The sequence below is a fragment of the Triturus cristatus genome, chromosome 10, assembly GCF_964204655.1.
Source record: "Triturus cristatus chromosome 10, aTriCri1.1, whole genome shotgun sequence".
Lineage (NCBI taxonomy): Eukaryota > Metazoa > Chordata > Amphibia > Caudata > Salamandridae > Triturus > Triturus cristatus.
In genome coordinates this window covers 318,061,287-318,133,375 of record NC_140593.1, presented here as the reverse complement: position 1 = coordinate 318,133,375, position 72,089 = coordinate 318,061,287, and the positions used below count along the sequence as shown (strand labels likewise).

General features: G+C 41.5%; 1 long non-coding RNA gene across 1 annotated transcript; it reads left to right on the top strand.

The window, feature by feature from the left end:
- Positions 1-57,087: 57,087 nt before the first annotated feature.
- Positions 57,088-57,925, top strand: LOC146789376 (uncharacterized). Its single transcript, XR_014969792.1, has 3 exons — positions 57,088-57,182; positions 57,490-57,593; positions 57,805-57,925. It is a non-coding gene; the product is annotated as an uncharacterized LOC146789376 (long non-coding RNA).
- The last annotated feature ends 14,164 nt before the right edge of the window (positions 57,926-72,089 follow it).

The following is a 72,089-nucleotide window of genomic DNA, read 5'->3' as shown; positions in this document are numbered from 1 at the left end:
CCATCAGCTCTACAACGTTGCATCCTGTCCATATTTCTTTAAAAATAACGTTGAAAACATGTCTGATTTACATTTAGAACATTCCATGCTGTGATTGGCATCTTTAACTAATTTACTAAAAGTCACTGATTGACTCTCTGGTAATGTTAAATATATGAGCCTTTCTGAATCATCATTAGAGCTGCATGTGTTGAAACAGTTTTCACAACTATGTTCCCATTTATAAGAGAGACCAAACATATTTTCTATTTCTACCCCTTCTTCTTCCAGTTCCATAAGGATATACATCAAGAATTCCTCTGCATCTTGCTGGACATTTTGAGTAAACTGTGTACATCCTGAACATACATCTAAAAGTGTTCTAACATCAGAAGCACTTTCTATTTTAGTTTTATCAATACTCAGCTTCTCAAAAAGAAAACTCAGCAGAGAACAAAATCTTTTTACATGATTAAGTATTATCTGCTCATCAAGATAAAATACAACATTCAGCACTGCATTAGCGTAGCACTTGACACCAGAGCTATTTTCAAAATGACAACCAACAACCTCTTGAACATTGTCCTTTTTCTTTTTGCTTGCAATCACACCACTCTCCTTGTGTTTTCTCTTCTGTACATCCTCATTACAGATCTTCTCAATTCTCCTTTTCCAAGAAACAACACGTTTTTCAAACACAGGATACTGACCTAAATGAGGAGCATAGGTTCTTCTTAATCTATTATACTCCTTTACACAATTTGCATCAGCACTAACTTTTGAGTCATCAAAGTCTATCATGAATAAACCAGATAATGTTTTCACTCGTGACAAAGCAACATATGCCATACCTTCTTTGAACACAGTAGAACCAATGTTTACAAAAGCACTATCTACAGTTAATCCTTGAGATTTGTGAATAGTTACAGCATATGCTAGAGAAAACGGAAACTGCTTCCTACGTACATATAAGTCTTTCACAAGCAAGAAACGAACTGAACAACGACAAATGTCTTTAACCTCTTCAATCTGATCAAATTTTATTTTTAAAAATTCACTTCCATCGTTTTTCTGGTATTTCACAAAACCCACAACTTTACCCATAGCTCCATTCACTAAACCTTTTTCTACATCCAAATTTCTTCTTAAAAATACTCGACAGTTCATACAAACATAAAGATTTTTTTCTAATCCAGCTGTTTTCGAAATGTTCTTCTCTAGAGAATCCAATTTATTTTTCAATTTGCCTGTTAATGTAATAGTAATTCCTTCATGCTGAATTTTGTCCACTGCTTCCATTTTCTTAATCTCTTCCTTTTCCGATTTCAAAAGTTCCTCATTGAATATCGAGCATTCACGTAGTGTTGGCATTAAGCAGATTACAGTATTTTTTTCTGCAATGTTCTGGTATATTTTCTCTGCAACTATTTCTTCATTTGGAAATAAATTATGTAGCAACCAACTCTGTAATGCTTCTCTGCCAACTTCTGTGAGTAGTCCAATTCTGATATCTTTCAGAATACTTGCATAATCTTCATCGTTTGCTTGCCTCATATTGGTAGTGAGTTCTTTGTACTCAAAGAATGACCAAATATTCGCATTACCAATACTTCCTAATGACTTCTTCGTGTCTTCATGTGTCACAGTATTAAACACTGGTTGTCCTTTAACTGGAGTGAGCTGCAGAAGATCCCCAAAAACTATAACATGTTTTCCTCCAAATAACACATCATAGTCTCTCTTTAGAATTTGCTGCATTCTTAAATGCACAAAGGCAAGCATTAAGTTTGATACCATGCTTACCTCATCAATAATGAGAACTTGCATCTTCTTCAACACTCTTGAAACTTCGATGCATGCTTCTCCTGTTAGCTTGTGATATTCTATTTTGTTCTCATGCTCCACTGGTAACATTAGCAAGCGATGTAAGGTAATTCCTTTTATGTTATATGCTGCTAACCCAGTTGGAGCAGTAACAACACAAGACAAAGTTGAATCTGTTTTTTGCTGTAGGTAGCTTCGGATGACTTTAATTAAGAAACTTTTTCCAGTTCCAGCTTGTCCACTAACATACATCCTGATTGGTTCAAATGATGCGCATGAGCACTCTTTCTTTTCATGTAGTAATCCATGATCAATTTTTTTTGTGGCTTCTTCATAAATTTGTTTTTGTTCTTCATTCAGTTGCTGTTCCAAATTTGGTAAGTCTATTAAATCTTCCTGAGCTTGATTCATAGCTGTTTCCACTTCAGTCATTGCTATTGCAGATTCATTTTCTACGATTGGTTGTTCTAGGGGATCTTGACTGAGCGTTCCAGAACTTTGGCTGTCTTGAGAACTGTCTCTAGCTACTTCAGCTGCAATTGTAGCTTCCTGTTCAATTTCTTCATTTAACATTTGGACATAATTTGTGAAAGTACTGCATTCAATCGTATCTTTACATGCATCAAAGGAATCTTCATAGCTGTGAAAATCTCCAAGTAATTCATCCTCTGAATGCCATGGTTTAAACAGCTGTAAAAGTGCTAAGTAGTAAAATTCTTTTTTGTCAGGAGTGTCGCAACTCAGCTTCCTGTGATTAATCAAACTTCCTTTTGTTTGCTTCACCAAACATCCTTCCTCACCAATGACTTTATATTTTCCATTGTTGATGTCTTCTGTGGCTTTCCGTGTAAAAATGTAGTTCTGCAGCACTTCATAGAGACACATGTTCTCAAGATGACGACTTATTTTTGGGTAATATGTGTCCAACATGTTTGATTTCAAAATATCTGTACTTTCCGGGTCATTCTCTGCCAAATATTCAATTTCTCCAACAGATTTCAGTACCCGATGTCGCATTCCTGCAAGGCCTAAACTCACCCAAATTATTCTTCTGGATTTGGAGTACAGACTTGCAGATGATAACCTATCTGAGCATTCATAGGATCCAATTTCTCGATGCGATAACATCTTCAAACTGAAACTGTATAGCTTCTTACTGACAGTCTTCTCGTGAGAAATCTCTTCCCACATTTCCTTCAATTCCGTTTTCTCAGATTTAGTGATGTAAGATGTGACATACCGAGCAACAGCAATAGAATTGTCAGCAACATACTGTATATCCATGTTAGCATTCCACATGGATAAAATGACTGGGTTGTACTCATTTATATATTTTGACTCTTCTTTTCTTCTTAGGTTGTACGTATTTTTGAAGCATTTTCTTGTAATGGTATGTCGCACAGCTGACATAAAACTGTTGACTCTTCCTTTTGAAAGAACAGGTCGTGGAAATCCAAATCGACATTTTGTGTAGAATTTTTCTTTACTCTTGTACTTTCGTCTACAGTATTTTCCACACCGATGACTTTGGAAACGTAAAACTTGCTCTTTTAAGTTTTTCTCTTCTGTGCTTTTAGGTATAGCACATGTTGCATATCCTTCGATGAAACTTAAAACTGCATCATCAGAATCTGTTCCAAATTTTGGGGCATCCTTGATCCACAACAGCATATGAATATGAGGAGCACCTCTTGCTTGGTACTCTTTTCTCCAAAAGAAATCCACAACTTCTCCAAGAGGTGGAGTTTTTTTATTGCAGATGAAGGACATCATAGCCTCAAATCGATGATTGAAATATCTGCAAACATTAACCGGATCCAATGAGCACAATTCTCCTGCTGTCTTGTATTGGATGTTTTCAATATTTGAATTTGCCTCTCGAAGAAAATCCAGAAGATCATCCCAAGCGTACTCAGCACAGCTAAGGGTGAGAAACCATGTAGGAGTTCCTAAATTCCGTAACATACATTTCAATTCTCCATGGCGTCGGTACCAATATTCATTTGTCCCATGCTGACAAGCCATTAGATTAATCAATTGAGATTCCAAATGATCATCTCGCTGTTGCACTTTGTTCATAAAATCCTTTGCAGACACATTATGTAGATGTACTCCAGTTTTCAAAATGTGATTTACTGCATAAGATAGTGCTGACAAGTCACTTTCAAATAAAAGATGGAACGAATAAGGAATACTTTGACAAAATCTTGGATCTTCTGCATATAATCTTGTAGTCCGATACTCAGAAGCTGGAATCTGTACTGGACGTTCATCATATCGTCCACCTTTTCCCGTAGGAAACAGCTGGGGAAAACAACGAGCTTCCAAGCTCTCCTCCCATACACTCACGGGAGTTCCTTGTGCTTTTTTCATCTGAAACAGATCAATAGTGTTTGCCATAACTTCTTTTGAATGAAGAGGATGTATGCTGAAATGTTCATAAATGTCTTCTTCTTTTGACTTATCCACTTTTTCAATTTGCCCAGCTGGTATTCCTGAGTCTGGTAGTAAAACTTCTTCATCTTCATCCATATAAATTGTTTCATACCATTTATTATTTCTTTTCAAATATAAATTTGCTCATTGTACTTTTCGTACATCTACCAGCTCCTGCCAAATTTTCTTATTCTTTGTTGGTACTCCATTAACCAAAATAACTAATGGTTCCGTTTCCAATCTATCTGCATCAATAGTTTCCATATTTTTTTTCAAATCCAATGGCAAATAGACAACTCTTCCTTTTCAACCTCTTTGTAAATCCGAAGGAGGTAATTTGCCTGTTTTGGGCTCCATACGAACTATAGTCTGAAAAGGATGGACACATTGAATGAGTATAGACTCATATGTATTTAAATCACTAAGTTCTGCAGGAATTTCAACCAATTCTAAATTATTATGTACAGCTCTTGCTGGCATTTTATTTTCTTCTAACTTGTTATAACAGTATTTACAAATACGGTGATATTCACCCAAATCAAAACAATTTTCCAGAAATAAATATGTAGCAAAATCCATCCACTTAGTATTATTTTCTTTTTCACTTTTTTTATAGATATCAACATACCTTGTTTGATTTTTATAATGGTTTCTCCGGCAACAAATACAAGTAATATTTGGTCTTTCATTAGAGATGATAGTAAATTTTGTCATTTGATCTTCAAAATTTTTACTAACAGTGGGTTCTACATTCTCTTCCACATTTTCTTCAATAACTGTGTCATTACCTGCACTTTCTTGTTCCGGACCAAAGTAACAAAACTGAATTTCATCAGTAACCTTCTCTACATCTGATACAGATCCACGGAACAGAGCCCTATTCAACTCATTTAACTTTAGTGCTGGACTTTTAGCAAAATACAATCTTCTCACAAACTTTCTCATTTCAGTATGATGAACTGCCAGCATCCTAAAATGGTGAAAAACACTTTGGCAAACTTTCCTAGAAAGACAAGCCAGAGAATGTCCTTGCAAACCAGTATTCTCTCTCACTCTACATGGATCTAGACTTTGAAGCACCTTAATCTTCTGTTTAACACTTTTTTTACTATATTCTCTTAGAAACTCACGTAATTTATCTATAGATTCCTGTTGTACAGTACAAATACTACTACAATTCCAAGTGTACACTGGGACTTTAGGACGTCTCCCCATAACCTCATCAGCTATCACTTCTTCCTCATTTCTTGGAACCATTTTCTCCTTTTTTCTATTATACAACCATCTTTCACTTCATAAGCACGACCTCTGTTGTCAACTGCATGCAGCAAACTATTACTTTGAAGATAACTCTCTTCATTAAAAAATGGTTCAGTACTTGAACTATGCATCCATTCTCCTAAAAACACTTTACAAAAGTTATTTCTTTTCGCTACTCTTTTCGTTTTGCTTTGTGACTTCATTACATTGACTATTTTATCTAATGTACGGATCCTGTTCAAAATTAAAATGAATAGTTTTCTTTTCAAATCTAAAGCCTTAGCTACAATTGATTCAATATCTTTTTTTCGCTTATAAAATTTTGCTTTCTTCTTATATTTTTGACATCCTTTAGCAAATTGGACATCACTCTTCTCTGAAACATTTTTCTACGAATGTCTTTAAATGCTGTTTTTCTTTTTAAGGTAATCTTTATTGCTTCTAATTCTACATTAACATTTTGTAATTTCTCACTTTTGTCCTGTTGTTTTCTACTTGAAACACTATTTGCAGTGGGGAAATTTTTCAAATTTGTTCTTTTTTTGAAGATATTTTTAAAAAAATCCTTAGTTTGCTTACCAGAAGACTTTTTCTTTTTTCCAACATGAGGATCTTCAACTAATTTGGGTCCTCCAGTTGTCTTCAAATATAAATGTTTTTTCTGTTCTTTTCTCTTCCTTGATTTTATAGGCATCTTTAATTTATTTCACTGTTGGTCAGCAATACCTGAAAGAAACTAAAAAAAAAATACCTTTATGTAATTTAAATTTATTACTATATTTTTTTTGTGCTTTTCAAATCTAATAATACTTTCTACCCCTTTCCTACAAGTGAAAAACACAATAAAACCAACACGAATTAAAGCTTCCCCTTTCCTACGAATGCAATTCTAAAAGAACCAGAGTAACATGAATTGAATCTCTGACAACAATTCCTGTGTGCGCACAGACTCATACTGTGATTCTAGGCAGAAAACGAAACTTGATTTGCAAATTGAAAAAACACTTACTACTGTGGTAGAGAAAGTGATAATTACTCTAACAGTCTGACACATTTTCATTATATTTTTCAGAAACAGAAAAGAGCACATGCCCAAACTGCTTTTTGAGACCATGAACATGTGCAACCTGAATGACGTACTACTCTCTAGCAAAGGAAATGAGCCTTGGTGATGTTTAATGTATTACCGTTACTCACTGCTATCTGAAACACCACACAGCACTGAATAGTAAGCATGACTGTACATGAGAAACAGCTTGCTCTCTGCTAAGATTGTCCTTCTGGAGACTGTCTACTGTCAGGTGCAAAAGAGATCTGCATGGACGCTTGAGCAACTGCATAAACATTGGAGACATGTATGTAACACTACATGTGTGGTAAGGGTTAATTGGACTTTTGAACATGTACAAACTACATGACCCATTGCAGGAGTGGAAGGAAAATTTACCATGTTGATATCAAATGTGTTTACATTGCCCTCTCATTTGTGACATATTAATTTGGGCTCAATGCTAGCCATCACAGTTCAATAAAACAAGCTGCCCCTTTCCTACGAATGCAATTCTGAAAGAACGAGAGTAACACGAATTGAATCTCTGAGAACAATTCCTGTGTGCGCACAGACTCATGGTGTGATTCTAGGCAGAAAACGAAATTTGACTTGCAATTTGAAAGCACACTTACTACTGTGGTAGAGCAAGTGATAATTACTCTAACAGTCTGACACATTTTCATTATATTTTTCAGAAACAGAAAAGAGCACATGCCCAAACAGCTTTTTGAGACCATGAACATGTGCAACCTGAATGACGTACTACACTCTAGCAAAGGAAATGAGCCTTGGTGATGTTCAATGTATTAGCGTTACTCACTGCTATCTGAAACACGACACAGCGCTGAATAGTAAGCATGACTGTACATGAGAAACAGCTTGCTCTCTGCTAAGATTGTGCTTCTGGAGACTGTCTACTGTCAGGTGCAAAAGAGATCTCCATGGACGCTTGTGCAACTGCATAAACATTGGAGACATGTATGTAACACTACATGTGTGGTAAGGGTTAATTGGACTTTTGAACATGTACAAACTACATGACCCATTGCAGGAGTGGAAGGAAAATCTACCATGTTGATTTCAAATGTGTTTGCATTGCCCTCTCATTTGTGACATATTAATTTGGGCTCAATGCTAGCCATCACAGTTCAAGAAAACAAGCTTCCCCTTTCCTACGAATGCAATTCTAAAAGAACCAGAGTAACATGAATTGAATCTCTGATAACAATTCCTGTGTGCGCACAGACTCATGGTGTGATTCTAGGCAGAAAACGAAATTTGATTTGCAATTTGAAAGCACACTTAGAGCAAGTGATAATTACTCTAACAGTCTGACACATTTTCATTTTGTTTTTCAGAAACAGAAAATAGCACACGTCCAAACAGCTTTTTTATGCTGAATACAAACCATCACAGTTCTAAAAAACAAGCTGCGCCTTTCCTACGAATGCCATTCTTACAGAACTAGACCAACACAAATTAATTTTCTGACAACAATTCCTTTGTGCACACAGACTCATAGTGTGATTCTAGGCAGAAAACAGTATTCCTGGGTGATACCAGTACACCTTAACTTCTAGAGAAGACATACTCCATAATATCTTACAAGTTCAAGGCACTTAAATATCTTCCTTATCTTAAAATATAAAACACAACTTTAAAAGTGCAAGGAAAATGTTCCATGTTAATTTCAAATGTGTTAGCATTTGCCTCTCATTTGTGAGAAAGTGATTTCTGCTGAATGCTAACCATCACAGTTCAAGAAAACAAACTGCACCTTTCCTGCGAGTGCAAGGCTAACAGAGCAAGAGCAACACAAATTAAATCTCTGATAACAAATCCTGTGTGCACACTGTCTCATGGTGGGATTCTAGGCAGAAAACAGTATTCCTGGGTGATACCAGTACACCTTAACTTATGGTGAAGACATACTCAATAATATCTTACAAGTTCAAGACAGTTAAATATCTCCCAAAACACTAAATGTGAAAAACAACTTTAAAAGAAGAATCACATTTCTATTATTTATATCAAAATGCACCACATACATTCCCTCTCAAATTCATACCTCATCTTTAAAAGTAGTTAGTTCAGAAAGAAATGTGGCACTCAAACAGCAGATTATCAGAGCCAGAATCTCTGAGCTGTACACCTCTCTCATCTCACCAGAACCAGTAAATGGCAATGTTTCCCTCTCTTTTTCCACACATATACATGTTAACTCCAAATCACAGTGCTTCCCACATTTTTTTCAAATGGAAACACACATTTCTATTGGTTTCAAATTTCAACCCTTTCCAAATGATCCCTTCCCCCAACATGACTTCTGCCTGCTACCATAGCAACAGGTCATAGAACACTGCTGTGAGCAGAGAGGTCATAAGTTCAACACACAATGTTTCTAATCCTTAGAGCAAGAGTGCTTGACTTTTCAAACCTAACAGCAAATCCAAAGTAATGTTCTGTGGGTACACATTTTTCTGAGCCAATACAAAACATGCTTGTAAAAATCTAAACATACAGCCTAGTTTTAACTGTAAAATGGTTTGAATCAGCCAATCAGTTATTTTTTTTTTTTTAAAAGTATGTTAGCCTCCATTTTAAAACTATCTTTCTTTTCATATTGCCATTCTACTGAAAGACACCTTCTGAGTGCATCCAGATCTCCTTGAAAGATGTTCTCAGTGTGGATTGTAGGTCATAGCTATGTCTTCTGGAGTGAAAAGTTTGCAGAAAAAAGAGGTACCTTGCTTTGCCAAATGTAGACATTAAATGGATTGGTCAGAGAGGGTTAAAGTGGCACCAATTAATGCCTTTGGTGAAAACCTTTCTACATCTCCCACAGCCTAACCTTATTATTGTGCACTGTGGTGGAAATGACCTAGGCACTTTAACTGGGGTAGGTCTGGAAATGCGTGTTAAGGACACCTTTGTGCAATTGATGTCACTTTTTCCACAAACTGCCTTTGTATATTCTAATATATGCCAAAGGCAAAAGTGGAACTGGTCCAACCAATTTTGTCCGCAGATTGACAAAGCAAGAAAGCACGTCAATAAGTCTGTTTCTGCTTTCCTCAGAGACTATGGTATGGGTCCTATATACCACAACAACTTGCGTTACAACATGCAAGACATTTATAGAGGAGACGGTGTACATTTCAATGATGAAGGGAACAGAGTCTTCCTCTTGAACTTTAGACTCTGCATCGGTATTTACTTGTAGGTACCAAAAAAAACCTCAATAAACACAACGGCTCTTTTTAGAGGCAACCAACATCTAAAAATTTTATTTTGATTTTTAATTCTATTTTTTTTATTTTTTTTTACCGCAGTACGCGTACCGTACGCGCATGGTACGCGTACGCCGCGATTTAAAACTCTCTACCTTGCCCCCTTTTCACGTTCTTTACCTTTGTTTTTCAGTGTGAGACACACAAAATGGCGGCCGACACTTCCTGATTTCGACCGACTGGAATGTTTACTGTCATGTAACCACCAATCAGACACGTTAGAATACACTTTCTATTCCCCCACTAACAAATCGTACTCTAGAATAGATTATATCTTTTTGAGTTCTCATCTTCTCTCTAATTTAATTCATGCCGATATTGGGTCCATTCTTATTTCCGATCGTGCTCCAGTTTTGCTTATTCTAGATCTCCCCTCTGAACCCTCCAAACCTCGCAGATGGCGCTTCAATAATTATTTACTCAAGGACCATACATTTCTAGAGCATTTTAAAGAGTTCTTGGCAGAGTTCTTCCTTAGGAACACCTCTCCGGATATTTCTTTCTCCACTATATGGGATGCCTTTAAGGCTACAGCCAGAGGTTTAATTATTGATTATGTTGCGGCGAAAAAGAAGCAGTGTAGTAAAGATTCGGTTTCTCTGCTAGCCTCTATTAAATGTCTCAAACACGCCTACTTTACTTCCAATAATGAGGATAATTTAAAAAAGTTAATTCAAGCTAAGTTGTCCTTTAATAAGAAATCAACTGAGGAGGCCTCTGACACCTCACTCAAAGTCAACTCTAAATTCTACGGGGGCAAGCTGCTAGCAAATTATTTAAAAGTTACATCCCAACGTTCTAAGGTTGTCAAAATTACTGACAACAGTGGCGTTGATCATTTAAAAGATGACAAAATATTACACTGTTTCACTGATTTTTACAAGACACTATAAACTCCAGAATCCTCCCCTTCCGAAGAGGCGTTGGATTCGTTTTTTGAAGCACCCCTTCCTCGTTCCTCCACGCTTCCCGATTGTTCAATATTAGAAGAGGACCTTTCCCTCTTTGAGCTCAAGTCCGCCCTAGCCCTACTACCAAAGGACAAACCTCATGGTCCGGACGGCTTCACTGTCAAATTTTATTCCTGTTTTTCCCAATTTTTACTTCCTCACCTTTTATCTTTATTCCAATATTTTTTGTCTTGCAAGGAGGCTCGCGGTTCCTTTCTTGAAGCTATGATTTGTCTCATTCCTAAGAAAGGCAAGGACCCTTCTTTTTGTGCTAATTATCGCCCTATTTCTTTAATTAATTTAGATTGTAAGATTTTCGCTAAGGTACTTGCTCTTCGTATTAACAAGGTAATTCCTGATTTAATTGGTTATGAGCAAACAGGTTTTGTCAAGGGTTTGACCGTGTTCACTGGCTTTTTATGATGCGTGCCCTTAAGTGGCATGGATTCGGTCCTGCTATTTTATGCCTTATTAGTTTGTTGTATTCCTCTCCCGCCACTTTGGATTTTGTTAATGGTTTTCAGTCTCAATATTTCTCTCCAACAAGGTACTCGTCAAGGTTGCCCCCTGTCTCCTTTGCTTTTTATTCTGTCTCTTGAGCCTTTCCTTCATTCTCTCAGGAACTCTCCCACCTTTCAAGGTTTTACTCATAAATCTATTGAAGTAAAGTTCACTGCTTACGCCGAAGATATTCTGTTATATATATCTGATCCTTCTACCTCTTTATCCGCTTTTGTTGATCTTTTGCCTTCATATGCTGCCATCTCGGGATACAAGTTACATTTTTCCAAGTCTGAGATTCTTCCGATTAATAAACATTGCCTTAGAAGTTTGTTTGAAGGGATGGACTTTAAATGGAATACCAATTGCATTACGTGTCTAGGGATAAAATACTTCGCTTCAATTGCTAAAACAGTTCAATTGAACTTGGATGAGGTTTTATCTAAAATGTCTATGGCAGAGAAATAGTCCCCTTTATTTTTGTCCTGGTGGGGTAGGTTGGATACCTCCAAGATGATGATGCTTCCAGTAGTCAATTTTTACCTTTCCATGTTACCGATACAGCTTCCTTTAAAAAAAATGTAATAGTCTTAATAGTATACTGAGTAAATTCCTTTGGAATAATTGGAAAGCTCGTATCTCTCTTTCTGTTCTCTCCGCTCCTAAAGATAGGAGTGTGGTTAATTTTCCCAACTTTCGACAATATCATTCCTCATTCCTAATTCTACAAGCTTTGCCCTATTTTTCCTCTTCAGACGAACGTCCCATATCAGTAGGGCATAAATTAAAGAAATCATTTATTCATCCATTTCCCTTCTCTTTGTTAGCTAACCTTGCTCATCCTCCCCGCCCTTTTAAATCTCCTACTATCCCATATCTCATATCTACTCTTTATCCGATTCTTACTAAATCACATTCTCCACTTCAGTTATTTTGGGATTCCTCTATTTGGCATAATAAATCCATTAAAATCTCCAATCTTACTATTTTCTGCAAAGATTGGGTCATCAAAGGTGTTATACAGGTTAAACACTTATTGCATATAAGCAGATTTTATCTTTCCAGGAACTCCAATTTAAATATAACCTACCCGTTACGTCTCTTTCTAAGTTTGATTCTTTGAGACTGATTGTAACTCAGCAGCTTTCTCTTCTCTCTGGTTTCTCTTCTTCTCTACCTGATTCTTCTATTCAACCGTTACGTTCTTCCCCCTCTGTCCGGGCCTCTCATATTTATAAATACCTCTTTTTTTCTTTACCTACTCGTCCCAAAAGCAAGATTGAACTTTTATGGGAAATCGATTTGCAACATACTTTCTGTATACACACTTGGAACTCCATTTGGGCTCGGATACACCACACTTCATGCAACGCTAGTACTACTCAAACACTTTTTTATTTTATTAAGAGACTGATTTTAACTCCATTAGCTGTTTGTAAATGTAGCCCTGCCCTATCTCCTAACTGTTGGTCCTGTAAAAATACTCCTGGTACATATCTTCATTCCTTTTTTTCTCAGCCCCAATATTTCCATTTTTTGGACAAAAGTATGCAGGTCTGTTGTTCAACTAATTTCCCTTTTGATATCCATTCTATATTTTTAGGTAGTTTTTCCATACGCTGGTTGGTTGCTCATAAACTAGCCTCATTTATAGATTTATCCATTGCCATTGCCTTTTAGGTTATAACCTCGAATTGGAAAGATGCCTCCAAAGTCTCCTTTTCCACCTGGTGGAATCTTTTATGTCATTATCACAGGCTAGATAGAGCCTTTGTAACCACCTCTCAGCAGTTTATTCGTAAAGAGGCCTTCTGGTCTCCTCTCACTAATTATATTTCTTCCTACACACTGCATGCTAAGGAGAGTAACTTTGTTTTTCAACCGCCATGAATGGTGTGCCTACTCCTCTTGCGTGCATATTATATGATTGTTTATTGCTAAATGTGTTTTTGTTCTATGAGTCATTGGAAAGCATTACCAGTTTATAGGATACGATTGCCGATATCTTTTTCTCTTTTCTCTTTTTTCTATCTTTTCTCTTTTTCCCTTTTTCCTTTTTCTCTTCTTTCTCTTCCTTCCTTTTTTCTCTTCCCTCCCTTTGCTGTCTTTCAAACTCAAAAAGCAAAAAATCAGAATCGTTCCGGGCAACTCGCAGAGCAATTGTGACGGTTGCAACCACATCGTACATCCCTATGGACAGCATTCCCACCCTCTGGATTACGATTTTGATTTCCAATAGCCTTTCTGCATCAGCCGGTCCAACACGGAAATGCTGCCAGAAAGTGACTTTGGGGGCACCTGGCAGGGCCTCCTAGCCCCTGTAGCCTATGGTTGATAGCCAAGGGGGTACCTAAGGTGCACCCCTGTAAAAGCCTGCACTGTGAGGCAGGCACTGTGGGGTGCCTGCAACAGGGTACAGGGATTTCCACAATCACCCCATTTCCCCATAGGAGCCTGTTTTACATCCAGTTGTTGGGCGTAAAACTTGGAATCTGACCGAACAGTGTTCGGTCACATCATAGTCGGTCAGTTGGAACCACCGACTGCAAGTCAGTTGGTTCCGATTCCGAGTCAGTGTCAGGAGCAGGCTTTCCACCAATGTACCAGTAACACAGTAGTAGAGAGGCACAAAAATAGCTCTTAGGTTGCGTTTTTGGATTTACAGTATTGAGACACTGTATGTACTTTTACCCTTTGGTTAATGTTTATTTTAAAATTTAGTACTCCAGGAGTAAAGTGTTTTTTAACATGTATAAGTGAGAACTGATGTATGGTGCAGGTGTGTTGTAGGAGCGGGGGCTATAATATTAAAAGGTAACTAATAAATTAAGTTTTGTGTTTTGGTTTGGGTTTGGTAAATTGAAGTAAGTGCTTGTAGTTATATAGGTAGGTTCATTTGTAGATTGAAAACTGCAACATAACGTAAAAACTGTTTTGTGTTATGTGTAAGCCAGAAGAAAAGTTGTTCGGTACATTGGCTAGAACATGTTTTTAAAATAGTTTTTTTTACAGAACAATATCTGCATATTTACAGACAGAATGCCTACAAAACCTCTGAGGAAAAGGGAAAAGAAGCAACTACAGTATCTATGCAGAACTGAGGCTCAAGATGGGCAAAATGAAATAAAGTGGTGAACAAAAAAAGAGCTATTGATAAGAGGACAAAGTCATTTCTTAAAAATATACTTTTTGATGCTACTATGGTAGACATAGAAAAGGTTTGTGATGATGTGCAGTTTCGTTTCCTGAGCTAGACTGTAGGGAAAATGAAAAGTTGTTAAGAGGAGGAGCTGCAGAGCAGGACACAGATATTACAGTGGATAGTTCTGAAAAAGAGATTACACAATTTAATACAGTTTGGTCTAAAAAACCAGAGTATATTTGCATATGTTGTCAACGCACTGACTAGAAGATTCAAACACAGACTGCTGACTTGTATTTAAAAAGTGAAAAAGTAAATAATTATAACTGGTAACAGTTATCTGTGTATTTATTTGTAGAGGAATGCTTTGATTTGTCCATATGGCAAGTTATATGTATGTAGTGTTACAATAAATTAGAAGATAATAAAATGAAGACCACATAGATATTAGATACCAATTTTGTAAGATAATAAAATGCCTGCTAATGTAGAAAAACTATGAAGGAACAACAAAATATCAACATCTATGATTCTTTGCAGCATTACGAAGGGCTGTTATGGACTGCTCTCCTGCACTCACTACAACTCCACAATCCATGCAGTATGATCCGGTCCAGGAATACTGTGGAGCCAAATCTTGAAGTTGAGATTGGACCTCTGAAGGGACGTTCTGCTTCGGTGCTGTTGAGGTTGCTATTGAAGTTGAGGGTCCTTGAGCCTTGCGTTGCCTTCTTGCTGGTTTTACAGTATTGCTATAGTTTTTTTCAGGTGATAAAGCATGAATGAAGTCCTGAGAGAATATTTTTCATGTGTACCCCTCGACAATGTCTTGTGACATACTGTGCATTGTGCAAATCTGCTCACTATGACCTCCTCTTAAAGAATGTGCAAGATAGATAAATGGGTGTGTTCCTATTGTTTTTATTGAAAAGGGTATTATCCATTGACATTCCTTTATTTATCTGTGACATGATTTTCTGTTTTGTTTTTGAATAATTTTTTTAGTGTTTTTGTAAAGTTTTAACTTTTTAAAATTCTTTTTTATGGTAACAATGATGGCAACTGGCAACAGGAGGAATTTGAAAAATGTGCACTGAGAAATGTGCAAAAAATATAAAAGGGGAGAAACAATTATCATGTATGATTTTTTGCAGTATTGCGAATAGCTGTAACTCTCTGCTCACCAGCACTTATAACAATACTACAGTCTATGCAATGCACGGCCATTCATGAAAACTCTGGAGCCATATCTGTTAAAGTGGTGTGCACCTCTGAAGGGACTTTCTGGCCGGGTATTGTTGCTGCTGTTACTGATGTAGATGGTCCTTGAAATTCCCTCCAGTACATCGCCAGTTGGGGAACTGTTCTATGATATATTTTAAGATAATATAAGATGGACGTTATCCCACATGAATATTTTTGGTTCATCACTCTAGAGAGGATCTTGTCACACATTGTGCATTGTACTAGTTTTGCAGCAGTTTGTGATTCCCCATGGATTTGGGTAACAATGGATAGTTCGATGTTTGTTTGTTATGGTCATGAGTTCAGACATTGAAAGTTATTTTTTTTCAACTGTTGTTTTTTTAGAAATATGTTGTTAAAATAAAGTTAATCCAACATGTTACCAAACAGCTGGACTCAAACTTTGTGTAAAATATGTCTATATATCCGTTTTACACTTTGTCATTTGAATTTGTGACTAATGATGTCATTGCAAACTCTGGCGTTGCTATGAAGAAGGAAAATGCATTTTTAATGCATTTATTTTGACAAATATATACAATGGGGAAGTTAAATTTGTATCTTACCAAATAGCTACACTGAAACCTTATGTGAAATATGTTTATATATATGTTTTACACTTTGCCAAAAACACCTGTTATTCACTTTGTGTCCTTGGCAATTAAACTCATAGAACCGCACAGGCACTACCTATGCAATCATCAAGGACATCCTTTCTCCACCACCATGCAAACACACCTCCTGGCCCACTACTAGTTGGGGGATGATGTTACCTTGGCTATTGAGGGTCATTGGGGGACAACTACCCCTCCTGTTATCTCTAGTAAGTCCCTCACAGTGAGTTTGCTAAGAGGTCTTTGGAGGCCATGCCCCCTTCCTCCACCACTCTGCAAATGCGTCTCCTGGCACACTACTGGTTGGGGAATGAATTTCTCTTGGATGCTAATGGGCCTTGGGGACCAGGAAGCCCTCCTAGTACTTTCTGGAAGCCCTACACAGAGGGATTGCTGAGAGCTGGACAGAGGCCCCACCCCTTTCCCCACCACTCTGCAAACACCATTGCTAATTAAAAAACTACAGGGCTGGTATAGTTAGGAACTATAATTTAAAAAACCTTAGAAATGTATTGAAAAAACAAAGATTACAAGGACGTTATAGTTAGGCCGACATTTCACTCATACTCAACCAGAGAAATTTAGTAGTTATAGTTAGCTGAGCTAACTATATCTTGTGCGCCTCCAATGCACTGCTTATGACCTCACATATTATATCACTGATGACATGATCAGTGACATCACTGATGAATTCACTTATTTTGCCTTGCCAACTGTTGCTTTTCCCCCAATGAAGAGGCATGGAGACAAACTGGTTTACTTGGCTATGTAATGTATCTCACTACATGTTGCAAGCAGCATGATTAGATTGCTTTTGAGACATCCATGGTGTCCTCACTTACCCTCTGGAATGATCTTGTTGCCAATAAATGGTGTGAAACCATATTTTGATGTGTGCAGGGATAACCTGGGAGCAGGCTGTAGGTGAATTGAACTCCTGGTTTTGGTCTGCAACTATGTCACAGATCAGGTGAGTAACTGAAGTGAGGAATACCTGCTTCACTGGGAATCTCAAAAATGCTGATCCTGTAAATTCTCTCTCCCTTGTCCTAATTAAAATCATTTTTCCTCAAAATGAAGGGTAAGGCAAAAAATATATTTTCTCACATGACGAAATTAATTTTGTTGGTCAGTGTCTTGTATTTGTATATAAACAGCATTTATATGATTGGTTAATATTGTCTTTGAACTGATTCACGAGTGTGGTGGAATGCTGACTGTTGACTTCCTCTCTTCCTTGTGGTAGCATGTATGGTAAATGTGATTAAAGCTTTGCTAAAATGTGTGTTCTCTATTACTAGTACCTAAATTTATTATTGTGGTTTGAATGTAAAAATAAAAATAAATCATTTTTAAATATATATATAATTAAAAAGATTATTTTTATTATGTTCCTATTTTCCCAATGTTGTGGTGTTAAACTCTGTTTCCAATGATTTCTATGAGAGTGGGTTGCTGTACCAGTTATTTGCATCATGTGATGCTTGACTTCCTTGAAGGCTTAGCTAAGAAAGATTTGAGCCTGTTGGAGTAGATGTAAGTGCAACTGGTAAGTAGCAACTCTCGTACCCTTTTAGTATCTACACTTGATTCCCTAAGCCCCTCCTTAAAATTTCCGTTGCGTCTAATAATAGATATTTCCCTTTATTTTACCACTCTCCCTTGCCCCTTCCCACATTTCCACCTAAAATGTTGAACTCTACTTGCTACATTCTCTACTCTCATGGCAAACAACTCTGCAAATAGGAGCTAGGGGTTTGAGAGTAGCATGTGTGATTAGGTAAAGTAGTACTACTGGAGTGCTAATTTATGTAGTTAAAATGTCATTTCTGTACCTTTAACCTAGAGGAATCTCCGGAACCAGTTAAAGCTGGATCTTTTGCTATGGACCAAAACTGAATCTTTGAGGACAACAAAACAAAATGTCCAGTGCCTGGGATTTAACTGCACTAGAGCCATGTTTGTTAATCCTTTGGACCTTCTGCACACTCTAGGCACGTGAGAGATGTTTCAAGGCTAATCAGTGTAACAACAACCTAGACATCAGGCCAAAAACCTGGAAATTAGAGTTAAAAACCTTGAATGTGATTACCACTATCTAAGAACTTGCCAGGATCTGTTGTAGAATTCAAAAATCATACAATGGAACATGGTAGACATCTAAAGCAAAAAAAAAACGTATAAACTAAAGGTTCATTTACAAATACGTTCAGTAAAAAAACAAGCTAAAAGAAATGTATGGATAACTTAGGTAAATATAACTAGACGTCAAGCTCCTTAATTGCACGGTGGCAAAGAAAAGATCATTCAATGCAAGAAATCTTCTATCTATCCCAACAAAAACTCAAAACAGCTCAATGGTAATCTAGAGGGTAAGTTTTGAGAATATGATATTGTCACTTGACACTCTCTGCCCCTCCACTGAGAGGCCTGGATCAACTACATCCAACAGTGATTGGTCTGGTCAGACATCCTGGTCTCTGACAGTCTCCCCTGATGATCATGCTTGTACTTCTTGACTTGTAGTCTGTGCCTCATTTCATCTCAGAGTCTCAATGTAGATGCCAGATTTTAAATTATGAGGAACAATCTTACCATTTTGGCTGGTATTTATGGTGGTTCCTTACCAGAATGCAAAATACATGTTAAGTTACTCACTTTGCATAAATTCTGATTTCGTTGGCCAATTGGATCAGACAAAGGCAAACAAAAGGTAAGCGCCCAGTCCTGGGGTTAGTGTCGCCAAGTGTCAATGGGCACTGTGAGTGGTGTGCTACTTCTATGCTGCTCTGGCAGGTTCAAGAGATTTGAAACACTACTGGCCAACCCTGGAACAGCAATGGGCCCCCTCTCAGAGAGGTATGTAGATCAGATCGCATGCTTTAAGTACCAGCAGGCCACGTCTGTATTAATTTTGAAGGCACATACAAAGTTGCAGGCCAGGAGAGGGTCTTGTTGTTACACTAATGAGCATAAGATTCAGTGGTGCAAAGTCCTCTGTTCTGCCACCGGGTAGTCGACTAACACAACACGGCTCAACTCACAGGTGAAGGGAATCATCAAAATCCTGGGATAGTAGCTGTTATCAGCTCAGCAGTCGAGGGACACTTCAAAATGCAAGGTGTCTGAGGGTTGTAGAAAATGCCTATGCCTAATCTTGTGAGTAGCAGACGCTTAGGGGCTGATTGAAAGTGGGCCATGAAGCGTGACGTATTTAAATCATCTGGTAAATACCGATTCAATGGGGTCAGTGATGTACCACGTGTGGTAAATACCTCCCATACCCCAGGAAAGTGCAGAACTTGATGTTTTCCATACCGAATGCCGAATGTTTCAGAATTTGCCGTATGTTCTGAGGAAAATGTCAGGGATGTACCCTCGGAATGGCCCACTTTCCACTTGTAACCAGGGCCTACATTTGAAGGAATGAGTAATGCTTCGCGCGCCAGAGTTTTAAACAAGACTCACTCATTTTCTCTCATGAGAAAATAATTCACTCCTTGTGCAGAAATTCTCAGGTATCTGACCTAGATATCCAGCGCTGAACTAAGGAGGCAAGCACCTTATCCACTACCACAGATCTACCTGCCTACCAATTTAACCTCTTGGTTGATTTCCTTCATTTTGATACTTTATCCTGCCAGTGTGCCCTGCCGGTCTTCACATTGATTATATGGATACAATGGTTCTGTCGGGGATTTACAATTGCTTTGGATTGTTCATAATTTAAATACGTTATATGTAACACGTATCCATGATTTAGGAAAAAAAGAAAAAATAATAAATGACAACACCCAAGCAATACTTTTCAATCGATATTTTATAAGAAAGAGAATAACGAATACGTTGGGCTACTACAATACAATTGAAAGGAATGTGAAGAAGAAATGACATGTAAAGGTGAATACAAACGATACACTTAATACAATTAATATAAAAAACACTTAAGCAGATGTAATTTTTGATGAATGAGTCCATATGTTTGATCACATACGCATCATGTTCATGTATGAATTGATTTTTGAACTGAGACGTTGTCTAGACTCATAGTATACGTCGACGTTTCGACCCTATGTTAGGCGCAAAATTTAATAAGCGTCACAGCGGGTCTTCCTCGGGACGAAGGGGTAGATATGTAGCCCTGCGCAAAAGTCAATCACTGCGCGTGAGTTAGGCTTCTAAATACAGCAAAGGTCGGTATGAATTGACCTCCAAAAGGGCACGAGTTGTGAAAGTCTGGGAAAGTTGCCAGGCGATTTAATCCTTTAGTGCCAGTCGGGTAATTTTACATGATCTGGTGAATTAACATCTCTCCAGCTCTCAGTCCGAAGCAGTACTAAACATTGAGTGGTGGGGCTTAGGGCGAGCTGGTTGTAGCTCTCAATTAGGTTTACTGCAACAATTCCCATTAAGTTCACATGATCATGATTTTGGTTATGCAGATTTCTTAGCAAACCGCTGTCAGTGGTCTCTTCAAATTATGAAAAGAGAGCCATGTACACAATTTCTAGCTTAGAAGTTCAGCTAAAACTGGGGGGAATTGGCTCTACAAATGCCCAGATCTTCCTATTATCACTTGCTGTACATCTCTAGAGACAACTCTGTATGGGTTCCAGCAGTCTGTGATTTATTGGGTAATTCAGCATTTGCTAGTATGTCTTGTGCTAATTAAATGCATCGCACTCTATTCAGAAATGTCACAATTGATTTGTCTTCTGCAAGCACTGACTTTATTTCAATCTTCTGAAAAAGATTTTATGAGCCCCAGATAACTTATCCTGGCACATTCATCTCCTAGGGCCGTGTGTGCGTGAGTGTGTGTGTGTGCATGTGTGTGTGTGTCAGGGCAGTATGACAAGAGATGGCAATAACATCCAATAAACAGGGTTTCTGGACAGCCTATTTATCCGTTCGTGCTTTATATACGGGAAAGGAAGGTGCACGGCAAAGGAAGAAATGACATGCGTCCCTGTCACCTTGTAAAACCCCTTGAACATTTGAGCAGCCTTGGAAAACCTTACAACCGGGCAAGGCAAGGACTTGCATTTATATGGTTATGGTTTATAAAATCGTGTTCATTTTATAAGTAATCAGCTGAGTAAAGCTGTTATAATACTTTAGATGTGAAACAGAAGGGTCAGGCAGATTGCTTGTAGGCACAGATGTTATTTTAAATCTGGAGAAAAAAATAAAATAGCAGCCTTGTAAAAGGCATGTCAATATGTTGTTTGATTAGGATGCTGCGTTTGGTATTCAGTTCATTTGAAATGAACTAAAGTGGCATGAAAGGTTATGCCAGCGGTATCGAAGTTATTATATATGACTGGCATACAAAACAGCGGGGCATGCGCTGTATTACTTTTCAGTTATGATAAAGCGCTATACACATCTACATGAATATTGGTTGATAGGCATTCTTGACATGGAATTTCGAGACTGATAATATATGGCATATGTGACAGCAATATTTGTTGTTGCACTATGTTCTTCAATGATGCTGCACGTTTACTTCCTCACTATTTCTTCTAGAAGACTTTGGGCCCAATTACAATTTTGGGCAGACTTCCACCGACAGGCCATCAGTGGCGGCCCGCCCGACATCCAGAGTATCAGTCCGACTGCTGGTTTACAATCCCGGTGGTTGGAGCAATTTTTGTGGGGGGAAAGACCGCCACGTCTGATAGGCTCAAGGAGCCATTCGGGTGGGAGTCAGAGCATAATCCCTACAATGGAGGCGGTGGCTGCACAGGCAGCGCCGTAGGGATTACAATATCCATTTCCCATCCGCTTTTACATGGTGGTCTGACCACCATGTAAAGGCATGCAGAAAGGAACTTTGGAGGTCCCTAGCAGGGCCTCTGTGGGCCTCCGCTATGTGGCCCGGAGGGCACATGTGATGCCCCCCAAACATCCACTTGCCTGGTACACGGTGCATGTATGTTCAAAAGAATCCCTTTTTCAATTGTGGCTTGTGCTGCGGCCCTTTTTGTGGGCCACAGCACAAGCTGCAGTGAAAAAAGAGATATTTACAACCGCCTGCATGGCAGTTGTATCATAATTGAGCTGTCTGGACTGCCAAATCCTTGTTGGATGGTCTCAAGCCTGAATCGATGTTGGTCGGATGCATGTCCGACTGCCAACGTATGGAGGCCAATTATATATTTTTATTTTGGAATCAAGAGAATTTGTAGTCGAGTAGTGAAATCCTTAAAACATATATAAAGCAGAGAGAGTAGGAATGGACCAACTATCGAGTACAGTTCCAAATTTAATGAGGCCCTTATGGAGTCTCTCATGAGCTATGTAGAACCACTACTAGATTAAAATTAATAAGAAGAATTGCATAACATGTTGAAATGTGGAGTCTGGACATCAAACCAGGCTTTCGCAGACATCATTAAGGCTGTGGCAAAGGAAATGTACAAAATTCGACTCCCTTTGTCCTAGGTTGAGATGACACTATATTAACCAGCAGAGAACCCTGGACATTGGCGGAAAAAAAGATACTGGCAAAACCAAGGGAGACCACTTTGACAGTAAACAATTCTGCTAGTGGTAATAGGAATTCGTCGGCCTCCATAAATTCTGTAACCAAGTTTAACAAACATAGCCAAGGCGTGTATTGTAACGCCCTGAACGTCTCAGGATCGTTTAACAGACACGACAATGAGGACGCAACCACTTGTGAAGGGTTAGTTCTTTTAATGAAGGCAAATAAAATACAAAGAACAAACAAAAGTTATAGTCACTGGAATCCTCCAGGCTAAGTACGTTACCAGCCCACAGCACGGATGGTCCTAACCGTCCTCTGCATATACGCCGATCCCGGCGTATGCCAACAGAGGGCAGAAATGAAATGGCCGACAATGCCAATCGGTAGGCTGTGAGGGGCACGAAGAGTGTTGGGGAGAATCGAGGAGTCAGGGAAACACCCAGCCGGGGTCTCTACCTGAAGGGAGCAGCCGCTCAACCTCTTCCTCAGACTGCACCGGGACGCGGAGTCACCTCCTGGTGATGCGTCACCGATACCCCAATCACAAGCAAGAAGACTGAACCGAGAGCAGCCGCTCGATCGATCCTGTGGACTTCCGAGTCTGTAACGCGGCAAACACCTCCTGGTGTGCGTTACAGCTGGCAGTCCCTGTGTCTCTGGTCGGGCTGGGAGTTACGACTCCAACCAGCAAAAGCGCCACTGCGCTTGGACTCAGCCGAGTCAAAAAGCGAAGCTCAATGGTTGACCGGTAGAGCTTCCGGGTACTTCACAGGTGACGATGGGGCAAGACACGGCCCAGGGAGTAACGACTCGACCTACCTCCGTTCTTGCCTTACTGGAGCACCACTCCGGAACACTGCTCTTCACGAAGCAGGTACGTCGGTGTAAACACAATATCCGACAGCCTTGTACCTCCCGGTTCCTCCCTTTATAGGGCGTGTTTTCCTTGAGTTATGTAACAGCTCTCCTGTTTACATAAGGGCGTGTTTCCCTTGAGTTATGTAACAGCTCTCCTGTTTACATAAGGGCGTGTTTCCCTTGAGTTATGTAACAGCTCTCCTGTTTACATAAGGGCGTGTTTCCCTTGAGTTATGTAACAGCTCTCCTGTTTACATAAGGGCGTGTTTCCCTTGTATGACAGGAATTCTTGACATGTATATAATCCTACACAGACATTGGCCACTGCTTCATGGAATACCAGGGGTCAAGGGTGAGATCTCCCCAAATCCCAAGATTACTTATCGACGAGGAAGGACTTTGAGAGAAATGCTATGCCCTAGTTTTGAATCAACTAAGAGGAAGACAGAGGGAACATGGTTATCTGGGCTAATATGTGGTTTCTTTACAAAATTGAAAGACTTCAGCTATAATACACAGCGGGTGTATACTATCAGGCATACCATCACTTGTAGAACAACATATGTGACGTATGTAATAGGCTGTAGCTGTGATATCATCTATGTAGGCAGTACTAGTAGACCCCCTAAAAACTAGAATCCAAGAGCATGTACGGGCTATTCGTAATGGAGATACTAGATACCCCATGACGCTACACATGAATGAGCAACATGGGGGGAAGCCCGAAATCTGGTTGATCATATCACGAAGAAACCTAGAGGGGGGGACAGAGATCTGGCCCTCAGACGAAATGAAGCTAGTTGCAATTGCAGACTACGTAGCACCAGTAAGGGACATAATACTGATGACGAACTACATTATTTCCTCTGATAATTGGCTGCTATGGTCTGGCAAATTCAGTTGAAATCAGTTGTGGCCAATATATGATTGCACACTAGCTGCGAATTAGTGTAAACATGCTTAAGCTTGAGTGACAACTATGCTTAATGCTGTATCAAATTGTGGATTACTCATATGTGTGATAACTATATGAGCATGCCATAAAATACAATGTGTTAACACTATCAATGTTGGGTTGTTGTTATGAATTGTGACATGTCATTATTAAGAAGTACAATATTGTAATATCATAAAATATTATAATGTCAGTATGGCTTTGGATAATGAATGGCAGGGGTCCAATACATTGCAAAAGATTGCTGTCTTGCCCCTTGATGATGTGTATATTGGTAGGCCTTTGTTTTGGGCACTGTATTTTTACCTCAACTTGATGCGTTCTCGCTCCTTGATGATGTGTATATTAAGCTGCAGGCCTTTATTTTGGGCACTCTATGTTGACTTCAACTTGATGTGTTCTGTAGATATGACAATACTTAAAAATGTTTAAAGATGTATGAGAAAGGTCGTAATTTGGGTTGGGAAATACAATTCATCTAAATCTGGCAGTATTGTATTGTAAAATGTATTTATATCGGACAGTATGTAAATAATTTGTATGGGTTAGCAGGGCCACATTAAGTATATGTATGTCGGATATTAGCAGGAATTGAGGGTAGAGGCACCTTAAAACTATTTACCTTGTGCCCTACACAAGGGTGGGGCACTAGGATAAGTCTAGATCGATATACTATGCAGGTACACAAGTAAAGACAATGGCTGCTAATGTTATGCATGGGAGCATTACCAACAACATATTGAATTATCTCGGTGATGTAATTTATAGTTGAAAAGAATGAGGAGTTTGTTAGGTAATATCATCAAAATATTCGATCACCCATGAGCATAAAATGACTATTAATGTCTTGCATGGGAGCATTACCAATATAATATTCAATTATCCTGGAGATGTAAATTATAGTTGAAAAGAATGAGAAGTTTGTTAGGTAACATTATCAAAACATTCGATTACCCATGAGTCTAAAAGAGCAGTTTACGTGAGTGAATTTTATTTTAATTTAGAGACTTTCCCTTAAAAAAATCCCAATGACGTGGCGGGACGTGGTCGACGTCCTCGAGTAGATAAATGGAAGTAAGACGCTCGCGCATTTCTCTTGAGCACCCGAGTAGAGACATTGCTGGGCACTCCGTTATACCCTGCCGCGGGTGAGTAACGGCATGTATACATGCAGTCGGCAATGGAGTAAATGTCGGGATTATAAAAGAGGGATGAGAAAGTGGGGTTGTTAATACCGTCAGTATCGCAAACATTTGATAGGGGAGATAAGGTCGCTTTGCCGTTATGTATGCATTATATTTACAGAACGAGCCTGCCTGGAAACAAAAAACCGTGTTTGTTTCGAAAACATTGTAGGCCTGTATAATACACTAAAGGCCAAGTACGCGCAGCTTTTAAACGAATTAGCATTGGGAATCATGCCATGAAGGGCCATATTTAGGCTTGTAAGTAATCGTGGTTTTTACTGAAGGCTCGTAAATAATCGATACAATGGCATTGCTGTCGTGAACGGCCTTTATTTATTAAACGCTCTTGTAGCGGAAACATTGGAGACCTGGATTATATATTTAGGGCTAAGCACATGCTGGCTTTAAATGTAATTACATGGGGAGGTTAATTGGGGATGTCTTGGCCTGCCATTATATTATTTGGGGCCACAATTAGGTTTGCAAGTAAGTACGGCGGTTTTAGAAATTGCGCAAGCATGTAATAATGCGAGGAACATTTAGTTTCTCTATGTTTTTAAGTGTTGATGTGGTCTCAAAATATTTAGGGATATTTTGTATATTTCGCCAAAATGCAGTGAACTTTATACAAAGTATTATTCTATTACAGGCACAGTAGCCAATTAATAGGATAAAGTCGTAAGACCTAAGGGATAACACAAGCCTTGGTTCTTTATAGGTAAGGCAGAAGTGCTTTGACTGTTAAATTATAATTATGATTGAACTGGTGATGGAATCGTGATAGAAGTAATTTCTTATACTAGTAATAATGTTTCTTTGACAGGCAGAACAGAGGTGAATGACTCTTGGAGTTTCTTGGATACATGAGGAAGCGCCAGGGAACTTCGAAATTTAATCATCTGGTAACAAGCGTTCGCCAATTAATAAACAATTGCCACTAAGAAATATCTGTAGGTACATTGTATTTTTAAGGAGAAACTTATGATAACAAAGCGTGAAAATAATCGAATAAAATCAGTACCCACAATTGTTTGAGTGTCAAATTCTCGATAGTATCCTAGATTTCGTGGGCTGTTACGAACATCTTGGTTGTCTCTACATTTAGTTATAAACTAAGGGATGCACAGCCCAACCACATTTTAAAGCTGGAGGTAATATAAACAGACTGTGATTGGCTTAATGAATAGTATGGATTTATACCATATGTTCAGCTAAGGTGTACTATGTTACCTCAATTTTTTCTCTTTTTCTTCTTTTCTCTCTTTTCTCTTTTTTTTCTCTTATTTTTCTCTTTTCATTCATGCTGTTCCTTGGGATTGATGGTTAAGGTTTTTTGTCTCTAAATTGTAGCGTATACCTCTGGGGCTGTCTATCATGTATAATATATTGCATGAGATTGAGGTTTTTGTACAATTGGAACTTAACATGTAAATTGTAGGTTGGATTTAGTTTGACTTGCCTTTCATGCTTACATTGTAATCATCAAAATAATTATACTATCAAAAAAACATCAATAATAAGGGTTAGTTGCCCAGGTGCTTGACTGTTCATATAAATTAGAAATATCTAAAGTAATACATGAGATTTGAAGGCAGTTTAGATTATCTTCTGTCTAGTTGTATTAGGTGTTTTTATATCATTGTGTGTTAATTTGTTGTAACAATGTATTACATATGAATTTTTAAATGTTTTTTACAGCCCTGAAGAAGTTCTTTTTATAATAACGAAACGCGTTGGCTGCCCGATGTTTTTTCAAAAATAAAAGAATAAAGAAAATCTGAATAATACAAACTATTGGATGGACACTTATAAAAAAGTTTTTTTATTGTTTGAGGTGGTGCAAACCACAGTGGGTATAAGTTTGTATTGATCTTGTGGATCACCCCTTGGGAACAGCGGGGGTAGTGTAGCTGCACACCATGTTTGCTAATTGCTTGCATATCGGTTTGAACTTTGGGAGGGTATACGAGAGGTGTCTGGAAGGAGAGGTGCGACACACTTTTGTGTGTAGGGTTGAGCTGTTTCCTTCTTGTTTTGCACTATATTACTTTGATTAATTACAAGAGAGATGAATGGGGGACCTGCAGCCAAAAACTTTAAATTTTGGGATAAGGAGAAAACAGATGCTAATTACACATAGCAGATTTGACTAAACATTAATTTCATGCATCACAAGAATAAATAAATATGGATATATATGCCGGAACAGATTTAAAACAGTTGTTCTAAAATATATCATAGCCAAGGGATAGCAAAGAGCGCGATTATGAGTTGAGCAGAGAGGTATCCAGCGGCAGCTCCTCCTCTATGGTGGAGGACTGTCGCCCCCTCATCAAAATCAAAACTTTAAAATTAAAATGATAATAAAAGTGTTTATTATTTTATTTTCTTACAAAAGCCGAGGCTTGGGGGTGGAGCCGCCATGGAAGAGGATTGATGAGCAGGCCGCTGTTGTCAGTGCACATGACAGTTTGGCAGGCATTCTGAGGCCGGACAAACCTTCATGCGCACTGAAGCTCTCTCCAACCCCAGCTGCATTGCTGGGTCGGAGAGAGCAAGCACAGGCTCCCAGTTTGACTGAGTACAAATCCTGGTGCTCAGACCAATCCTGATGATGCTTTCAGCATCATGAAAGCAGTATTAGATTTGGCTGCAGGGGATTTTGGGAACCTGTGCTGGTGAGGACGCAGAAGACCAGAGATACGGCGATGCAGCAGGAAAGTTATTTATTCTTTTTGTGCCTCCTTTGATTGTCCTCTGTTCAGCCTTCCCCCTAGATCACCACTCTGCTGGGACAAGAACAGCTCCTCGAGGTATCCCCCAGTTGCAGGGACGGCTCTAAGGCAATGATACTGGTGCCACTGCACCGGTTGTTGACTTCGGGGGTGCCTTGTTTGCAAGTATATTATAGTTTTAAAAGCACCTGCTGCACCGTTCCACGCCTCCAGCAATTTTCATACAACAATAAAAATGTCTAGATAACTCCGGTGATTAATTTTCTTCCTGGAGTGAGATCAGAGTTTTGTCTAGTGGAAGTATTCACTCATCATAAAGTAACGCAGAGGGTTACTATGCCTGGTGCAAATCGACATGTACCATGCAGATCACAAAGTGCATAACATGTAAATAGGTCAGTTCTTTTTCAGAGATATGCTTTTGTTTCAGTGTATAAGTTAGTCCTAATATAGAACAGTGAGCTAATAACTGTCCTCAAAGAGCTGCATGCACAGTTGACTTTAGAGATTTATGATTTTTGCCTCAGTCTTTCATTATTCTAATGTTGCAAAAAAGGGTTATTCCGGTAACAAAAAAAATCAATTCTTATTATTAAATATAGCCCCCAACCATGGTGTTGTTTTAAATTCTGAGTTTGTGCTTATCCAGAACAAGCACTCTTAAACTAGATTGTCTATCAGTATGGAATACATGTGCCTCCTACACATTGTAATAACAATCGGTTCTGTCGGGTAAAGAATATTTCTTAAAGCACTAAACCATCATTGGTTTGTTTATAGAGAGATTAATCAAAATTGACACACATAGAGACCATAAAAAGTATTCAAAGAAGTTTTATAAATTGCATCATTTACGAATACCCACGTTCAATGGCTGTCAAGGACTAAGGGTGAATTATATTTGTGACAAAGTGACATATAGTGCTCAGTGCTGTGGTGAAAGGTGCGTAATATATACAAGTGACTTATGGAAATATTGATAATTTACAAAAGGCCAGAAAAACAAATATTTGAAACAGTCTGCAGACGGATTGAGTAAGTCTTTATGCAGAGTCTTTTTAACTGGTCCACGGAAAAAATGTCGACGTTTCAACCCAGGGTAGCATTACTAACTAGTCAATGCGGGTCTTCATCAGGACAGAGAAAGTCGGGTGACAGCCTGTGGAATAGTAACGATTTTGGTCAGGTGTGCTCGGAAAATTGGATGCTGTGATCGTTCAAAGCATGCAAGGTGAAAGCTCACCTAAGGGAGCCCGATGTGGCTCATGGGGCAGGGTAGGGAGATACTCGTGCAGGAGCAACAGTATCCTGTACGGCGTAGATGTAAATCAAACGAGAGTTCTAATCAAGAGAATGAAACTATATAAGAAAAGGCCCATAGGTGGCTGTGTAATTAAACGGCAATGCTGTGAATGCGATACTGGACTCACCCGGTAATGAGATATAATCTCTTTCCAGAATGGTCAATCGACTCCAAGTGCAGCTAATGAAAATTGGATGGGGTTAGGAAGTTGTCTTCAGATCGGAAAAATCCCACTGAGGTTCTGTATAAACAAGAGGTGGGAAAGGAAAGGAAATGAGTCTCATCCGTGCCAATCGTTTAATAAAATTAGCGGTGCCAAGAAAAGAATGCAATATGGGACTCGCCCACAAAGGGGATGGATTCCTTCCCAATTCGGAAAACCAAAGCGACTAGGGGGTTGGATGGGGCTCAGGCAAACGTCCTGTGTCCTCAGTTCGGAAAAATCACACTGAGGTCCTGTAGATTAGAGGGTGAAAGGGAAATTAATCTCTTCCATACCAATCAAGTTAGGCAAAGTGGCCAGACCATACTGTACAATCCGCTCACCTTGAAAATGGGCCCGGAAAAACGGTTAATTCATGTCAGGGAGAGTGCAGGCAAGCATCCTGTCTCTTCAAATTCTGTCTCTGAGTGTCTCGAAAACCGCTGTCAGTTAGACTGATTGGAGGGCGTGTACGTGGCGTGAGCAACCGCGTCATGCGCTCGTTGCTAGGAAACGCTCTCCATGCGGGAAACTGCTCCGGAGTCAATGAACAGTAAATCGTACTAAATTATTGGTAGGTTAGTGATTAAGACGGTCTCATCGTGGAGATTGGAATACAAAAGCCATCTCAGGGACCAATGCGGCTAGTGCGGTATGTTCACAGTACGCGAAAACAGTGCGAGAGTGAAAGAGCGAGAGTGACACAACGCTTGTTGCCAGGTAACACAGTAAGGGGCTCGCTAATAGGTGACTGGGCATTGAGGTAAACAGCGATATCCTCTATCGTTCTCAGTATGTGAAACCAAAATACACATTTGAATTGAAATGGATACAAATACATGCCATCGTTATTGTTTTAAAACGCTTCCAAAGTGTAAGCAGTCACAGGTTCAAAACTCAAACTTTGACCATTAATAACCCTAGACTCTTCTTCATGTATTTTTCAACAGACATGTAGCGCATTATAGAATTTAAGCAATCAAAGATACCCCGTTTAAACATTAACCATTAGTGCAACCTGGACTTTTCTACATGTATTGTTGCATCATACATACAAGCTATTCGTGTAATTTTAAGCTTTTAACACAGGTGTATATACAAATTACATTGTAAAACATTCGCAAGGATGTAAAGCGCAAACGTGTAGCGGATACTCACATTTCTCAGGTATTACAGTACTCAGGAGAACTTAAACCTTTGTGTGCAAAGTATTAGAATCCATTTGGAGGTAGAGCGGGATAAGCTGAGAGGCTAGAGTTGTCCCATCTGTCTTGCAGCCTCCTCAATTTCGTTCAACCCGGTATGTACCGAGTTGAGCGAATGAATCATCTGCATTCTTTGTAGTTTAGGGCCACAGAGATTGCACCTCCTCTTACATTAGGACTGACCTTCTCTAGGATCCACCATTTTATACTGTCTGGGGAATGATTGAGTATCATGAAATGTTCGACCATGGGTGCGCCTTGTACTTTGCATCTTACTCTGCTCATATGTTGAAGGATTCTAGCTTTTGCTTTCTGGATGGTTTGTCCTACGTATATCAGACCGCAGGGGCAAAGGATGGCATATATAACATAGGAGCTATTGTAATTGGTGAAGTGGGGCAATTTGTATGTTTTGTTCTCATATGTGAACGTCGTCCCTTCTTGACATAAGTCGCATGCCTTGCATTGTCCACATTTATGATGTCCGATCAAAGGTGGTAGTCCTAGGTAGTTCCTTAGGTCAGGTTGTTTCGGTGGTTCAAGAAATGCTCTTACAATGGTATTCTTAATATTTTTGCCCCTTTTAAAAGCAAAGATGGGGTCCTGCTGAGTCATCAGCTCACTCGCTACCAGGTTCCAGTATTTCTTTATGATTTTTTTGATGTCATTGCTCTTGGTGTTAAAAGTCGTGACACAGACGATATTATCCTGCTCGGTGTCCTTTGCCTTAACCTCCAAGAGTTGGTCTCGTGGACAGTACCATGCGCGTTTTTTTGCTCGTTTGAGTAATCCAGTAGGGTATCCTCTTTCCTTCAGACGACTTGTGAGGATATCTGATTCTTTAAAGAAATCCGCTCTTCTGGTACAATTTCTTCTCAGTCTTGGGTATTGTCCGTAAGGCAAATTATCCCTCAGATTGCGAGGGTGGTGTGAATTATACCTCAATAGAGTATTTCTTTCCATGGGTTTTCGGTAGAGGTCACAGTACAAAAGCCCTTCCTCTACTCGAAATGTGAGATCCAAGAAATCTATTGACTCGTTGTTACTTGTCATTGTGAATTGAATGTCATTTGACTTGGCATTGAGCCACTCATGGAAGTCTTTCAGCTCCTTATTGTCACCAGACCACACCATTATAACGTTGTCCATGTAACGTTTCCATACCGCAATCTGGTTGAGGTATGGATTTTGGTGGCTGTACAGGTGTTCCTCTTCGTAATGGTCCATAAAGATATTCGCCAGGCTCGGCGCATATGTGGCTCCCATCGCCACTCCTTTGCACTGATAGTAAAATTGTTTCTGGAAAACACAGTAATTATTTTTCATTGCGATCTCTAAGAGTGTGATCAAAAAGTCAGTTGGAATCCAGTGGGGTCTCTGACGTTCGTCTAGGGTGGTTCTAATGACCTCCAACGCTTTATCCTGGGGGATTGAGGTATAAAGAGAAGACACATCAAGTGTTACAAGCAGTTGCGTTTGTATATCAAATGCCTGACCCTCCAAAAGTTGTATGATGTGCATAGTGTCTCTCACAAAAGATTTGGTCTTTGGGACCCAAGGTTGTAAAAAATGGTCAATAAACTTGTTCAGTGGTTCCAAGATTGAACCGAAAACTGAGACAATCGGTCTACCTAGTGGTTTGACTAACCGCTTGTGCACCTTAGGTAGTGTGTAGATTGTTGGAATTCGTGGTTCTTTTTTGTTGAGGAAATCGTGTTCATGTTGACTCAGGAATCCAGAATCCAGTCCATCCTTAGTCACCTTTTGTATCAGTGATTGTAATGTAGGGGTAGGGTCTCGTATGGTTGGTTGGTAGCTTTCCAAATCTCCCAATTGGAGTTCTATCTCCTCCACATAGTCCCTAGTATTCTGCAGTACCACCGCACCGCCCTTGTCTGCTGCTTTGATAACGATGGAGTCATTGCAGCCCAGACAGCGTAGTGCCAGCTTTTCTTCCTTGTGGATGTTGTATTGTATATACTTCCTTTCATCCAAAAGTTGCATGGTCTCTTGGAGAACAATCTTCTCAAATGCCAATATCTTCTCACTTATCTGGTAAGCACCTGGTGTGAAGGTGGAGACAGGCTTGAAACTTGTCGCAGATGACCTTGGGTTATAGTTGTTTTTGATGAAATAATATTTCAGTCTAATCTTTCGAAAAAAGTGTTGGAGCTCCAGTTTCACTTGAAATGAGTCGGGTATAACGGTAGGCACAAAAGAAAGTCCCTTGGTGAGGACATCTCTCTCAGCATTGGTCAAAATGTGGTTTGACAAGTTGATTATTGGTTCTCTATGGTCAAGTGTACTGATATTGCTTGTGGATTCTGTCCGATCTAGTGAGACAATATGGCCAGTCATAGCTATCTGAGGTGTTAAGGTGTCAATGCTGTGTGTGTTGGCCATGCTCATCCCATTGTGATACATTCTTTCATTCTGTGTTGTCAAGTTGTTGATGTGGTGAGGATTGGCCAACATCCGTTCGTTGTTGGACATAACTAATTTCTTGCTAGTAGTATTGTCAATACTATTGAGAACACTCTGTGTCTGAATGGTGTTGTAACTAGTTCTCTGGTTTTCTACCATCTGTAGGTTTGTCTCCGAGTGGAGATTTCCCCGTGTGTTTCTGGTTGGTAGAAGCGACCATGCGATGTTCCCTGCTGTGTGTTCCTGCCTCTGTTCCAACTCCTTGGTCTTTCCCAGTTCTGTGTCTTGCCCCCTCCCCTGTTTGCCTGTCGGTAACCTTCCCCTAAAAAATTGGGGCCCTGATTACCTTGGTAACTAGTGGAGGGTCTGTCAGAATCAGAGTCTGTACCGCTACCAAATGAAGAATCTGAGAATGTCTTAAATCTCCTAGGGCCCTGTCTACTTCTATTAGAGAAAAAGCCCTGGCTATCCTGTTGGTAATAGTCGTCCGATAGGTAGGGATATGTAGTGTTCTTGTCTTAACTCCTTATGTCTTTTGCAAGTTTATCCAACTTCCTGTTTAATGTGACTGTATTGAACTCCGCTAATGTTTTTTCTGCCCGCTCTAAGGCTTCTCTGGCATTAGAAAGGGCTCTATCCTCAAGGATCTCCTTAAGGTCAGATTTCTTGCGTGAGTTTTTTGAGGTACTCAATCGCAGTCTCGACACCAAGGACCATCCAGTGTCTAGAACAGTTATTAGCTACGTAACTGAAACCTTCCCTGAACTTTGGGATGTTTATGAAAATAGCGGGTTCATTGCGCACTTGCAATCCTTTGGGAATTATATTGGATTGTAAGTACTTAGTTAATACATGCCCGTGAAGGCGTGCTCTGAGTTTCTTTTCTAATCTTTCAATTTTAGCCAATTTCTCCTAAAGGCCTGAATCTACTGATACTCTGTCTGAACCTAGAAGGAAATTGGAAGCACCTTGATCTTGTATTAGCTTCGCTATGTAATCTTCGCTATACTACAGGGTTTCCTTCTCAGACATACTACAATAATACAAACAAAGTACAAACAACACATTTTTACAAAGCAATGAATGAGAGCTAGAAACCCTTGCAGGTTAAAACCTGCACTCAACTAATTATGATAGCAATGGGGTAACCCAGTATCCCTCAGAACCTGGGCAGTATACAAAAATAATAACAATCGGTTCTGTCAGGTAAAGAATATTTCTTAAAGCACTAAACCATCATAGAGAGATTAATCAAAATTGACACACATAGAGACCATAAAAAGTATACAAAGAAGTATTATAAATTGCATCATTTACGAATACCCACGTTCAATGGCTGTCAAGGACTAAGGGTGAATTATATTTGTGACAAAGTGACATATAGTGCTCAGTGCTGTGGTGAAAGGTGCGTAATATATACAAGTGACTTATGGAAATATTGATGATTTACAAAAGGCCAGAAAAACAAATATTTGAAACAGTCTGCAGACGAATTGAGTAAGTCTTTATGCAGAGTCTTTTCAACTGGTCCACGGAAAAAATGTCGACGTTTCAACCCAGGGTAGCATTACTAACTAGTCAATGCGGGTCTTCATCAGGACAGAGAAAGTCGGGTGACAGCCTGTAGAATAGTAACGATTATGGTCAGGTGTGCTCGGAAAATTGGATGCTCTGATCGTTCAAAGCATGCAAGGTGAAAACTCACCTAAGGGAGCCCGATGTGGCTCATGGGGCAGGGTAGGGAGATACTCGTGCAGGAGCAACAGTATCCTGTACGGCGTAGATGTAAATCAAACGAGAGTTCTAATCAAGAGAATGAAACTATATAAGAAAAGGCCCATAGGTGGCTGTGTAATTAAACGGCAATGCTGTGAATGCGCTACTGGACTCACCCGGTAATGAGATATAATCTCTTTCCAGAATGGTCAATCGACTCCAAGTGCAGCTAATGAAAATTGGATGGGGTTAGGAATGTGTCCTCAGATCGGAAAAATCCCACTGAGGTTCTGTATAAACAAGAGGTGGGAAAGGAAATGAGTCTCATCCGTGCCAATCGTTTAATAAAATTAGCGGTGCCAAGAAAAGAATGCAGTATGGGACTCACCCACAAAGGGGATGGATTCCTTCCCAATTCGGAAAACCAAAGCGACTAGGGGGTTGGATGGGGCTCAGGCAAACGTCCTGTGTCCTCAGTTCGGAAAAATCACACTGAGGTCCTGTAGATTAGAGGGTGAAAGGGAAATTAATCTCTTCCATACCAATCAAGTTAGGCAAAGTGGCCAGACCATACTGTACAATCCGCTCACCTTGAAAATGGGCCCGGAAAAACGATTAATTCATGTCAGGGAGAGTGCAGGCAAGCGTCCTGTCTCTTAAAATTCTGTCTCTGAGTGTCTCGAAAACCGCTGTCAGTTAATAGACTGATTGGAGGGCGTGTACGTGGCGTGAGCAGCCGCGTCATGCGCTCGTTGCTAGGAAACGCTCTCCGTGCGGGAAACTGCTCCGGAGTCAATGAACAGTAAATCGTACTAAATTATTGGTAGGTTAGTGATGAAGACGGTCTCATCGTGGAGATTGGAATACAAAAGCCATCTCAGGGACCAATGCGGCTAGTGCGGTATGTTCACAGTACGCGAAAACAGTGCGAGAGTGAAAGAGCGAGAGTGACACAACGCTCGTTGCCAGGTAACACAGTAAGGGGCTCGCTAATAGGTGACTGGGCATTGAGGTAAACAGCGATATCCTCTATCGTTCTCAGTATGTGAAACCAAAATACACATTTGAATTGAAATGGATACAAATACATGCCATCGTTATTGTTTTAAAACGCTTCCAAAGTGTAAGCAGTCACAGGTTCAAACTCAAACGTTGACCATTAATAACCCTAGACTCTTCTTCATGTATTTTTCAACAGACATGTAGCGCATTATAGAATGTAAGCAATCAAAGATACAACGTTTAAACATTAACCATGAATTTCGTTGTGCGCGCTGCATCGCCAAATGTGATGCAGCGCGCGCAACGAAATTCGTTTTATTAATTTTTTTCGTAACTTACCTGAAATCAGCCATTTGCCGCATTTTGCAACCCCCCATCCTGCCCCTCCTCTGCGCCACGTCACCGCCCCGGTAAAACGCCCTACACGGGCCGTCACTGGTATTGGTCCAGCAGAAGCAAAGCTCAGCATGGGCGATGAGTGAATTTGGCAAAAAAAAGCCCAGAAAGTCACAGAATAAAAGGCTAAAGTAATTTATTTTATAACTAGGTATGTTAATAGCATCTTGATTTACATTAAAAAAAAAACATTTCTCTGAAAAAACAAAGTTTAAGGTGATATAATAGTTAGGTATGGTAATAGGATCTTATTTCATGATAAAAAAAAATCTGAAATTCACAGAAAATTCACTGAAAAAATATAATAGTTAAAGTGACGCTGTAGTTAAATGTTAAAATAATACAAACTTGTTTTAAAAAATCCCAAAACACTACAATTCATCAATTATAATTAACTTAGCTAACTAGACCTTGCACCCCTGCCATACACACATATAAGTGTGATTTACCAGAAAATTAACCACTAACAAAATGTTTATCAAAATATTGACAACACTTAGGTAAGTTTATATATTTAAATATAATTAACATTATTGCAAATGTAAATTTGAAAAAAGTTAGTCTTTAAAATTTGTTATATATTTTTAGAAAATATATAAAATAAAAAAATGTAAACCTTAAATAAACAATCTTTAAAAATATATTCAAACAAATACATGCCACTGTAAAATAATCTAAACAAATGATAATTAAATGTGAATATTTTATTATAATTGGAAATAAATTATACAACACACCAGAAGTATAAGAAATAATAAAAAAAACTAATTATAAGCACACACAAACATATACATGCAGTCATATATCAACCAATTATGAAAAAAGTTAAAAATCCGTCCCTAAATCTAATATTTATCAAATATTAAAACACGTAAAGAAATTTATAAAAACCCTGATAAAATTAAACGCCTTTATTTTAAAAATATATACTTTCTAATAAAATGACCTCCACATTTTTATTTTAAAAAATACATTTAATTAAAAAATAGTAACTAACTCCAGTTGAAAAACATTAAAAGATAAAAAATAATACAAAGACACTACTGGAATAAAAGCTGCCAGTCCAATCTAACAAATATCAAGGGAAAATAATTGTAGTCCAGACCAACCAACATTTGGAAAATCACAAATATTAGCTGGGGATCAGATTTAGCATTCTAACTGCAGCGTAACAAACATGCAGACTTCAGGAGAGGGAAGGCATATTTACTGTTCTAACACCATTGTAACAAACATTGCAGCAAGTTTGAGTGGGGGATTGCAGTTACATTTTGTAACTCAACTCAATATAGATGAATGTTAGACCTGTCACCCTTAGGGTGATCTCCCCCTAAACTTTCTGCCCTCACCCCTCCTGTTTTTTTACTGATCTCAGTTTTTGTTGGCCTTAGGTCTCTGCGCACTTTATCACTGCTAACCAGTGTTAAAGTTCTTGTGCTCTCTCCTTTAAATGTGGTAGAATTGGCTTACACCCAGTTAGCACATTTAATTTACTTGTACATCCCTTTATTAAAATGGTACTACATGTAACCAGGGCCTGTAAATTAAATACTACTCATGCACCCTCTATGCAGTGGGGCTAACGTGCACGGCTCATTGCTTTACCCAAGTGCTGCTATATGGGGCAATATTATACCATGACTTATGTTCCCAAAAACCCGTAATTTTATTGCGCTTGAGTATTTGCAAGCATCCCCCAAAACCTGTAAACCAATAGATTATCTGCACCTATTGATACTAGGGCCATGGTGCGGTTTTCCATTGAATCCCTGCAAGATTCCCCCAGAATCTTGTGAGTCAATGGCAAGCCTTGCTCCTGCGGTGAAGGGGGCCTTGGTATTTTCCATTATGCACGTTTGAGCGAAAATGGTACATTCATTTCCTGTTATTTGGTTCTGATCATCAAGTTGCACCTGCATATTCTGTAAGGTCAAAGAGTGTCCCAACACAAGTTTTCTCCAAGGTTTGAGAACTTTCCAAATGGCTATGTGCCCCACATGCAACACGTGATCTAACTACATCGTTGAGCTTTCGAGAGAGTATATAAACCTTGCCCAGAACCAAATCGTGGCTTGGCCTCGATGCCTGCGTAACAAGCTTCACCCTTCCCACTCACCTGAAAAATCATGCTGAAACTGAGAAGTGCTCCAGTCTCCTTCAAGTCCATCTGAACCTGTGCTTCCTATAACTCCAGCACCCTTGACGTCTTCCTCCAAACACCCTCCTGCACAGCTACTTCTGACCCCCAGCAAATCCTTGAGTCAAAGCTTTGAGATCTCCTTCAGGGGTGGGGTTTCAGGATAGTGTTTAGGGCAGGTGGAGTTTTGGGGTAGTTTCAGGGTTGGGGGTTCTGGGTAGTTTTAGGGGTTGGGGGATTGGGATAGTTTTTAGGGGTGGGGGTTTGGGGTAGTTGTGAGGGGTGGGGGTTTGGGGTAGTTTTCAAGGGTAGAGGGGGGGTTCAGAAAAAGTCTGGGGTAGTTTTTAAGAGTTGGGGGATTGGGGTAGTTTTCACGGGTGGGGGTTCGGGTTGTTTTTAGGGGGCAGGGGGTTTTGGGGTAGCTTTTAGAGGTGGGGTTTCTGTCATTTTTAGGTGGTCGGCCGTTCAGAGTAGATATCAAATGTGGAGGGGGGTTCGTGGAAATTAACAGGGGGTTATGGAGTATTTTTTAAAGAGTTTGTTTTTAGGACTCGGGGAGGGAGATGGGGTAATTGTTAGGGATTAGGGGAGGACGGGGTTGTATTTAGGGGGAGTAGGTAGGGATGGTAAACTTAGCCACGCATAGCCATTTACCATACATGCCTGTACCACGAAAATTTGTGGTAAAGGCATGCGTGGTAAAGCAATTAGTGGTTAAGACACTGTTATAGACACCACGTTGTATAGGTACGTGGGGTAGAGGAACCCATTATTCTGACATACAACCCCTCAAAATCGTAGAGGTCTCAGAACTTAAAGATCCTGGTACGCAGTGTTGCACTGCTGCAGAGCAGATCCAGTGACGTAAGTCTGTTTTTTTGATTTAATGCTCCTTCACCCCAATGTCCATGCTTTGTTTAAAGAGTTTTAATGGGCTAGGCCCTGAGAGGAATAGGAGGTTCAGCATTGCTTCCAGTGTCGTCTCTGTGATTGGGTCCAAGGGAGTGCATGACAGAAGGACAAGCCTTGCATGCTTCCACCGCTTGGATGACATAGATGACCAGATACACATGCAGGACTTGCTTCAGGCCCAGTCCAATGACACCACAAGTGTTTTCGATCTAGCAAGGGCTTTAAGGGATTTACAGGACAAAGCTGGCCCAATTTCGCCCTTGCGACTCCTCATGGTTATCTGAGGGGGGAGCTGGGACAGTTCCCAAGGGTACACATCCCTTTTTGCAACCTTCCCACTTTGGCAATTTGGGAAATGCAACAAGCGCTTCTGCTACAGGAAATGCTAAACCTGTTCATGTCAGAGTTATCACTCTAGTCCCACTGACTTTAGCCCACCGGAACGATTTTCTTGAGGATACTCACAAATTTGATGCATTCTGGAGTTAGTGCAGGTTACAGTTTCTTTATAAGCCCAGAATATTTCCCTCTGGGATTGCCTTAATCATATCCTATCTCAAGAGGACAGCTGCTAATTGGGCTATTCCACTCATTGAAAATAGTGACCCTGTTTACATAATTTTGTGAGGTTTAAAGAGACGATGCACCATCTCTTTTCTAAGCACACTTTTTTCCAGGCCAGCCATAATGAGTTGTTAAACTTGCTTCACGGCAATAAGGCTCTTTTTACCTAAATTACTGCCTTTAGTAGACTAGTCACGGAAACCCAGTGGGAAAAAGAACCACCATCTTTTATAGAGGGTAAAGGGATGATTTAAAGGATTCTCTGACGCATATTGTAGATGTACCTTCAGATTGTTCCGAGTACATTGACGTCGTTGTCGGGCTAGACCATAGATTAAATGAAAGAAAAGGGGAATGCCCTGAGGGGAACCCAGACTGCTAGTTGTGTGATCTGAGTGGAAGGAGACAGAGTCCAAGAATCAGGATTCTACAGAATCTATGCAGACTGTGGGCTTGCGTGGTCCTCTGACCATTGAGGGAAAAAAAACATAGAAAGAAATTAAACCTGTGTTTATATTGTGGTAAAGCAGGGCATTTTGCACTAGAATGCTCAACCAAACTGAAGGCAGATCGGAAGACTAGTGTCATGACATTTGACACAGTGCAGGAAAACTAGAGAGCCGGGCTGGCATAGAGGTCAATCTGTCGGGCGTGGTTCTTGAACTGACCTCCCCTTTACTTGGCTAATACTGTGCATTAGGTTCCATGACATTTAACAATACCAGTCACCCTTATCATTTCACTCCAACAGAGGTGGGTTCTACCAATGCTTGTAGATTCCGAGGCTACTGGAAACTTCTTAGATCTAGCCTCGGTCAGTTCATTACATATTCCGTAGATTAGAAAAGATGTGCCAGAGCATGTTAGAGACTTAGAGACATTGATGGCTCTGAGCTATGTTCTGGGGTGATTGTATATCAAACAATTTAATTATCTTTAGTAAGTGAGAATGGGCAATATGAGTCCTTGGTCTTTGATCTCATAGACACACCTACCTTTGGCTCTATTTTAGGCATCCCTTGGCTTCAACTTCTTCCTTGGGATCCCCTTACTGTCAAATGTATTGCTATGATAAACACACACGGAGCTCCATCTCCCTTGACTTGTGCTTTCTCAGAACCAGACTTTTTGAATCAGCTTCCAGTAGAATACTAAGACTTTCAAGACGTCTTTGACAAACAGAGGGCTACACAACTACCTCCCCATAGTGAATTTGATTGCCGTACACACTTAATTTAGGGTGCTGCACTATCCTGCAGTTGCATTTACACTCTATCGGTGCCAGAGACAGAACAGGTATGAAAATACCTAGATGACATTCTAGCCTTAGGGTTTATACAACATTCCACCTCTCCTGCGTCATCGACCCCTGTCTTCATTTCGAAGAGGGACAGCAGTTTGCAGGTGTGCATAAACTACAGAGCATTGAACATAGTGATTGCAGAAAACAGATATCTGTTACCGTTAATTGCAGACTTGTAAGATCAGGTCCAGAAATCCACAGCATACACCAAACTGGACTTACATGGTGCATACCACCTCGCTGATGTAATAGAGGGTGACGAATGGAAGACCTCCTTTCAGACTAAGTTCAGACTTTTTTAATACACAGGTATACCATTTGAGTTGTGTAATGCCTCAGTGGCCTTCCAATACTTCATAAATGAGGCTCTGTGAGATTTGCTGGACATTTGCGTTGTTGTATACATCAACGACATTCTAATCTATTCTCAAAACATGACTGAATTCAGAGACCATGTTAGGACAGTCTTCCAATGACTCCAAGAACATATTCTTTTAGCCAAGTTAGATAAATGCACATTCCATACCCAGTTGGTTGAGTTCCTGGGATATATCTTGTCCCCAGCGGGAGTGACCATGGACAGAAAAAGGTCCAGAAAATCATGGATTGGCCAGCACTGGCCACGGTAAAGTAGGTACAGAGCTTTCTTAGTTTTTTAAACTTTTGTTGATGATTCATCACCCATTTGTCTGACATTGTAAGCCCCATCACAGGCCTCTTACAAAAGAAGGTATCTTTTGAGTGGTCCCAAGAGGCCAATGATGCCTTTAACTTAAGGAGAAATTTACAACGGCTCCAGTAGTCAGATATCCGGATCCCATGCAGTCTTACTTTGACGAGGCGGAGATCTTCTAGTTGGTGGTGGGAGGTACATCATCACAACACGACAATACAACAGGACACATGCACCAGGTTGTCTTCCTTTCCCAAAAGTTATTGCCAGTGGAACAGAACTATGCAATTGCCGAATGAGTTATTGCTAATTAAACTATGCTTTCAAGAATGGTGAGTCTACACATTAGGGGCCCAGCTTATTGCCACAATATACAATAATCATAAGAATCTCCATTTCCTCAGGTCTTTGAAAGCCATGAGCCCTAGACAAGTAATATGGTATTATTTCTCGTGAATTTCATTTTGTTATCACTTATCGGCCAGACACACAACCGATTAAGGCCTTATTACATGGGGGCACAGTGGTGGTTGTCAACCAACCGCCCCATTATGATCAGGGCAGTAGGGCCTCCCTGGGACCACTGCAACCACCAGGGAGCAAAGATCCCTGGTGGTGATGCGGCAGTTTTGAGGCAACAATATGCTTGGCTGGGCCGCTGCAGCCCTGCCAATCATATTACGAGTTTCCGCACCAAAAAACATTTCATATTGGGGTGACCTCCATGAAAAATGTGGTGGTGCGGAAACAAAGGGGGCACTACAGGGCCCCCTGGTGCCTCCTGCCATGTGGATGCACACAGGGGCACACCATGTGCCCCCTTAATTGCACGCACACCAGTACCTGCACAGCACAGACTGCAACAGTCCATGGCATGCAGGTACTCTCTTTGATGTTTCCATTGCAGTGCTACAGGCACAGCCAAGGGAGTGCCAAAGAACTGCCTACCAGGCAGGAGAAAACTCCTGACCTGGTGGGCAGTTTGTACATGGGTTTGGCGGTGCGGGAGTGGGGCGGTCCTGCTCCAGCACCGCCAAACTAATAATAAGGCCCTAAGGCTGATCTACTATCTAGATGGGGTTACACAAATCAGGACGCTCAGGGACAGACCCCATAGAATATTAAAGAATCCGATCACATCGTAGGGCTTTGCGATCAGGAATCTTTCTTGGATAAAGTCGGGTGGAGTATGAGTCAAGAAGAAATAAACTCTTGAGTGACTGAAAAACATACACATTGAGCTTCCTTACCATGGTACCACCTTATATGTCCCTTCGAAATAAGTAAGAAAGGAAGCCTTAACCTGGTGCCAATATCAGGTCATTCAGGAATCCAAAAGACCTTAGCAAACTGTAAACGATGGTTTGGTGACTCACATTGCCCAAGGATGTGCATGACTACTTTCAGACATGCCCAATATGTTCTTAAAACAAGGCATCCCATTTGACCCCCTTTAGGATATTTATGAACCGTGCCAGTGCCCCCACATCCTTGACATACCATAAGCATGGACTTTTTTACTGTTCTCCTTGATTCCAATGGCTATACAACCATTTGGGTGGTAGTAGATCTTTTCTCCAAGATGACGCACTTTATCTCCCTAAAAGAAATACCCACTGCCAAGACCCTCCCCATGCGGTTAATTCAACAAATCATGTAATTGCACAGACTCCCTTCTGTCAGTATTTCTGATAGGGGCCTGCAATTAATTACCCAGTTGTGGTGCAGTCTTTGCACATCATTGGACATTGATGCCAGACACTCATCTGCCTATAACCCACAAACTGATGGGCAGATGGAATGGGTAAGCCAGGTTTTAGAACAGACACTGAGATGTCTATTGACTTCTGCTCCTAAGGTTTGGGAATCCTTGTTACCTTTTGCTGATTTTGCCTACAACTCCTCACAGCATTCAGCCACCTGGGTTTCCCCCTTCTATTGTTTAACAGGTACACATCCTTGTTGCCCAAAAATATGTTGTAATGCAATCTGAAAATGTACTTGTAATACAAGACTTTGTAACACATCTAGCTGATTCACAACAGCATGTGTTATCACAATTACGTCAGTCTAAGTTGAGAATGGAAAAGTAACCGACATCAACAACAGCCAGACTACAAGGTTGGAGAGTAGGTCTGGCTGTCCACTAAATACCTGCGATTACGAGGGACACTTCAGCTGCAACCCAGATATAGGAGTCCCTTTTCCATTGAACAAATCATTAACCCAGAAGCTGTAAAATTACATGTGTCAGAAGAGTTTCCTATTAATTTAGTGTTATATGTTTCCCTATTGAAGCCCTATTGTGCACAGAGCTGCCCTGCTCCCCCTTCTTTACCCATAACACTGGAAGGTCATTTGGAATTTGAGGTACAGAGAATCATTGATCCGAAGTGTGAGAATAGATGCTTGTTTTACTTGATTGCTTGGAAAGGGTTTGTCCTGAAGAGCACTCTTGCAAACCATTCAGCAATGTTCAAGCCCGTCCCCTGGTTTGTTCCTTTTAAGCTCATCACTGAGACACACCACGCCTTGTAGGTCATTCCTTGTGGGGGCTATCCAGACCCCCTCATTCACCCTCCATGTAGTGGGCCTTGCGTGCAGGGCTCATGTTGCTTTACCCCATGGCGCTTTATGGCATGCCATGATAACATGACTAATATTCCCTAAGACCCAAATTCCATTGTGCTTGAGTATTTGCAAGCATCCCCCAAAACCCTTGAACGAATAGATTATCTGCACCCACTGTTACTAGGGTCTTTGTGCAGTTTTCCATTGAATCCCTGCAACCTTCCCCCAGAATCCCCTGAGCCAAATGGCAAGCCTTGCTCCCGCTGTTACCAGGGCTTTGGTGGTGTTTTCCATTATGCACTTTCGAGCAAAAATGATGCATTTGTTTCCTGTTATATGGTTCCGATCATCAAGTTGTTCCTGCCCATTCTGTAAAGTCAAACAGAGTGTACTAACATGTATTTTCTTCAAGGTTCGTGAACTTTTCAGATGGCCATGTGCCTCACATGCCACACGTGAGCTAGCTACTTCCGTCGAGCCTTCGACACTGTATATAATAAACCTCAGCCAACTCCAGATCGTGGCTATGTCTTGTTCCCTGCGGAACAAGCTTCACCCTTCCCACTCACCTGAAGAATCCTGCCAGAACGAGAAGCACTCCAAACTCCTACAAGTTCATCTGAACCTGTGGATCCCATGGCTCCAACTCCCTTGATGTCTTCCTTCTTTCAACCTCCTGCACAGCTACTCTGGGCTCCCTGAGTCAAAGCCTTGTGATTTTCTTTTGTACTCCTGTTAAGTGGAAAAACTAGGCTAAGTACTTAATATCATGTTAGTGAGCACTAAAGCTCCTATAATAATAAGCAGGACTATAGACTTTTCCTCCATGCCCTCTCTGTGATTTACTCCAGTGCTTCTTGTGTGTGTATGGTCTGGACTCTTCCTACAACCTTAGAGTTTGAATTGGGTTTCCGCAAGGATTAAAGACTTGAGCTCCTTGTTTCTCTGATAAACAGTAGTGCCTATAGGAAGCACTTCAGAGTCTTTGATCTATGTATGACCCCTGTACCGAAATCTGTGTTCCGAGTTTAATCCTTGGGAGTGTCCCAAACGTCAATTTGTGATTTTGGCAATTCTAATGTCATGTTATGCTGCTGATTACACCTGTAAGTGCATGTCACTGAAGTCAATGTATGATCACTGTATTTAGAAACCTGTTCGTGTACGGATGGTAACTGCCTTGTTATTTCCAGTGAATTGTCATCACAAAGTCAGATGTTTTGTTCCAGTGCACATCTACCTCACAAACGTAGAAGGTCTCAGAAGTCACAGATCCTGGCACGCAGTATCTCACAGCCAAGGAGCAGATCCAGTACCGCAAGTGTTTATTTTCTTATTTTATCTCAACCCCTCTTCCCCCCCAAGGTCCACACTTTGTTTAAGGAGTTTCTGTCCACTGAACGGGCTAGGCCCTGGAGGGATAGAAGGGCCAGCATTGGCTCCAGTGTCGTATCCATGGTTGGTACCAGGTGAGTGCAAGTCATGCAGCACTTATTGTGCCACCCTCTTAAAGATCCCTTTTAAACATGTCTAAGGCCTGCCATTGCAACCTGTGAGTGCAATTTTAAACTGCCATTTTGACCTGGCAAAATAAGCAGTTTCCCAGGCCTAAACCTTCCTTGTTATGTATGTCACTGCTAGGGTAAGCCCTGACAAAGCCCTGAAAGCAGGGTACAGTGTATTTAAAATGTTGGGCATGGACCTCTAAGTTTCACATGTCCTGGTAGTGAAAAACTAGTCCTAAATTTGTTTTTCACTACTATAAGGCATACCTCTCCCATAGGATAACATTGTATGACAACGTTCAATGGGGAGAAGGTAGTTAGATCAAGCTTGGTATCTAAAGAATTGTAATTAAAAACCCTTTTAAAAATAAAGTCTTGTTTTTTGTCACAATTCTTGATTTGTTTGCTGTAAAACTTTTTGCCCTAAGTGGGATGGGTATGCCTGGACATGGGCCCCTTCCTCACTGTGCCACCGGATTCAAGCTAGCCTGGCTGATGAAGAGTGACATACCCTGAAACCAGTCCCAGGATGCTTGTTTCTGGTCCAGGGAGGACCTGGCCTAGCCGTTCGGTCTGGACTGTTCCCATGGGGCACATGGTCAAGACTGATTTGCATATGGCTGGGTCCAAACTGGGGTGGCGTAGTGGGCAAAAGAACAATGGATTTAACCCAGATCTTTTGACTTGGGGAGAATGTTTGCATTGTCAACATTCCATCCATCATTTGTTTGCTGTAACACTTTTCACCCTAAGTGAGATGGGTATGCCCAGACGTGGGTCCCTTGCTCACTGTGCCACTGAATCCAATCTAGCCTGGCTGATGAAGGGTGACATACCCTGAAACCAGTCCCAGAATGCTTGTTTCCAGTGCAGGGAGGACCTGGCCTGGCAGTTCGGTCTGGACTGGGTCAAGACTGATTTGCATATGGCTGGGTCCAAATAGGGGTGGTGTATTGGGCAAAAGAACAATGGATTTAACCCAGATCTTTTGACTGGGGCAAATTTTTGCATTGTCAGCATTCCATCCATCATTTGTTTGCTGTAACACAATTCTTAAAATGTCATCTCTTGTTCTAACATTTTAGTGTCTGCTGTCTATTCCTGGGTAACATGACTAGGTATAGCTGGAATGTTGGTCTTTGTGTATTGCTCCTAGACAGTGAGACAAAGGGAAACTAGGTGTTTGCAGGATGGGCCACTCTGACTTGATGAGGTGGAGGAGTTGATACCTACTAGGCCTGGGCGGTAAATTCCGCTCCGATTGCGGAATTTGTGTAATGTTGGCAATTCCACGTTCCGCAGAGAATGCGGAATTGTGGAAAATTCCGCGATCCGCGCCATTGCGGAATTTTTTCCTTGTTGGGGCTTTCAAAATGCGTGTTCGCGCACGCAGGAGCGACTTACCGGGATCCCTGCGTTCACGAACGAGTTTTCCTATCAGTTTGCGTGCGCCACATGATTTTGGTAGCCGGCCGCGCAATCCTGCAAGAGTGTGCGATCGCTAACACGTCATTTGGACCCGCCATCGGATATCCACGTTTGCGAATAGGAAAGACACATCGCGAGCGGGCGGGACAAGTGAAACAAGATGGCCGTGCCAATTGGCGACCGCATGGGCAAGTTCCCAAGATATTTCCTCCCGAGAACGCAAACAGCATCCCGAACAGGAAAAACATATCGCGAACGGGTGGGACAAGCAATTCCACGTGCTCGTGGAATACTGCATAGCTCACTGAGATATTTTACCGTTTCGCCGAACTTTGCGGAACGCGACTACGCAAATTCCACCCACCGCTAATACCTACTACACTTGCACATCACAAAGGCTCTGCATGATCAGTCTCACAGAGGGTATGTCTCTAGTCTTTTGTGTACCTAGAGAAACTGGGGCTGGGACAGAAAGGAAAGAAGGGGATACCCAACACCTCAGGTGGGTAGAAGGGTCTTGAAACTTCTCCAACTTTAAAGTGGGCACCAGGTTTAAATATTGGCCCTCTGACTCTTCATTACAGATCTGGGCCTTCTAAATACTCAGAAGAAGGACTGCTGTGCTACGTTGCTGCAAGAAGGACTGCCACTCTGCTTCCCTGCTGTGTTGTCCTACTACCCAGGACCATCAGAGTGACTTCAAGGGATAGCTGTATGGCCTCCTGACAGAAGGCTCCAACCATTTTAAACCCAGCACCTTAACTCTGCCTGCTGAGTCCTACCCCCCAAGTGGTGCCACCCCAGTCCTAGATCCTTAGAAATGGGCCTAAAGGTGCTCTGCTAGCTCAACTGTGATGCCAGCTCAACTGATGCATCACTGCTTAGAAATGTTGCATTGGGGCCGCTGTGGTATACATTGCTTCACCAAACTCTGCATTTGAACCACTGTGTGATGCATCCCCAATGCAGGACTTTGCATTGCAGTCGACAGCCTTCTTGAACTGCCATTGAACTATGCAACCTCAACACAGGTCATTGCATCACACGCCCAACCACTTCTACAGACTCAGCTTGTGCACGTTACCTCATCGATGCAGGAATTTGCATCACAAGTCCCTTGTCACTGGCATCCTCAACAACGATGCAGGACTTCATATTTCAGCCCAGCAGCTTTCCGGAAATGACACTGTGCAATACACTTCCCCTCCAGTACTTCGCATCGCCTTGGCTGCTGATGCATTCATCACGCTCGACCTCGCAATGCTCTGCAACCAGGATGTAAAGTACTCTTGCTCAGAGAGCCTAACATGGTCCCTGTAGCTGGCTTGAGCTCGATTACAGTCTGCTTCAACTTTTGACTTTTCCCCGTTCCGGCGTGCACATATGACCACAGTTGGCACGTTGTGCTTTTTGGCGCTATTTTCACTTAGATATTTAAAATTGGATATCTCCAGTTCTACTAATTGGATTTTTTTCATTCTGGTCTTAAATTATTTATTAAATTGGTGTTGTATATTTGTTGCTTCACTTTATTACTGTTTTAAGTGCTGCAGAAATACTTTACTCATTGCCTCTAACTTATGCCTAACTGCTTTTGTACCAAGCTACCAGAGGGACTAAACCCAGGCTAATTTGGACTTTGCTTGTGGCTTCACCCTGAAAAGGATTGCGGTTGCTGCTTGAGGAGGGTTTTACCCTCCTCAACCAACCACCGAGTGTCTTACAGTGAGGAATGTGTATACATTGGCGGATGGTCAAATTCACTTTTTTAACTTTAGTTTAACATAAGTTGGTGAAGGGCATACATTGGGGGGATCATATATCTTACTCAAACTCCAGTCTAACAATAATGTGGCAAAGCACATAAAATGGGAAAAGTGTTTAAATGTAATGTTCTAACCCCAGTCAATCAAACATTTGGGTAAAATGCAAACAATGGGGACAAGGCGTACATTTACAATTTTAACTCTATCTAACAAACTGTGGAGAATGTACATGCATCGTGGAGAAGCTCAGATTTTGTATTTTATTTCCTGTATAACAAACACTGGAGAAAGTGTACATTTTTGATATAGGGGTGCTATCATTATACTTTCTGTCCAGGAAGGACTGGAAGTAGAATAGTACATACATCAGAGTGGTCAACTTTACCATTCTAACTCCAGTGTAATAAACATTGACTAAAGTGAAGATATTTTGAAAGGGCATCACATTCACTCGACCATATAATTTAATGACCCATTTAGTGCATTAAATATATTTGTAAAAAATCCTAAAAATAACTTTGCAATTTCTTAACAATTTAAAATCATTTTAAAAACAAATGGTGTAACTTATGCCAGCTGATCAAATACTGATAGTTTGCTGTTTTTTAAATAAAATAATAAACATTTTTCTGTTAAGCAAAACTATTTTCCTACTACAATTCTGTTTTTACACCATCACACTATAAAAGTTAGGGTTGATTGGAATTACTTAAAACAGTGCCCACCACAGTTACTCTAGAACTTTGGAAACATAAGCAGAAGAAATTGATTTAAGGGCGTATTAGAATGTTAACAACTTTAACAAAGTATCCGATTGGCCGCACTCTGCTCGTCCTACCAGCGTGTTACCCCAAGGAATTGTGGTCCATGAAGTAGCGACGGCGAATACGCCTGTGCCAAAGTTTTAGGTGAAAGTAAGTGTCGCATAGCCATCCCTGGACACGTGTTTCGAGGTAGTTGCCTCTCGACAGCAGGGAGCAGGTATGTGTGTGGGGTTGCCGCGTAGCCTGCCAAAAAAGTATTCTCAGGTAAAGTACCACTCATGGCGCGCAGGTGCTGGTCCAGGGCTCGTCAGCCCAACCGGCTCAAGGGAGCCTTAATACAAAAAATCCGATTGGCCGCACTCTGCTCGTCCTACCAGCGTGTTACCCCAAGGAGTTGTGGTCCATCAAGTAGCGACAGCGAATACGCCTGTGCCAAAGTTTTAGGTGAAAGTAATTGTCGCGTTAGCCATCCCTGGACACATGTTTCGAGGTAGTTGGCTCTCGTCAGCAGGGAGTAGGTATGTGTGTGGGGTTGCCGCGTAGACTGCCAAAAAAGTATTCTCAGGTAAAGTACCACTCATGGCGCGCAGGTGCTGGTCCAGGGCTCGTCAGCCCAACCGGCTCAAGGGAGCCTTAATACAAAAAATCCGATTGGCCGCACTCTGCTCGTTCTACCAGCGTGTTACCCCAAGGAATTGTGGTCCATGAAGTAGCGACGGCGAATACGCCTGTGCCAAAGTTTTAGGTGAAAGTAAGTGTCACGTTAGCCATCCCTGGACACGTGTTTCGAGGTAGTTGCCTCTCGTCAGCAGGGAGTAGGTATGTCTGTGGGGTTGCCGCGTAGACTACCAAAAAAGTATTCTAAGGTAAAGTACCACTCATGGGGCATAGGTGCTGGTCCAGGGCTCGTCAGCCCAACTGGCTCAAGGGAGCCTTAATACAAAAAATCCGATTGGCCACACTCTGCTCGTCCTACCAGCGTGTTACCCCAAGGAATTGTGGTACATGAAGTAGCGACGGCGAATACGCCTGTGCCAAAGTCTTAGGTGAAAGTAAGTGTCGCGTTAGCCATCCCTGGACACGTGTTTCGAGGTAGTTGCCTCTCGTCAGCAGGGAGTAGGTATGTGTGTGGGGTTGCCGCGTAGACTGCCAAAAATGTATTCTCAGGTAAAGTACCACTCATGACGCGCAGGTGCTGGTCCAGGGCTCGTCAGCCCAACCGGCTCAAGGGAGCCTTAATACAAAAAATCCGATTGGCCGCACTCTGCTCGTCCTACCAGCGTGTTACCCCAAGGAGTTGTGGTCCATCAAGTAGCGACAGCGAATACGCCTGTGCCAAAGTTTTAGGTGAAAGTAATTGTCGCGTTAGCCATCCCTGGACACGTGTTTCGAGGTAGTTGGCTCTCGTCAGCAGGGAGTAGGTATGTGTGTGGGGTTGCCGCGTAGACTGCCAAAAAAGTATTCTCAGGTAAAGTACCACTCATGGCGCGCAGGTGCTGGTCCAGGGCTCGTCAGCCCAACCGGCTCAAGGGAGCCTTAATACAAAAAATCCGATTGGCCGCACTCTGCTCGTTCTACCAGCGTGTTACCCCAAGGAATTGTGGTCCATGAAGTAGCGACGGCGAATACGCCTGTGCCAAAGTTTTAGGTGAAAGTAAGTGTCGCGTTAGCCATCCCTGGACACGTGTTTCGAGGTAGTTGCCTCTCGTCAGCAGGGAGTAGGTATGTCTGTGGGGTTGCCGCGTAGACTACCAAAAAAGTATTCTCAGGTAAAGTACCACTCATGGCGCATAGGTGCTGGTCCAGGGCTCGTCAGCCCAACTGGCTCAAGGGAGCCTTAATACAAAAAATCCGATTGGCCACACTCTGCTCGTCCTACCAGCGTGTTACCCCAAGGAATTGTGGTCCATGAAGTAGCGACGGCGAATACGCCTGTGCCAAAGTTTTAGGTGAAAGTAAGTGTCGTGTTAGCCATCCCTGGACACGTGTTTCGAGGTAGTTGCCTCTCGACAGCAGGGAGCAGGTATGTGTGTGGGGTTGCCGCGTAGCCTGCCAAAAAAGTATTCTCAGGTAAAGTACCACTCATGGCGCGCAGGTGCTGGTCCAGGGCTCGTCAGCCCAACCGGCTCAAGGGAGCCTTAATACAAAAAATCCGATTGGCTGCACTCTGCTCGTCCTACCAGCGTGTTACCCCAAGGAGTTGTGGTCCATCAAGTAGCGACAGCGAATACGCCTGTGCCAAAGTTTTAGGTGAAAGTAATTGTCGCGTTAGCCATCCCTGGACACATGTTTCGAGGTAGTTGGCTCTCGTCAGCAGGGAGTAGGTATGTGTGTGGGGTTGCCGCGTAGACTGCCAAAAAAGTATTCTCAGGTAAAGTACCACTCATGGCGCGCAGGTGCTGGTCCAGGGCTCGTCAGCCCAACCGGCTCAAGGGAGCCTTAATACAAAAAATCTGATTGGCCGCACTCTGCTCGTTCTACCAGCGTGTTACCCCAAGGAATTGTGGTCCATGAAGTAGCGACGGCGAATACGTCTGTGCCAAAGTTTTAGGTGAAAGTAAGTGTCACGTTAGCCATCCCTGGACACGTGTTTCGAGGTAGTTGCCTCTCGTCAGCAGGGAGTAGGTATGTCTGTGGGGTTGCCGCGTAGACTACCAAAAAAGTATTCTAAGGTAAAGTACCACTCATGGCGCATAGGTGCTGGTCCAGGGCTCGTCAGCCCAACTGGCTCAAGGGAGCCTTAATACAAAAAATCCGATTGGCCACACTCTGCTCGTTCTACCAGCGTGTTACCCCAAGGAATTGTGGTCCATGAAGTAGCGACGGCGAATACGCCTGTGCCAAAGTTTTAGGTGAAAGTAAGTGTCGCGTTAGCCATCCCTGGACACGTGTTTCGAGGTAGTTGCCTCTCGTCAGCAGGGAGTAGGTATGTCTGTGGGGTTGCCGCGTAGACTACCAAAAAAGTATTCTCAGGTAAAGTACCACTCATGGCGCATAGGTGCTGGTCCAGGGCTCGTCAGCCCAACTGGCTCAAGGGAGCCTTAATACAAAAAATCCGATTGGCCACACTCTGCTCGTCCTACCAGCGTGTTACCCCAAGGAATTGTGGTCCATGAAGTAGCGACGGCGAATACACCTGTGCCAAAGTCTTAGGTGAAAGTAAGTGTCGCGTTAGCCATCCCTGGACACGTGTTTCGAGGTAGTTGCCTCTCGTCAGCAGGGAGTAGGTATGTGTGTGGGGTTGCCGCGTAGACTGCCAAAAGTGTATTCTCAGGTAAAGTACCACTCATGGCGCGCAGGTGCTGGTCCAGGGCTCGTCAGCCCAACCGGCTCAAGGGAGCCTTAATACAAAAAATCCGATTGGCCGCACTCTGCTCATCCTACCAGCGTGCGAATACGCCTGTGCCAACGTTTTAGGTGAAAGTAAGTGTCGCGTTAGCCATCCCTGGACACGTGTTTCGAGGTAGTTGCCTCTCGTCAGCAGGGAGTAGGTATGTGTGTGGGGTTGCCCCGTAGACTGCCAAAAAAGTATTCTCAGGTAAAGTCCCACTCATGCGCGCAGGTGCTGGTCCAGGGCTCGTCAGCCCAACCGGCTCAAGGGAGCCTTAATACAAAAAATCAGATTGGCCGCACTCTGCTCGTCCTACCAGCGTGCGAATACTCCTGTGCCAATGTTTTAGGTGAAAGTAAGTGTCGCGTTAGCCATCCCTGGACATGTGTTTCGAGGTAGTTGCCTCTCGTCAGCAGGGAGTAGGTATGTGTGTGGGGTTGCCTCGTAGACTGCCAAAAAAGTATTCTCAGGTAAAGTACCAATCATGGCGCGCAGGTGCTGGTCCAGGGCTCATCAGCCCAACCGGCTCAAGGGAGCCTTAATACAAAAAATCCGATTGGCCGCACTCTGCTCGTCCTGCCAGCGTGTTAACCCAAGGAATTGTGGTCCATGAATTAGCGACGGCGAATACACCTGTGCCAAAGTTTTATGTGAAAGTAAGTGTCGCGTTAGCCATCCCTGGACACGTGTTTTGAGGTAGTTGCCTCATCAGCAGGGAGTAGGTATGTGTGTGGGGTTGCCCCGTGGACTGCCAAAAAAGTATTCTCAGGTAAAGTACCACTCATGGCGCGCAGGTGCTGGTCCAGGGCTCGTCAGCCCAACCGGCTCAAGGGAGCCTTAATACAAAAAATCCGATTGGCCGCACTCTGCTCGTCCTACCAGCGTGCGAATACGCCTGTGCCAACGTTTTAGGTGAAAGTAAGTGTCGCGTTAGCCATCCCTGGACACGTGTTTCGAGGTAGTTGCCTCTCGTCAGCAGGGAGTAGGTATGTGTGTGGGGTTGCCGCGTAGACTGCCAAAAAAGTATTCTAAGGTAAAGTACCACTCATGGCGCGCAGGTGCAAGTGCGGCCAATCGTATTTTTTTACTTAAAGTAGGCATGTTTATGTAAAAATCTGACATCTCCACAAATATACTCACCCTTATCATTGCATTAACTCATCCAGCATTACTCATTAGTAGTAGTTGTATCCATTGAGTCCAAATATGCCTTTTGGTAACACCCTTGTTGTGCCCTTTTTTTGCACAACTTGAAATTGTCAATACATTTTATTGACATAAACTATGCAAAGATGCATAATTTTCTCAAGAGTGACAAACAAGCGTAGCTAAAAAACACACACACATATGCAGAATATGTAATTAACAGATATGCAATACCACGAAATACATATGCATGCACAATTAACATAAGGACGTAGACACAAAGGTAAATTTGCATCTGTAAATTTACTTACATGTATATTAACGTATACCTATAATTTTAGTACAGTTTACTTTTACAAATAGGACAACATTTTGCTATTCACCATTTTTAAGTTAAACCTAGTTGTAGGCATATGTGGTTCCACTCTTTCAGTTTAGGCATGGACTGTGCATAAATGTAATTTACAATGCAAAGTAACTATGATGATACTACTAGTAACTTTACAACCATAATTTACGTTCTGCACACTTGATGGAGACCACTGCAGCTGGGGTGGAGACTCTGCAACTGGGCCGCAGACCTCTGCAACCAGGGCAGAGACCTCTGCATGCGAGAGGGCGACTGTCACATGAAAATAAATTGGAAAATTACATACACCTGAACTAAATCACACACACACCAACACACATCCCCTTCTAACAAAAAAAAAAAAATCTGCCCAGCCGATAGACTCTGATCTTTTCCTCTTTGTCTTTCGGTTTCTACAGCTACCTCATTCTTCAGCAATATTGCAGACCACAATTTTGAAGAGAAAAGGACACTTCACTGAAGTAAAATACTACAAGCAACTAAATAGGCTGCCTCTGTTCACGCTCAGTCGAATACAAAAGGTAGCTTCGGAAGTAGGTGACGGACTCTATCAATGCATTGTGGGTGGAGGGAAGCAATGTGGATAGTAAAATTAAAGTGGCAAGACAAGAGGAGGCAGATGAAGGAGAAATGCTCCAGTATTCAGTTGACAGATGCTCTTCTTTGAGGGATGGTAGGACCCATGTCCATATCACTCTTCTCGAGAAGGCTGTCTACTCCACAATGCATACCCACCCACTCTATAATCTACATCTATTGGAAACCTCTAATGTGGTGCCAGGTAAGATCATAAACTACTCTCACTCTCTCTCACTGAAAACAAACCTACAATCACTCACACATACCCTGAATATATCTAGATGTTTTGATTACATCTCTTGTATTTGAACTCTTCATACACCCAGGTTTTTTAGTAGATTGGTTGCTTCAGTTGGGGCAGTAGTAATTGCAAGTGCAGCAGAGCAACTCACAAGAAAGGTCTCAACTCAAGCCATCTGCGCACACATGTAAGTACTTATTTGCTACCAATGTTTCACCTCCATTATAGGGTATTACTGTCTCTTATTTGTTAACCACTATGGGGCACATTTAATATTTATTCATGCAATGTGGTGCAGCAATGGAATTGGTGTACTGTGTTAAGGGGGATAGTAGAAATGTTCCATATTTAAAAAGATATGGAGCTTTTCTCCTCTCTCTGTGCTGGGGCACTGTGCTTTGCCTAGTACCAATGCAGGCACTTTGCACCATTGTGCTAGGATGCCTGTGTCTCGGGCAGGATAAGTTGTTTTGCAGCAAGGGGTACTGTCCTGCACAAAATCAATCCTTAAAGGTGTATTCCTCTTTCTGTGTGTTCTGCAGAATCAAGTCACATTGAAAGAAGAGCGAACAAGGAAAATTATCAATATTTTTCATCAGTTACAACTCTGTTGGGTAGGCACATCATTTTCACACAAACCCAGGTTTACAAGTCTTTGTAGGTTGGTGTTTGCATCAAAATACATGGGCGGATGCATGGGAACACCCATGCTCCACGCATGAAATGCCTTCCTGAAGCAAAGTAACTCAAGGCAGCGATTTGCACTGCATTACTTTGTAATTACTAAACCACTCAAAGTCACAGTAAGTGGTTGTGTGTGGCTTAGTAAATGGAAAAAAATATTTTTTGAGGGAGCTACACCACAAAAGTGACGCTAAACAGACAAACAATCAAAGTATATGTTGCCCTATATTTTTAAATGTGCTTTTAATGACATAATTGTAGTCAATTCTGACCTTGACATTTACTTTGTTAAACTATTATATACTCATTTACTTTCTTTTATCAATTTTAAGGCCCTGTGTTGTTGTGAGATCCGCCACTTACCACAACATCTACTTCTACTCCCAGCACTGCACCAGAACTTGGGTTTTCACCACAGAGCACATGCATGCTAGAGACTGGTAAGTTACATGTTCTTTTCTATGGCTTTGGGTCCAATCTCTTTGTTTGTAATTCACAGGGTAGCTATATTTATTTCATCCCACATCCTTATATGCACCCTAGTCAACATGTAATATAAATGCTGATTAAGTTATGTTGTCTTAGATTTGGCATTACATGTGAAGCACTATAAGATATTTGTTAGGTCTTGTCATAACTTGCAAGAGAGCAATCTATGTGTGTTTCAGGTTTTGTATTTAAACCATCAAAATATAGTCTTCATTAAAACTTAAGATGGCTTACTCCCCTATGTATGTATTCTGTCAGGTTCTGTAATACAATAGCCCCTGGTGTCCACCTTTCAAACATCAACACTGATTACATCAGGAATATCCTGGCCTCAGCAATTTGACCTAACATCGGTTGATCAGGTAAGTCAGGGAACCTCTGATCATAACTTCTGAATATAATCTTTAGTCCTTTCACTAACTTTTTTCATATGTTTTATTTGGTATAAAATATTAAAAGTGTTTTTGTTATTACTTCCCTTTAATGCATTTATCTATAATATGTCAGCTTTTATAGTCCAGATTACTTTTATATTTTGTAAATAATCATTGAACATAATTATTTTCTCTTTAGCTGCTGGATTAGGAGATACCTTGGCAACATCAACTATGAGGACTCTGGTTCAGCAGGTGACATCACAGGTGGCATCAAGAAATGAAACATCAATGGCTTGAGCTAGTGATATGATAATTCTATGGATGAATTTAACTTTATTATATTTTTTTTTGAGCAATGTCAATTAGAGTACTATGTAGACAGAACACAGAAGACAGTATTTCATGTACCTCAAATATTTACCTCTTCCTATTACAGCTAGTGGGGGCATTGGTCAAGATAATGATGCTGAAACACCTACAAGTGAAGGAACATAGGCACTTCACAAAGAGAATTCAGTCTTCCTCCCACAACTATCTCATTGGCCAATACTGTTCAAGTCGAAGCGGTGTGCATGAGAAAGGGTAGGAACTGGTCAAGAAGGTGAAAACCCTGGATGAGGAGGACATTGATTCCCACACACAGAACATCACCAAGAAGACCACTTCATGGCTGGGCAGCAGTTTTCGTCCAAAATTATTTCTGAGGATTGTCAGTTCACAGCCTTTCAGCTGAGCAGTCACAGATGCACCTCAACAATGTTAATTTCCTCATCTGAGGTGGATGTTAAGTGGCTGGGCATGCCAAAACCAGAAGCCCTACAGGAAGACTAAAACACAGAAGTAGCATAGGAAACAGGTATGACACATAAACTGGGAGACTTGACAACAGGCGGTAGAGAAGGTTGGGGAGAATGATGAGACATTAGACCTGCTATAAAGGAGCTCATGAAGCCACATAATGTTCAGAGTGACTTACTCTTGCAGTATCTGGACCTCTCCAACTAAGGATATCCCAAAAGATTGATCCCTGAAACTCTCCAATTGGCCTCAGGATCCCCTAGAAATTAGCTAATGAGACACCATTTGGGAGAAGAGAGTGGGCTATGTACCAATGGTATGGGGATCTGTGGAGATAAGGAGAGGGTTGGTGCTAGCCCAGATGGTGGCGGGACCTGCTCTTTGGAGACCACTGGTTGTCCTCCTCATGGCCAGGAGGAGCCCCAATATCTGCCTCCTCCTAGTTGATGATATCTACATCCCCCCCACCACGATAGTTGGCTCTAAAGCCTCACCTGGAGGTTTTCTGGAGAATGATCATATGTGTGCGTCCTCCTCCTCACTGGTGCTGGACAGCAGTCATGCCAGCTTTGCAGTCAAGGATCTCGTTTTGTGCCCTAGGTCCTGCTTCGATGATGATTGGCCAACCCGGTCCACTGAAAAGTAATGTGAAAACAAGGAAACAAATGTTGAATTCATATGTTTAATCTGCATATCAAATCAGCTTTATTTGAAAGTATTATTATACCCTAAATATATGAAATGACATAATAGGGCCTGTTATATATGTTAGTGGCGAGAGAACTCCATTGCAACAGCGATTATATTTCCTCCTTGCCAATGTAGTGATCTGTCCACCTGATTTAAATGTGGACCATAGATTAGCCATGGTGGTAACTATTCAATCACAGCTGTGGCCAAACTTCTCCAATGGCCCGACAGAGTAAGGGTCATCGGAGAGTTGGTTATGTGCCCATCCGCCCAGTTGGAATGGGTGGACATATAGATATCACTGCCAGGCGAACCTTGGCGGTAAGGGACAGTAAAAACAGTAAATGCCCCCATCATCATGGAAATAGAAGATGACTCCCATGGCAAGGGATTTTCTTTTTGAAAATGAAATAGTTTGGCGGTTGTTCCTGTCAATGTTTAGAAATTACATCCTGTTTGGTGGTCATTTCTGAATTTGATGGGTGGCATCTCCTTCAGGGCAACAGAGTAATGTATTCCATCATCCTGGAGGAGAAATGGGTCACCCGCCAACAATCAAATTAGGCCCTTCACCTAGTCTTTAACAAACTATTAGCAAGCCAATGTTTGTTTCCGAATTTTACAATCTTACAAATTGTAAAAAAAATGCCATATCGAAAAATTCTTTTGAATCAAACATTCAAAAATGGAAAAAGTAGGGAAGTTTTTTTTCACATAATTTTTTGATTACATTTTTAAACAATGTTTTGCAGCTTCTTCAACACATTACCTGTCTTAGATATGACTGTATTTTTACAAGGCAAAAAAAGTTCTAAAATATTATGCAGTACCTAATTTTTTTGTTTAAAAATCGTTGAAAATATTTTACTAATTGTGTGAATTTTGTTTTTTTATGGAAAATATTTGGTAGTTTTAAAGCATGGTAATTGTGCACAATGTCATCATCACGTAAACAAACTCTGACCAAGTGAAAAAGTTAAAATTGTGTTTTACACCCAAAAATGTGACATTGCTTGCATTTTAGCATTTATAAATGTTCATTTCTTTCATAATAACACACAAATAAACACAGGTTACAGGCAACATGAACTGTAAGAACAAAGCTCAGATTACACACATGATTGAACAACACTCTCAAAACTCATGTGCTCTTAAGTAATTCTACAAATAATAGACCTACCGCCTATTTGCTGCTCAAACTCTTCCAGCTGAGCATTGAGGGTTGGACATGCTGCACTCAGAACCATCCTGCACATTGATATTATGTGTGGGTGCTTGGAATGTGGATGGGAGGACACAGCCAGATTGTTCTGAGCCTTATGTCAGGCACGGAGACGAAAGCCCTGCAAGGTCTTCCAGCATTACTTCACTCTCTGAGTGTGAACACCCACTGAAATGCAGCACATGACAATGTTCCTCAAAAGTCTGGGCTGCAGCATTGCTCATCTGGGTCACTGGGCCCTGTAAAATATAAGGGTTCTTTTAGAAGACAACTTCACAAATAATCTATAATTCTGCATTAGTGAATGGGGGCACTCTCTTTGTGTTCCTCAGCCTTGTTGAGGGATTGGATGAAGAAGAGAGCAGTAGGATGGAGGAGAGTGCTGTTGTGGTGAATGGATGGCTCAGAATGACTACTAAATGGTTGTCTTCCTCTTTTCATAGAAGAAACCACCACATGTAGGAAGGAAACCCTTGCATTTATTGAAACCCCCAAAATTTAGAGGACCCAAAAACTATACCAGATATTGTGTATGTACATACTTTGTAGGGTTGGGTGGAACTCATGGAGTTTCACTCTGCTGGATTTGGCGGAGTTACATAAATACTCTGTGAGATTCCATGGAGTTCTGCAAACAGGTGGAAATTATGCATGTTGCGCTGCTCTTGCTACAATTTAGCACTGATAGTGCCAGAAGTGTTAAAAAATAAGCACAAACTGTACCATGTGATGTGCAAGAGGGCATGGCCATTCAAGCTCATTTTGCTGCCACTCGAGCATTAAATCTACCTAAGCGGCAGCAAATCTACTTGAGAAGCAACCCTCTGATGGCCAGTGACCGCACATGACGACCTGCGTTAGAGCAACACACTTGGGGATGCCAAATCTTGCTCATTCTCTCCAGCTCACATTTCTGGAACCTTGCGGGAAAACAAATCCGCCATGCAATGGTTGGCGGAATTTGTCCGGAACTCCGTGTTACAACAATACTGCAGAGTTGCCAAATTCCAGCAATTCCATGGGCAGAATGAAATATTCCGCCCACCCCTAACCACATATGTGCCCGAGTAAGTTTTTGAGTATTATGTTTAAAGCATAAGTGTGCTTTGTACAATGCAAGAGCTTGTATGTAAGTGTTGTTAATGAAAATGTTTGAGTATTATTGAAAATGAAGGGGTTATTTTTTTTTAGAGCATATTATGTTTGTTGTGGACCTTATATAAATTAAACAAAGTACATACAGAGTGTGGTAGTACACGATTAATCAAGATAGTGTCCAGCCACATAAATGCAGCAACCAAAAGCTCAAGAAAATAATGAATCAACAGTTTGAGTTTGCACCATTATAACTTGATCTCTTTTCCATGCTCCACCCCAGACATCTTGATTATGGACATAAATTAGGGACAATCTCTATATGTAAACTCTGTGTCATGGTGCAACATACAGCAAACTACAACAGACTTGCACACCAGTATCCCCACCTGCAACAAATACTTGAAAATTCTTAGACGTGGTCTGTATCCAAAATGTAATGCATCACGCCAACATACATGCAGTGAATGCCAGAGTAATGTGTGCGTATTATGTCATAATAAATATTGTATATGTTTGAAACGCCACTTGTAGATGCACATGCAGTCCCATTGTGAGATGCTCTTACATGCCATGAGCCACATGTTCCTGAAATCACCAGCAACCAAGTGGCATGTAAGAGGCGGATGATGGAAAATGCAGCTGTTGGGTGTGCTTCCTGCATCGCTTGCCGTGCCTTAGAGCTCACTCTCTGTGCCATCGATCTGCCGTCTGCCGTATTGCAAGTTATGCTGTCAGAAACGCCCACCGCCGCCACAGCAGTCTACCCAGCAGGACCGCAGTGGTCTGCCATGTCGGTGGCAGTGGTCTGCCATGTCGGTGGTGTGAGCATCGACGCCAACAGGGCTGCGTTCCACCTGTCAAGTATATTATGATAAAACAGTCGTACTCACAGTCTCCCAGCCGTGCTAAATAAACAGCTGTTTGGTTGAGTTGTTGCTGGACATTAACACCATCCTCTGCAGAGTTTTTCCCCTTTCATCTACCCCTTCCTGTGGCACACGTACATCCCTGCCATCAACATATACTGAAGCCACAGGAAGGTAGGTCATGACAGAGGATGATACACCTGCACGTGCCCTGGCTCAGAATCTCCAGATCCCCCGCCTGCCGCAGGAGGGGACGTCCATGGAAAATTCAAATAGCACAAGACACCCATCACCGGCAGTAGGAGACCTCAACCCTAATGTCATCCTGTATACGCTTTCCATTCACTTTGTTGACTATTCCTGCCTACTTTTCCATATCTGATGGGAGGAGTATGTTGGACTTTAGACTCCATACAAATTGGACTCTACTGCAATTATTTTATCCTCCATGACTGAAGACTTCCCATTTTTGTTATCACTCTTTACGTTTTCAGTTGATTTCTTGGGCATGTTCACTTCATTACCGCACACATCACCAAAGCATTGTCTCCTGTTCTAATTGTCGCATATATCAATGTGAATGTACTCGCATGTGAACTTTGCAATGTGAAAAATAGGGACTTCTGGAAGCATGGATACGTTGTATGTAAACAATGTTCAAATCTGGATCCCTACCATGTCACAACACATACATACAAGTGTCTGGGCTTCCGACATCTTTATTCTATTGTTCAAATAACAGGCTGACATGATGTCAGACACATAGCAAATGCGATATAACGCAGTTATACTGTGTCAGTGATCACATAATCACTTGCAAACTTTCACAGCATGGAAGGAGGAGATACATCGGACAATGTCTCACACAATGGGCTACAACAAATTAGGTCTACATCAACAGTTGAAGATATTTTGCCTACCCCACAAAAGAATTCTATATCAAAGAAACAAATAAACAGACGCATGTCAGTGCAATTTCAATCCAGTGTTGTTTGAATCTGGTGGAATGTCACAAACAAATGTCAGTGGTATGCTACAAACACTTTAGCCTACAATGAGGAGAGATAGCAACAGCTACATCCAGTTCATAGACAATGAGGAATTAGCCAATGTGAAGGCTGGATAGCATGAATTGGGCACAACACAACATTGTGTTGGATCACTTGCTGGCAAATATACTGCATTAGAACCAAAACACCACAAGGAACTAGTCCAATGGAAGCCAGATAACTTCCATCTTATTGCTGTGCAAGCTGTCTAGGTACTGGCTTTGTACACCGAAACTCTGTGACACACATTCCCAGGAACAATCCATGTCCACTTTGTACATCTGAACAGCATCACATACCTGATAATGAGAGGAACACTATTCCTCTTAGTCCTCCCTCAATCTTCACTTACAGTGTATAAATCAGCCAACACGGGATCTCGTTCTGTACGAGCCCTGCAAGCCAGCGTCAGCACAAGTCGTGCTTAGCCCGCAGAGGAGGTAGGATCCACAAGGAAGAACCCTCTCCACGGCAACCTTTTTCATTGGAAACAATTATCTAACGGTATTTTCCACCCTGCCAACCCCTCTTTCCCTTTTCCCACCCCATCCCTTCCCCCCCCCCTTTCTCTCCTTCTCCCCGTTTCTTTACCAAACAGGCTACGCGCTTACGTTGGCAACGCGGCACCCGTAATACGGACCTGCATTAAGGTAACCTCGCAACCGTTTTTCTTTTCTTTTAAAGACACCAATCACCAAGGGGTTTAGCCGGATAAGAACGCACACTACCGCTCTTAAGATTAGCGATACCTCACGAGAGAACTATGATTTGATGCTTTGTTTTAACATTACTCCCATGGCTAAGATAATATTGCCGCAACAACGATGGTTTAGTTAAAGGAACCTTTCTATATATACTAATTAATCACTAAAACAGAAATATTATCCAAACACCCCCCCCCAACCCCCACAACCACCCCCCCCGCCCTATGGCCAAATTTTCATGGTACAATAAAGACTTGACATTTTTGTAGATTGCTTTACAGTATTATAAAGAATTGCCATTTTTACAAAATTATCTGCTTTATCAGTACTTAGTAAAGTACCCGTATCATTGTTTGTCTCTTTTCAATTCCACTTGTCTTTTTGTTTGTAGGTAACACTAACCTTGAGGTACTGTTAGACCTCGTGTTTATGAAGACAATCATAAACCCCCCTTTTTTAGAACTGGGCATTACCGGTTCTCACAATCACTAGGTCCTGAAGAACGCCCAAAGACCCCCTTCTGGGGCACTTGAAGGGCAGAAACATGTCGACCTTTTTTTGATCTGGACACTAATAAGTGCTTTGGTTACATTATTTGACCTACTGCACTGTTTTTTTTTTTTTTTTTTTAAAGTCTCCTCACACACCAGCCAGAATAAATATCTTTTTTTGAGGGCAGTGTGAGTAAGACACTTTTAACGTCACCATATCACTTTTTTGCACAAATATCTCTGATCACTACTGAAAAATTAGTGGTTCCCTCCAGGTGGAGGAAGCATTGTACACAAGAGACCCAATGATAATGCTTACACGTATAAATAAAGCGGAGAATCAAGATAAACCGCTATACCACCTAAGATACGTGATTGAGGGTTCTCATAATACCTATTTAGGTATTGACGGTTAAATTAACGGTCAAAGAACCCATTCTTCAGTTACAAGTGATCCATTCCCTTTTGATTCGAGATACATACAGGAAGAAGAATGGATGACTGCTTCTTCTAGCTCCCCCCTTGTTGATTATATGCAATAACATCCTACTCACAACATCACTACAACATTTGCAATAATGTTCGAAGTCATCACATCTCACACCATAGTTACACTCAGGAGAAGAAGTTCTAGATGAGATCCTGAGGCAAGTCAACTCCTTTGGTGTCACCACTATCATCATCCTCATTTGGCATTTTAGGGTCCCTACCCGGTGGGTTCATCATGGTCTACATTATCTGCCATCTCAGGGCAAAATTGTGGAGTATGCAGCAGGACACTGTGATAGTACACACCTTCCTAGTTGAGTAGAGGAGGGCTCCCCCAGTCTTGTCCAGACATCTGAATCTGGCTTTCAGGAACCCAAAATCCTGTTCCACTGGCCCCCCTGTTTTTCCATGGGCCTCATTGAAGCAGACTTCCCCTGGCGTTTGTAGGATTCCTCAGTGGTCTGACAACCATGGCCAGTTGGGATACACTGAGTCTCCTAGACAGAAGGGCTGCATTTACGCACTTTGAGATTATACTACCTGACATTTCCCACACAAAGTTAGGACAGATCACACTGCCTACAGGCAGGATAGTAGTTGTGACATCAGCTGGGGTATGAAGCTGTTCCACAGTACGTAGGACTCATGTGCAGATCCTGGGTACCGGGCACAGCATTTGAGATATTCCAATCGGGTAAACAGATAACTTGCGCGTTGATAGAATGGAGGTGCTTTCTGTTACGGTACACCTGATCCCTCTAATGTGGTGGTACTAAGGCAATATGGGTGCCATCAATAGATCCAACTACATGTGGGATGTGATGATCTAATCCATAGAAATGCACCTTCACAGTGTTTAAATCCTGATGTCTGGTAAAATGGTTGTAACTGCCCACGTGTCTTAAAAGTGCTGATAGCACCTCAGTGAGGACGCATCTGAACATAGGTTGTGACATTCCACCTGAAATCGCAACAATGAATTGAAAAGAGCCTGTGTCAAGAAATGCAAAACTAAGATGAGTTTAACAAGTGATGGTATTAAAGTAGTATTATTTAGGTGAGGTAACTCCAACCGGTGACATAGATCCAGGATTGTTTGCTGATTTAAATGGAACCTATGGATGATATTTTACACTTTCATGGTGTGTAGGTCTGGAAATGGGTGGTAGACTGGAGGCTGGTGTCTCCTCCCTCTCCCAGGGTACCTATGTGAGGAGTAACACAAACATTTATATTGGTCATAGTGTGCAAAGAAACATATCTGAAGAGTATGGCTAAAGTCATGTGTCTGAAGAGCAATGCTTCATGAAGAAGTACATATTTTATATCATCATTGGGGAATCTAGAACATCCACCTGCATCTCCATGCTGGCCTTCACAGGTCTGTAACAGAACTGTGCACATCATCAAATAAAAGATGTGAAATTAGGGAGGGTAGCATTACATGTATCACCCCCAACCGCTGTGTACAGTGCGCCGCTCACATTTCACCTATGTGCACAGTAATGCACTCCACAGATGAGGTTTTGTCTGGGCATGACATGAGAATGAAGCATTACAAATTATAACCTGTTTGCCCTCATTTGTGGTGGTGGTGACATACTTAGACATCACAATACAACCTCAGCAAACACTTGTCACCAGTACTGTCTATACAACTGCTAACATGATTGAAGCCTGCCCTTGAATATGGGACAAATGCAACATTCTGCCACTGTTGGTTATCAACCATGTGTTGGGTGGTTTACTCACGCTAACTTTGGGGAATGTGACCACTGAGGCCCAATGGCTGTGTGCGTCTATGCTCATGACCTGTCAGCTGCTGTGTGCCATCTCCAGGAGTAACCATGGCAGGCCAAGCAGATGAGAGGGCCCCTGTCTTCACACCAGACGGGCTAGAGACCCTGGTTGGCTCACCAGAGTAGTAGGTAACTTGCTACATGATGTTTGAAGAAATATGAAAGCTCATCCTTATCATGTCTTTAAGCTACTATGTCCCTCTCAGTCCCAGAGTGATATCACAGCAAATTTCTTAGGATGTGTTGTCCCTACTTAGGTCAGCTATGTGATGGATCATGGTGCTCTATACTTTGTCGACAAAAAACTCCATAGTGATATGGGAGTAGCCCTATATCCTACCCCTGTGCCATGCACATATATCTGCATGCTAATGTGGAATAATAATTATTGTGGGTTTCACATGCAGATCTTTTTCAATCTGCAAAGGAAATTAAATGTTTGATTTCATGACGTGTGTAGTGTATAATGTAAGGTGCAGTAGTAGTTGCTCTCACAAATCTGTATAGTACCCTATTTCTCTCAGAACACATCAGTCCTTGCTAATCTCTGGCTGAGTGAAGGATACATCACAAACCCGGTCAGAGAGCATCATAACAGGCATGTACTGTATTGGATGGCCAACAGATGTACACTTACCTATATAAGACTTGGGAATGTGATGGAAATGTGACATCACTATGGTAAGTCAGCAGAGAGCAAACCCTGGCAATGATTTCTAATCACTCTGATCCAGGTTGTAGCTGAGATATATGTGCCACAGTACTGCATCACAGTGTCCTCTTCCTGTAGATCTGCTGATCCTTAGATAGTGCTCAATTTAGTATTTCTGAATGATTTGTTGGTCTTACATCTTAGATATGCTACCTATAGTATTGGACCTGACAAGACCCACAAACCTGAGTCTACTAGCCATTTACCCACATTGTCAATGTGTTTCACTGCCTTAGAACAGGCCCCTCAGTTCCATAAGTCTGTTGTAACTGCCCCATGAGTAGAGCTCGATTTGTGCAGGAATATTGCACTTTTGATATATGTAATGTGCAGATAGTTGGTGAGTACAGCAGTTAAGTCAATCACTGCATCCTCAGGTGTGTCATAATAAGCACCTAGACAGTATGAACAATGGTATGTTGATGCTATCCCTGTGACAGTGCCACAAATGACCAAATGGGTATCCATTGCTGGCAAGACATCGCCCAGATACTCAATCAGAGGTAGTACTATTTCACATTGAGTTGTCCACATGACCACTAATTTCAAGACTGTGAGCACACAGTGGGACACATGGCAGACTTTCCATGGTGACCCATATTTTGGGATGTATTACATTTAGTGAAAACAGTTATGTTTTTGAGCAGAATGGATAGAGTCATGTTTGGGGTGTGAAAGTGTCTGTACTGTCATGCACATGTACTTTAGCTGTCATGTGCTCCCAATAGTGTGTAGTGGTACATCTAGGCTAAATTCACAGTACATGTGTTATGGCCCTGGGCTACATGATGTAAGCAGACTGGTATAGTCAATAGCGGACCTGACCTGAGTTGGGTGTAGTCATCAGATAACTGGTCACGCTAGGTGTCTACATCTTCTTGATCAGCCGGACAGACGACCCTAATCCTGCATGTCCACTCAGTGTCTCCATCAATTGCATCCATATAGGTCAACGCCCATCAGAGGCAGGGAGTGAGTAAAGCCATCGCTGGGAAAGTGCAGTCCCTGGGGGTCTTCCTTCAGTGCAGCATCCACTGCAGGAAGAGGTGGGAGGATCTGAGATGCTGGACCTGTAAGATCTTGGAGGTCCAGCTGGAGAAGTCCTTCCCTTGTGGTAGGGGCGGGGGATGGATACTGATTCCCCTAATGATCTGCATCCTGGCAGTGGCCTACCCTGCGCGCCTTGAGTGGTACTTTACCTGAGAATATTTTTTGGCAGCCTATGCAGCAACCCTACACACATACCTACTCCCTGCTGACGAGAGGCAACTACCTCGAAACACGTGTCCAGGGATGGCTAACGCGACACTTATTTTCATTTTAAACTTTTGGCATAGGCGTACCCGCCGACGCTACTTCATGGACCACAATTCTTTGGGGTAACACGCTGGTAGGACTAGCAGAGTGCGGCCAATCGGATTTTTGTCTACCCGGAATTTGATTGGCAGTTAAGAGCCCAACAGGAGCTAGGAGGCGGTGAGTATTGTGCTGTATCATCTAAACCATGCCTAACCATGTATACATTGTTACAGTCAACAGCAACCACACCACCATGGAGGATGAATGATGACAAACACAATTGAAGAGTTATTGCATGTCTAGGTCTGATTGGCATTTGTAACATGTTGGACCATCACATGTACAAGTAATGTCTATGGGTCTACATAATTTGAAGTCTGTGTCCATCACAATTGTATGTGTTGCCCAATGTGTCAAGGACTTTGGTGAATGGTGATAAGCATACATGTAATGAGTAATCACAGACAGGGGTGCGTAGATATGAGTGGGTGGGTCACACATACTTAAATACATTCTTAATTGTAATAAGTAGTCGCACTATGTGAAACTCCTCGAAGTGTCATAATTTTTTTCATTCATTATATTACCATGTGCCTTTGTGTATTTTACGTTTTCTAATTTGTTTTGTGTTTTTGAGTGACTTTTGTACTTTTTGTATTATTTTGCTTGACATTTTTATTCTTTTTTCCTTCTTTCCTTCTTTTTCCTTCCTGTTTCTTCTCTTCCCCATTGCATTTGTCAACCAAGATCATATGTCTTTCATTGACTAATTATTGTACGCCTTCATTTAGCTTAAAGAACTCAGATTCATTATAGCTCTGCCCCTCCATCACAAAAGTGTTGTGTTGGATTGACTACCGGGCTTTTCAAACATTGCCCACCAACAAAATGCCAAACATGATAGAAGATAACCAAACTGTAGTGATGTTTTGTGGTTGTATTTTGCTTAAAAAAATAAAAGGGGAGGAGCATCTCAAATTAAAAATGCGTAATGTTTTTTCTAGCCTCACAGACCACCAGTGTTGGGCTGGCAGTGATAGCGCCAGCGGAGGGGACACAGCAGAGGTCAACAAAGGGGAGTTCTAGCAATGGCAGGGACAGGAAGTGGTAAGTCACATTGCTTGCGTATTGACAATTAGTAATACTCTCACTGCAAGGGCGTTGATTCGTGAGCACCCCACTTTAGCAGCTACACCGGGATTTGAGTAGTTATGGCCTCTTCTATCTGCAACTCAGCGATAAAGGTTCCTAAATGAACTGTACCAATGAGGGGTTGATGGGAAACTCAAAACAGGATGGAAGAAGAAAGGATGGATGAAATGTATGTAAAATGAGTGAAAGGGTGTTGGGTGAAAGGACGCATATAGGTGGGTGATTGGATGCATGGGTGGGTGAAGAATGGATGAATGGGTATATGGGTGAAAGGATGCCTGCCTTAGTAGGTGAAAGGGTATGGGCGAAAAGATGCCTGCCTGGGTGGGTGAAAGGTATGCTTAGTCGGTTAAAGACAAAGCAGGATAGGTGAATGGTTGAAAGGATACATGGGTGGGTAAATGGATGTTGGTGAAAGATTCGTTGGGAGCCATGTTTGGATGGATGCATTGGATATATGTGGATGGATTTATTTTTATGGTGAAATACTGGATGAGAGAATGTAAAGTTTAAATGGAGTGCATCAAAGCCCAGGATGAAGATTATGAATACTCGAAGAACAATGCAATGATGAAAGGATAATTGCTTGACTTTTGCAGATGGGATAGGCTGTGACAAACGTGCCAATGTTATATCCCGTTCCTTAATCCTTTCCATGTATTGCAGTACATCACTTTTCCCACCTTCTACTTATGGCAGACAGGATGTTCGCATGATTGATTTATTTTATATGTGACGCATATCATTCATATAATTCATCTGTATTGCATTCAGGGTAAAATTGAAAGGCATTTTTGAGAGGAGCAGGGCCATTGGAATAAGATAATTGTCTAATACAGCTGCCCCAGCTGCAGACTGTAGAGACTAGCAAAGTAAGACTAACGAGTACAACTAGGATGCCAGCTGAGCTAGCATACCTCCATGAATTAAATTAGCACAACGAGAGAGAGATTACTTGTACTCCATAGTGCATAATGATTTCCTCATTAATGTGAGGTAAGGTAATTCATTTTTATTTTACCTCACAAAGGGCCTTATTGCGATGTTGGGCAGAAAGCCATCCAACAGCTATTTGGAGGCTTTCTGCCCGACATCAAGGGTTTCACTCCAACCACCATATTATAATACGTGTGGTTGAAGGGAAACACGCTGGGGGATTCTGCTCCTCTTCTGACAGGCTCTGTGAGCACATTGGGGTGGTGGATGGAATGGTAATATAATTATGGTAGAGCCAGCCTCGGCTCTGCCGTCAGGATTACGATATTCTTTTACGCCTGCCCTTTCATGGTGGTCTGCCCGCCATGAAAAAGCAGTCAGAAGGTGACTTTGGGGGCCCCTATCATGGCCCCCTTACCCCCTGACCCTCCGCAATGGGGCCTATGTCCCCATAAACATCCCTGCAAGGTGCCTGCCACACATTGCAGGGATGTTTGCAAACATCCATTTTGCAATTGCAGCTTGTGTTGAGGGCCTTTCCCACCTGCTGCACAAGCTGCAATTATAAAATGGATGTTTCTGACTGCCCATAGGGCGGGTGCATACAAATACAGTGGGTTGAACTGCCGACCTATGGTCAGGTGGTTCCATTCCACTATGATGCTGGTCAGACACTCGTCTGACCGACATCATAGTTAGGCCCAAAGTGCCTGTTTAGTTACTTTTTACTAGGAAATACTTCAAAAGAAGAAAAAAAAAAAAAAAATTTAAAGTGGTATGCTACTGTGTTTATTCTGCCTTTATTTCTTTCAAACAGTTAGTGTATTTGCCATTTGCCTTTAGTTTTATGTGAGGCATGTGCATGTAATGGCTAAGACACTAATCACAACAAATCAAATGGCTCTAGGGGACCATCAATGTACTGCTACAGTGCCACCTACTACATACTTTTATTCATGTTTTTTGCACAGAGCATTGTTTACTATTTGTCTTTTTTTTTCTAGCTACTCCTGGTCATCGTCCATCTTGGCAGGATATAGCAGCTCTGCTGCAGCAGCAGAAGCTGGAGATGATATGGGCCAAGTATCAGCGCCGGGTGGAGAAGGAGGAGGAGGCAGCTGCTCAGGGTCCCAGCCTGGCAGGCCTCCAGCCTCTCAACACCGGTGCCGCAGTCCG